The sequence below is a fragment of the Coregonus clupeaformis genome, unplaced genomic scaffold (assembly GCF_020615455.1).
Source record: "Coregonus clupeaformis isolate EN_2021a unplaced genomic scaffold, ASM2061545v1 scaf0811, whole genome shotgun sequence".
Lineage (NCBI taxonomy): Eukaryota > Metazoa > Chordata > Actinopteri > Salmoniformes > Salmonidae > Coregonus > Coregonus clupeaformis.
The window spans coordinates 68,875-140,615 of NW_025534266.1; the positions used below are offsets into that span (position 1 = coordinate 68,875).

General features: G+C 46.0%; 1 protein-coding gene and 2 long non-coding RNA genes across 3 annotated transcripts; all 3 read right to left on the reverse strand.

The window, feature by feature from the left end:
- Positions 1 to 3,060: 3,060 nt before the first annotated feature.
- Positions 3,061 to 4,696, reverse strand: LOC123485712. Its single transcript, XR_006659124.1, has 3 exons — positions 4,510 to 4,696; positions 3,339 to 3,468; positions 3,061 to 3,208 (listed from the first exon to the last, which is right to left on the reverse strand). It is a non-coding gene; the product is annotated as an uncharacterized LOC123485712 (long non-coding RNA).
- Positions 4,697 to 9,494: 4,798 nt separating this feature from the next.
- Positions 9,495 to 15,613, reverse strand: LOC121544214 (osteoclast stimulatory transmembrane protein-like). The gene is made up of 5 exons (XM_045216822.1): positions 15,320 to 15,613; positions 13,576 to 13,670; positions 13,199 to 13,297; positions 12,760 to 12,967; positions 9,495 to 9,542 (listed from the first exon to the last, which is right to left on the reverse strand). Exons 1-5 carry the CDS (start codon positions 15,452 to 15,454, stop codon positions 9,495 to 9,497), a joined length of 585 nt encoding a protein of 194 aa, XP_045072757.1. The 5' UTR covers positions 15,455 to 15,613.
- A 14,830-nt stretch (positions 15,614 to 30,443) lies between these two features.
- Positions 30,444 to 37,795, reverse strand: LOC121545218. The gene is made up of 3 exons (XR_005996216.1): positions 37,759 to 37,795; positions 35,758 to 35,820; positions 30,444 to 30,567 (listed from the first exon to the last, which is right to left on the reverse strand). It is a non-coding gene; the product is annotated as an uncharacterized LOC121545218 (long non-coding RNA).
- Positions 37,796 to 71,741: the final 33,946 nt, after the last annotated feature.

A 71,741-nucleotide genomic window follows, 5' to 3' on the forward strand; every position in this document is an offset into this window, starting at 1 on the left:
TCCTTCTATCAGCAGTGAACCCTAGCTAACCCCCTTTCAGAGCTCCTTCTATCAGCAGTGAACCCTAGCTAACCCCCTTTCGGAGCTCCTTCTATCAGCAGTGAACCCTAGCTAACCCCCTTTGATAGCTCCTTCTATCAGCAGTGAACCCTAGCTAACCCCTTTCAGAGCTCCTTCTATCAGCAGTGAACCCTAGCTAACCCCCTTTCGGAGCTCCTTCTATAAGCAGTGAACCCTAGCTAACCCCCTTTCAGAGCTCCTTCTATCAGCAGTGAACCCTAGCTAACCCCATTTCAGAGCTCCTTCTATCAGCAGTGAACCCTAGCTAACCCCCTTTCAGAGCTCCTATCAGCAGTGAACCCTAGCTAACTCCCTTTCGGAGCTCCTTCTATCAGCAGTGAACCCTAGCTAACCCCTTTCAGATCTCCTTCTATCAGCAGTGAACCCTAGCTAACCCTTTCAGAGCTCCTTCTATCAGCAGTGAACCATAGCTAACCCCCTTTCAGAGCTCCTTCTATCAGCAGGGGACCCTAGCTAACCCCCTTTGATAGCTCCTTCTATCCGCAGTGAACCCTAGCTAACCCACTTTCAGAGCTCCTATCAGCAGTGAACCCTAGCTAACCCACTTTCAGAGCTCCTATCAGCAGTGAACCCTAGCTAACCCCCTTTCAGAGCTCCTTCTATCAGCAGTGAACCCTAGCTAACCCCCTTTCGGAGCTCCTTCTATCAGCAGTGAACCCTAGCTAACCCCCTTTCAGAGCTCCTTCTATCAGCAGTGAACCCTATCTAACCCTTTCAGAGCTCCTATCAGCAGTGAACCTAGCAACCCCCATTTCAGAGCTCCTATCAGCAGTGAACCCTAGCTAACCCCCTTCAGAGCTCCTATCAGCAGTGAACCCTAGCTAACCCCCATTTCAGAGCTCCTTCTATCAGCAGTGAACCCTAGCTAACCCTCTTTCAGAGCTCCTTCTATCAGCAGTGAACCCTATCTAACCCCTTTCAGAGCTCCTATCAGCAGTGAACCCTAGCTAACCCCCATTTCAGAGCTCCTATCAGCAGTGAACCCTAGCTAACCCCCTTCAGAGCTCCTATCAGCAGTGAACCCTAGCTAACCCCCTTTCAGAGCTCCTATCAGCAGTGAACCCTAGCTAACCCCCTTTCAGAGCTCCTTCTATCAGCAGTGAACCCTAGCTAACCCCCTTTCAGAGCTCCTTCTATCAGCAGTGAACCCTAACTAACCCCCTTTCAGAGCTCCTTCTATCAGCAGTGAACCCTAGCTAACTCCATTTCAGAGCTCCTTCTATCAGCAGTGAACCCTAGCTAACCCCCTTTCAGAGCTCCTATCAGCAGTGAACCCTAGCTAACCCCCTTTCGGAGCTCCTTCTATCAGCAGTGAACCCTAGCTAACCCCCTTTCAGATCTCCTTCTATCAGCAGTGAACCCTAGCTAACCCCCTTTCAGAGCTCCTTCTATCAGCAGTGAACCCTAGCTAACCCCCTTTCAGAGCTCCTTCTATCAGCAGTGAACCCTAGCTAACCCCCTTTCGGAGCTCCTTCTATCAGCAGTGAACCCAAGCTAACCCCCTTTCAGAGCTCCTTCTATCAGCAGTGAACCCTAGCTAACCCCCTTTCAGAGCTCCTTCTATCAGCAGTGAACCCTAGCTAACCCCCTTTCAGAGCTCCTTCTATCAGCAGTGAACCCTAGCTAACCCCCTTTCAGAGCTCCTATCAGCAGTGAACCCTAGCTAACCCCCTTTCAGAGCTCCTATCAGCAGTGAACCCTAGCTAACCTCCTTTCAGATTTCCTTCTATCAGCAGTGAACCCTAGCTAACCCCCTTTCAGAGCTCCTTCTATCAGCAGTGAACCCTAGCTAACCTCCTTTCAGAGCTCCTTCTATTAGCAGTGAACCTTAGCTAACCCCCTTTCAGAGCTCCTTCTGTCAGCAGTGAACCCTAGTTAACCCCCTTTCGAAGCTCCTTCTATCAGCAGTTAACAATAGTTAACCCCCTTTCAGAGCTCCTTCTATCAGCAGTGAACCCTAGCTAACCCCCTTTCAGAGCTCCTATCAGCAGTGAACCCTAGCTAACCCCCGCTTTCAGAGCTCCTTCTATCAGCAGTGAACCCTAGCTAACCCCCTTTCAGAGCTCCTTCTATCAGCAGTGAACCCTAGCTAACCCCCTTTCAGAGCTCCTTCTATCAGCAGTGAACCCTAGCTAACCCCCTTTCAGAGCTCCTTCTATCAGCAGTGAACCCTATCTAACCCCCTTTCAGAGCTCCTTCTATCAGCAGTGAACCCTAGCTAACCCCCTTTCAGAGCTCCTTCTATCCGCAGTGAACCCTAGCTAACCCCCTTTCAGAGCTCCTTCTATCAGCAGTGAACCCTAGCTAACCCCCTTCAGAGCTCCTTCTATCAGCATTGAACCTTAGCTAACCCCCTTCAGCACTCCTTCTATCAGCAGGGTATTAGAATGTCAAGTGATATAGCATTCTCTGAATGTGTCCCAAATAGCACCCTATTCCCTATATAGTTGACCACTTTTGACTATAGTGCCTCTGGAACAATCGACTGAACTGCTCCTGAACTGTAATTATTTTCTCCCACAGTGTAGTGATTAATATGTTTTATAAATAACTGGTCCTTTTTGGTGTAGTGATGAATATGTTTTATAAATAACTGGTCGTTTTTGGTGTAGTGATTAATATTGTTTTATAAATAACTGGTCCTTTTTGGTGTTGTGATGAATATGTTTTATAAGTAACTGGTCCTTTTTGGTGTAGTGATTAATATGTTTTATAAGTAACTGGTCAGTGTACTTGGTCCGGTTATTTCCGGTCAGTGTACTTGTGGATGGTTACATTGAACACAGAGTCAGATGGATAGGTTATATTGATTTTAATTAGATTTAAAGTGAATTATCTTATTCACATGATTGATTGATTGATTAATGTACAGTATATGTTTGATTGATTCATGTATATGATTGATTGATGGATTAATGTATATGATTAATGTATTAATGTATATGATTGATTGATCGATCGATTGATTATTGTATACGATTGATCGACATTGATCTAAACAATGATCAGCACAAATGTTGATACACCAATCTAAAAAATCTAGAACGCAGATGATCTTGTTAATTTCCAGTCAACATTCAGTAGAATCTTGTTCCTGAGGTGTATGGTCTGTTTCTCCTTCCAGTGTCTGTAAAGTAGATTTCAATTTGACTTACTGTATCATAATCACATTATTGATTCATTGATTGATTGATTGATCTAAAGAATGGACATCATATAAAGACATGAAATAACCAAAAAATAACAATTCCATTCACCGATCTACGAAATGTTTCCCTCATCCTCCATCTTTAATAGAATCTTGTCCCGGAGGTACAGGGCCCGTTCCTCCTCTCTGTCTCTGTAGAAGGAGGAGCAGATCTTCCTCCTGATCCTCCTGGAGAACACCTGACATAATAACGTAATAATATGATACATGGCATTTAGCAGAAGCTTTTCTCCAACAGACAGTCTCAAATGGGTGGCAGCAGGAATGATAACCTCTCACCTCTCACCTCTCACCTCTCCCAGAATGATACCCACAACAACCTCTCACCTCTCCCAGAATGATACCCACAACAACCTCTCACCTCTCACCTCTCCCAGAAGGATACCCACAACAACGTTGCCTACTGAGCTACATCTCTCACCTCTCCCAGAATGATACCCACAACAACCTCTCACCTCTCACCTCTCCCAGAAGGATACCCACAACAACGTTGCCTACTGAGCTACATCTCTCACCTCTCCCAGAATGATACCCACAACAACCTCTCACCTCTCCCAGAATGATACCCACAACAACCTCTCACCTCTCACCTCTCCCAGAATGATACCCACAACAACCTCTCACCTCTCCCAGAAGGATACCCACAACAACGTTGCCTACTGAGCTACATCTCTCACCTCTCCCAGAATGATACCCACAACAACCTCTCACCTCTCACCTCTCACCTCTCCCAGAATGATACCCACAACAACCTCTCACCTCTCCCAGAATGATACCCACAACAACCTCTCACCTCTCACCTCTCCCAGAATGATACCCACAACAACCTCTCACCTCTCACCTCTCCCAGAAGGATACCCACAACAACGTTGCCTACTGAGCTACATCTCTCACCTCTCCCAGAATGATACCCACAACAACCTCTCACCTCTCCCAGAATGATACCCACAACAACATCTCACCTCTCACCTCTCCCAGAATGATACCCACAACAACCTCTCACCTCTCACAGAAGGATACCCACAACAACCTCTCACCTCTCACCTCTCACCTCTCCCAGAATGATACCCACAACAACCTCTCACCTCTCACAGAAGGATACCCACAACAACCTCTCACCTCTCACCTCTCACCTCTCCCAGAATGATACCCACAACAACCTCTCACCTCTCCCAGAATGATACCCACAACAACGTTGCCTACTGAGCTACATCTCTCACCTCTCCCAGAATCATGACCAGGGCAGTGAGGAAGAGGGCTGCGGTGGTTGAGAGGACTGACGGGTCTGGGGGGGACAGGTGGCACACGCAGTCCGGGGGCAACAGCTGGATCACGTAGGGATACTCTTTCTTCATTTCAGTTACAGTGATGAAAATGACTGCAATCTAAAGAGAGAGACATGGAGGAGCTTTGTGGATGGTAACACAGCTGATACTGTTGATACAGGTCATGTAACCAGGTCATGTAACCAGGCCATGTAACCAGGTCATGTAACCAGGTCATGTAACCAGGCAATGTAACCAGGTCATGTAACCAGGCCATGTAACCAGGTCATGTAACCAGGTCATGTAACCAGGCCATGTAACCAGGTCATGTAACCAGGTCATGTAACCAGGTCATGTAACCAGGCCATGTAACCAGGTCATGTAACCAGGCCATGTAACCAGGTCATGTAACCAGGCCATGTAACCAGGCCATGTAACCAGGCCATGTAACCAGGCCATGTAACCAGGTCATGTAACCAGGTCATGTAACCAGGTCATGTAACCAGGCAATGTAACCAGGTCATGTAACCAGGCCATGTAACCAGGTCATGTAACCAGGCCATGTAACCAGGTCATGTAACCAGGTCATGTAACCAGGCCATGTAACCAGGTCATGTAACCAGGCCATGTAACCAGGCCATGTAACCAGGCCATGTAACCAGGCCATGTAACCAGGCCATGTAACCAGGCCATGTAACCAGGTCATGTAACCAGGCCATGTAACCAGGCCATGTAACCAGGCCATGTAACCAGGCCATGTAACCAGGCAATATATAGATCTAGAGATTTTCATTGAGGCTGGCAAAAGACTTGAAGGTTTTGTTATATTTCTCAAGTTGTGATTGAATATCAAAATAAAATAAAATTGTATTTGTAAACAACAGGTGTAGACTAACAGTGAAATGCTTACTGACTGGCCTTTCCCAACAATGCAGAGAGAAAAATAGAGAAATAATAGAAAAATAACAACACAAGGAATAAATCCACAATGAGTAACGATAACTTGGCTATAAACACGGGTTACCAGGACCAGTAGCAGTACCGAGTCGATGTGCAGGGGTACGAGGTAATTGAGTTAGATACATGTATGTACATATAGGTAGGGATAAAGTGACTAGGCAACAGTAGCAGCAGCGTATGTGATGAGTCAAAAGGGTAAATGCAGATTGTCTGGGTAGCTATTTGGTTAACTGTTTAACTAACTATTTTAGTCGTCTTATGGCTTGGGGGTAGAAGCTGTTCAGGGTCCTTTTGGTTCCAGACTTGGTGCATCGATACCACTTGCCGTGCGGTAGCAGAGAGAACAGTCTATGACTTGGGTGGCTGGAGACTTTGACATTTTTTAGGGCTTTCCTCTGACACCGCCTGGTATAGAGGTCCTGGATGGCAGGAAGCTTGGCCCCAGTGTGATGGTGCAGCTCTATAACTTTTTTGAGGATCTGACGGCCCTGGCACCACACGGCCAGGTCTCTGACCTCCTCACTATAGGCTGTCTCATCGTTGTCGGGGATCAGGCCTACCACTGTTGTGTCATCGGCAATCTTAATGATGGTGTTGGAGTCGTGGCTCGCCATGCAGTCATGAGTGAACAGGGAGTACAGGAGGGGACTGAGCACGCACCCCTGAGCGGCCCCCGTATTGAGGAACAGCGTGGTGGATGTGTTGTTACCTACCCTTACCACCTGGGGGCGGCCCGTCAGGAAATCCAGGATCCAGTTGCAGAGGGAGGTGTTTAGTCCCAGGGTCCTAAGCTTAGTGAAGAGCTTTGAGGGCACTATGGTGTTGAACGCTGAGCTGTAGTCAATGAATAGCATTCTCACATAGGTGTTCCTTTTGTCCAGGTGTGAAAGGGCAGTGTGGAGCGCAATAGAGATTGCATCATCTGTGGATCTGTTGGGGCGATATGCAAATTGGAGTGGGTCTAGGGTTTCTGGGATAATGGTGTTGATGTGAGCCATGACCAGCCTTTCAAAGCATTTCATAGCTACAGATGTGAGTGCTACGAGGTGATAGTAATTTAGACAGGTTACCTTGATGTTCTTGGGCACAGGGACTACGGTGGTCTGCTTGAAACATGTAGATATTACAGACTCAGACAGGGAGAGGTTGAAAATGTCAGTGAAGACACTTGCCAGTTGGTCAGCGCATGCTCGGAGTACGCGTCCTGTTAATCCATCTGGCCCTATGAATGTTAACCTGTTTAAAGGTCTTACTCACATCGGCTACAGAGAGCGTGATCACCCAGTCGTCCGGAACAGTTGGTGCTCTCAATCATGGTTCAGTGTTGTTTGCCTCGAAGCGAGCATAAAAGGCATTTAGCTCATCTGGTAGGCTCGCGCCACTGGGCAGCTCACGGCTGGATTTCTCTTTGTAATCCGTGATAGTTTGCAAGCCTTGCCACATCCAACGAGCATCAGAGGCGGCATAGTAGGATTCGATCTTCGATCTCGTCTGAGGTCATAGAAGGATTTCTTATAAGTGTCCGGATTAGTGTCCCGCTCCTTGAAAGCGGCAGCTCGAGCCTTTAGCTCAGTGCAGATGTTGCCTGTAATCCATGGCTTCTGGTTGGAATATGTACGTACAGTCAAAAGCATTGACACACTTCTTATTGTTTTAACTCTGTACTCCAGTGGTCACCAACCGATCGATCACCAAACATTTCTGTAAAAAACAACAATGATAAAGCCTTGCGTTCCTATTGTTTTATTGCCGTAGTTGCGCTTGATTCAGCAGCCATAGCGCCGGGAAGGCAACGTGTTCCCATTTTTAACCATTTCATGTTTCTGAAGGTAGAACTCGGCCTACCCGGCAGGCCCAGAGAGCAAATCAAGTGCCGCTGGCCAATCAGATATCTCCGATCACTGTGTCTGCACAGTTTTCTAGAGCCATAGACTGTAAAAGGAAACATTGAACACACAGAAAAGTTGATACTGTGATATTTCTAAATGTTTAAAATCATGAGTAGAGAGAGACATTAATACAGCAAAGAGCTGCTGTTTTTTGTAAGTAAGTTTAGGTTTAAATTGTTATTCAGTACTGTCAACAATTTGTTCAACATTTTTATAAGCCATAAAATGTGCGTTCTCCCTACTTTCACTCATGCTACAACCAGCCCTGCAGCTGCAATGAATGAGTATAGCAACGTTTTGAGTTGTTATTATTAGCGGCTTGTGTCTTTTTTTTTTTATATCGAGGAATATTTCACTTTCTCTGGTCATAGGAATATCAACGTGAATTGGTGCATGAGGCAGAAGTAATGCAGTAATGAGTGTCACCATCAGCTGGATGTTTTTTGCAGCAGAGGGAGGGAGAGCAGAGGGACAGCCTCACCGCTGTTCCCCCTCCCTCCCCTCAGACTGACCATCAGATGCAGGCCATCAGTCCAGTAAAAAAAAGCAAATGATTTTGCTCAATCAGCTGTGCCTCACAAGTAGCACAACACATTGTCTATTACCAGTGTGATCATATACCATGCATATCGGGTGAACAGTTTAGAAATTACAGCACTTTTTGTACATAGTCCCCCAATTTTAGGCGACCAAAAGTATTCACTTACTGTATATGTGTATTATTAAAGTAGTCAAAAGTTTAGTATTTAGTCCCATGTTCCCAGCACGCAATGACTACATCAAGCTTGTGACTACACACTTGTTGGATGCATTTGCTGTTTGTTTTGATCTTTTGGGGGGGTTGGACTCACTTTTATTGTAAATAAGAATAGAGTATGTTTCTAAACATTTCTACATTATTTAATGTGGATGCTACCACGATTACGGCCAGTCCTGAATTAATCGTGAATAATGATGAATGAGAAAAGTTACAGACGCATAAATATCATACCCCCAAGATATGCTAACCTCTCACCATTACAATAACAGGTGAGGTTAGCATTTTATATCATACCCCCCAAGATATGCTAACCTCTCGCCATTACAATAACAGGTGAGGTTAGCATTTTATATCATACCCCCCAAGACATGCTAACCTCTCACCATTACAATAACAGGGGAGGTTAGCATTTTATATCATACCCCCAAGACATGCTAACCTCTCACCATTACAATAACAGGGGAGGTTAGCATTTTATATCATACCCCTAAGACATGCTAACCTCTCACCATTACAATAACAGGGGAGGTTAGCATTTTATATCATACCCCTAAGATATGCTAACCTCTCACCATTACAATAACAGGGGAGGTTAGGGGGGTTTTGATATTTGTGCGTCTGTAACTTTCTCACTCATCATTATTTACGATTCATTCAGGACTATCCGTAATCGTGGTAGCATCCGTATTGATTCATTCAGGACTATCCGTAATCGTGGTAGCATCCGTATTGATTCATTCAGGACTATCCGTAATCGTGGTAGCATCCGTATTGATTCATTCAGGACTATCCGTAATCGTGGTAGCATCCGTATTGATTCATTCAGGACTATCCGTAATCGTGGTAGCATCCGTATTGATTCATTCAGGACTATCCGTGATCGTGGTAGCATCCGATTGATTCATTCAGGACTATCCGTAATCGTGGTAGCATCCGTATTGATTCATTCATGACTATCCGTAATCGTGGTAGCATCCGTATTGATTCAATCAGGACTATCCATAATCGTGGTAGCATCCGTATTGATTCATTCATGACTATCCATAATCGTGGTAGCATCCGTATTGATTCATTCATGACTATCCGTAATCGTGGTAGCATCCGTATTGATTCATTCATGACTATCCGTAATCGTGGTAGCATCCGTATTGATTCATTCAGGACTATCCGTAATCGTGGTAGCATCCGTATTGATTCATTCATGACTATCCGTAATCGTGGTAGCATCCGTATTGATTCATTCATGACTATCCGTAATCGTGGTAGCATCCGTATTGATTCATTCAGGACTATCCGTAATCGTGGTAGCATCCGTATTGATTCATTCAGGACTATCCGTAGTATGAGCTCTTCACTGGTTCTTCCTGTTTGAGTTTTTGCTGCTTGTAAGCAGGAATTAGGAAGATAGAGTTATTGAGTTATGGTCAGATTTGCCAAATGGAGAGCGAGGGAGAGCTTTGCATGCGTCTCTCTGTGTGGAGTAATGGTGATCTAGAGTTTTTCGCCTCTAGTTGCACAAGTGACATGCTGGTCAAAATTAGAGGGCGGATTTCAGTTTCCCTGCATTAATATCACCGGCCACTGGTAGTGCCACCTTTGGATGAGCATTTTCTTGTTTGCTTATGGCCTTATACAGCTCATTGAGTGCAGTCTTAGTGCCAGCATCGGTTTGTGGTGGTAAAGAGACAGCTTAATATAGATGAAAACTATCTTGGTAAATACATTTTTACACTACATTTTAGTCATTTAGCAGACGCTCTTATCCAGAGCGACTTACAGTTAGTGAATACATTCATTTTTTTTATACTGGCCCCCCGTGGGAATCGAACCCACAACCCTGGCGTTGCAAACACCATGCTCTATCAACTGAGCTACATCCCTGCCGGCCATTCCCTCCCCTACCCTGGACCAATTGTGCGCCGCCCATGAGTCTCCCGGTCGCGGCCGGCTGCGACAGAGCCTGGATTCGAACCAGGATCTCTAGTGGCACAGTTAGCACTGCGATGCAGTGCCTTAGACCACTGTGCCACTCAGGAGGCTAGTGTGGTCTGCAGCTTGTCATGAGATATTCTAACTCCCTTAACATTGAATCTACTGTATCACCTTCAGATGGAGTGAGATGGTAGTTCTGATTGAATATACTGACCTTCAGATGGAGTGAGATGGTAGTTCTGATTGAATCTACTGTATCACCTTCAGATGGAGTGAGATGGTAGTTCTGATTGAATATATTGACCTTCAGATGGAGTGAGATGGTAGTTCTGATTGAATCTACTGTATCACCTTCAGATGGAGTGAGATGGTAGTTCTGATTGAATATACTGACCTTCAGATGGAGTGAGATGGTAGTTCTGATTGAATCTACTGACCTTCAGATGGAGTGAGATGGTAGTTCTGATTGAATATATTGACCTTCAGATGGAGTGAGATGGTAGTTCTGATTGAATCTACTGACCTTCAGATGGAGTGAGATGGTAGTTCTGATTGAATATACTGACCTTCAGATGGAGTGAGATGGTAGTTCTGATTGAATATACTGACCTTCAGATGGAGTGAGATGGTAGTTCTGATTGAATATACTGTCACCTTCAGATGGAGTGAGATGGTAGTTCTGATTGAATCTACTGTATCACCTTCAGATGGAGTGAGATGGTAGTTCTGATTGAATATACTGACCTTCAGATGGAGTGAGATGGTAGTTCTGATTGAATCTACTGTATCACCTTCAGATGGAGTGAGATGGTAGTTCTGATTGAATCTACTGTATCACCTTCAGATGGAGTGAGATGGTAGTTCTGATTGAATATACTGACCTTCAGATGGAGTGAGATGGTAGTTCTGATTGAATATACTGACCTTCAGATGGAGTGAGATGGTAGTTCTGATTGAATATACTGACCTTCAGATGGAGTGAGATGGTAGTTCTGATTGAATATGCTGACCTTCAGATGGAGTGAGATGGTAGTTCTGATTGAATATACTGACCTTCAGATGGAGTGAGATGGTAGTTCTGATTGAATATACTGACCTTCAGATGGAGTGAGATGGTAGTTCTGATTGAATATACTGACCTTCAGATGGAGTGAGATGGTAGTTCTGATTGAATATACTGAACTTCAGATGGAGTGAGATGGTAGTTCTGATTGAATATACTGACCTTCAGATGGAGTGAGATGGTAGTTCTGATTGAATATACTGAACTTCAGATGGAGTGAGATGGTAGTTCTGATTGAATATATTGACCTTCAGATGGAGTGAGATGGTAGTTCTGATTGAATATACTGACCTTCAGATGGAGTGAGATGGTAGTTCTGATTGAATATACTGTATCACCTTCAGATGGAGTGAGATGGTAGTTCTGATTGATTATACTGACCTTCAGATGGAGTGAGATGGTAGTTCTGATTGAATCTACTGTATCACCTTCAGATGGAGTGAGATGGTAGTTCTGATTGAATCTACTGACCTTCAGATGGAGTGAGATGGTAGTTCTGATTGAATCTACTGTATCACCTTCAGATGGAGTGAGATGGTAGTTCTGATTGAATATACTGATCTTCAGATGGAGTGAAATGGTAGTTCTGATTGAATATACTGACCTTCAGATGGAGTGAGATGGTAGTTCTGATTGAATATACTGACCTTCAGATGGAGTGAGATGGTAGTTCTGATTGAATATACTGAACTTCAGATGGAGTGAGATGGTAGTTCTGATTGAATATACTGACCTTCAGATGGAGTGAGATGGTAGTTTTGATTGAATATACTGACCTTCAGATGGAGTGAGATGGTAGTTTTGATTGAATATACTGACCTTCAGATGGAGTGAGATGGTAGTTCTGATTGAATATACTGACCTTCAGATGGAGTGAGATGGTAGTTCTGATTGAATATACTGACCTTCAGATGGAGTGAGATGGTAGTTCTGATTGAATATATTGACCTTCAGATGGAGTGAGATGGTAGTTCTGATTGAATCTACTGTATCACCTTCAGATGGAGTGAGATGGTAGTTCTGATTGAATATACTGACCTTCAGATGGAGTGAGATGGTAGTTCTGATTGAATCTACTGTATCACCTTCAGATGGAGTGAGATGGTAGTTCTGATTGAATATACTGACCTTCAGATGGAGTGAGATGGTAGTTCTGATTGAATATACTGACCTTCAGATGGAGTGAGATGGTAGTTCTGATTGAATATACTGACCTTCAGATGGAGTGAGATGGTAGTTTTGATTGAATATACTGACCTTCAGATGGAGTGAGATGGTAGTTTTGATTGAATATACTGACCTTCAGATGGAGTGAGATGGTAGTTCTGATTGAATATACTGACCTTCAGATGGAGTGAGATGGTAGTTCTGATTGAATATACTGACCTTCAGATGGAGTGAGATGGTAGTTCTGATTGAATATACTGACCTTCAGATGGAGTGAGATGGTAGTTCTGATTGAATATACTGACCTTCAGATGGAGTGAGATGGTAGTTCTGATTGAATATACTGACCTTCAGATGGAGTGAGATGGCAGTTCTGATTGAATATACTGACCTTCAGATGGAGTGAGATGGCAGTTCTGATTGAATATACTGACCTTCAGATGGAGTGAGATGGCAGTGTTCACCCCAGGAATGTCCTGTGCCCAGCTCAGAAGCGTCTGCAAGACAGAGTAGATGAGATGGTCGAGCCCTAGGATCAGGGCACACACCAGGCCGTAGAAGCCCAGGATGGTGCCTTGCCACAGGCATCGTCTCAGCTCCCTCTGTGTCATCCTCCAGCCCCTGGTCCTCACCAGCCTCTTCCTGTAATCAATCAATCAAATGTACTTTATAAAGCCCTTTTTACATAAGCAGTTGGCACAAAGTGCTCTACAGATACCCAGCCTGGACCTGAAGAGGTCCAGGCTGGAAGGAAGGAACATAGGAAGAAACCTAGAGAGGAACCAGGCTCAGGCGGGTGGCCAGTCCTCTCTGTGGCCGTACTGGGTAGAGATTGAGAGTACATGTGACCATTAAGGCCAGATTGTTTCCCACCTGTAGGCCTCTGGGAGCTCCTCCACCCCCCGGGTCCTCAGTAACTCCTGTAGCCGGACCGTCTGACACACATTGTCATGCTTTAGGTCTGTGAGATACCTGAGGAAAAGAAGAGACCCTGCTCAACTCTAACTCCTCTTGTCTAGACAAGTAAAAAAAGGGTGCTTGGAACCAGAAATCGATCACATCAAATATATTTTATAAATCCTTTTTCACATCAGCAGTTGTCACAAAGTGCTTTACAGACCTATGCCCAAAAGAGCAAGCCTCCCCTAGAAGAATGGGACCTTGGTAGGCAGGAACCTAGAAAGAAACCTAGAGAGGAACCAGGCTCAGGGGGGTGGCCAGTCCTCTTTAGGCTGTATGGGGTAGATTACCTGACCAGGTAACTGACAGAGCTCCCCAGCAGCATCAAGATGAAGAAGGGGGCGATGACCTTCTGGGCCACGTGGGCTGTGACTTCCACAGTATCCTGGGTAACAGAGTAAAGAATGTGCCTAAAGCTCACGCCACAGTTGGCTCAAAATGTCTCCAAAAGATTCCCATTTGGTTTTCAAGGAGGTCGGTCACGTGTGTTCGCGATCAGAGGACCACTGGTGAAGTGAAGCTGTTGGCAGCACACTGATGTTGGTTTCACCTGCAGCAGGCTGTTCTTAGGGCAGGCCTACTAGATACTGTATGTTCAAATCGCATCGGGATCTTTTTTAGTTAACTCTGACAATAACCCTTTTCCTAACCTCAACCTAATTCTCCTAACCTGCTACGTTAATTATCCTAACCTTCTTTGTAAGTTCTCCTAACCTGCTACGTTAATTATCCTAACCTTCTTTGTAAGTTATCCTAACCTGCTACGTTAATTATCCTAACCTTCTTTGTTAGTTCTCCTAACCTGCTACGTTAATTATCCTAACCTTCTTTGTAAGTTCTCCTAACCTGCTACGTTAATTATCCTAACCTTCTTTGTAAGTTCTCCTAACCTGCTACGTTAATTATCCTAACCTTCTTTGTAAGTTCTCCTAACCTGCTACGTTAATTATCCTAACCTTCTTTGTAAGTTCTCCTAACCTGCTACGTTAATTATCCTAACCTTCTTTGTAAGTTCTCCTAACCTGCTACGTTAATTCTCCTAACCTTCTTTGTAAGTTCTCCTAACCTGCTACGTTAATTCAATCAATTTTTCAATCAATTTTATTTTATATAGCCCTTCTTACATCAGCTAATATCTCGAAGTGCTGTACAGAAACCCAGCCTAAAACCCCAAACAGCTAGTAATGCAGGTGTAGAAGCACTTTCTTTGTAAGTTCTCCTAACCTGCTACGTTAATTATCCTAACCTTCTTTGTAAGTTCTCCTAACCTGCTACGTTAATTCTCCTAACCTTCTTTGTTAGTTCTCCTAACCTGCTACGTTAATTATCCTAACCTTCTTTGTAAGTTCTCCTAACCTGCTACGTTAATTATCCTAACCTTCTTTGTAAGTTCTCCTAACCTGCTACGTTAATTCTCCTAACCTTCTTTGTAAGTTCTCCTAACCTGCTACGTTAATTATCCTAATCTTCTTTGTAAGTTCTCCTAACCTGCTACGTTAATTATCCTAACCTTCTTTGTAAGTTCTCCTAACCTGCTACGTTAATTATCCTAACCTTCTTTGTAAGTTCTCCTAACCTGCTACGTTAATTATCCTAACCTTCTTTGTAAGTTCTCCTAACCTGATACGTTAATTATCCTAACCTTCTTTGTAAGTTCTCCTAACCTGCTACGTTAATTATCCTAACCTTCTTTGTAAGTTCTCCTAACCTGCTACGTTAATTATCCTAACCTTCTTTGTAAGTTCTCCTAACCTGCTACGTTAATTATCCTAACCTTCTTTGTAAGTTCTCCTAACCTGCTACGTTAATTATCCTAACCTTCTTTGTAAGTTCTCCTAACCTGCTATAAAAAGTCACTTCTGCTGTACTCCATCTAGTCCGAACCGGCAGGCCTGCCCGCAGAACAGGTTCCGAACCGGCAGGCCTGCCCGCAGAACAGGTTCCGAACCGGCAGGCCTGCCCGCAGAACAGGTTCCGAACCGGCAGGCCTGCCCGCAGAACAACGTGAGTTTCCAATAACACGATACACCTTACCTGCATGGCTGTGAACTGAGCCTTCAGTCTGGCCAGGGCGGTTCCGTTACCCCTAAACATCTCCTGGAAATTCACGTTCAGATCGATCTGGTCGCTGTTCACAATGTCCGGTAGGGTTCCGAAGAAACCCTTCATGTCCTGTATCCAGGATGGCAGGATTTTCTCGGCGGTACTGTGGGAGGTATTTAAAAGTGTGTTACCCAGAGTCACATTTATTTATTTTCCATGATATAGCACACCATATTTTACATAGAGCTGGTTCTTAAAGAGTTTAGTCTGCTTCTTGATTAAATAATGTCTGGGGATGTCACGACTTCCTCCGAAGCTGCCTCCCCTCCTTGTTCGGGCTTCGGCGTTCGTCGTCACCGGCCTTCTAGCCACTGCCGCTCCATATCTCATCATTCCATTTGTCTTGTCTTGTCAATTACACACACCTGGTTCATATTCCCCTCATTAGACCGCGACTGGGAGACCCATGGGACGGCGCACAATTGGCCCAGGGTATGGGAGGGAATGGCCGGCAGGGATGTAGCTCAGTTGGTAGAGCATGGCGTTTGCAACGCCAGGGTTGTGAGTTCGATTCCCACGAGGGGCTAGTATGATTATTTTTTTTAAATAATAATGTATGCACTCACTACCTGTAAGCAGTACTCTGGATAAGAGTGTCTAAATGACTCAAATGTAAAATGTTGTCCCCAAACAATAAAGAAGAACTATTACTCCTTCAGGACCTTGTTTAATCTGGTAAATTCCAATGTGTTGTTTTCCATCATAGCCAGAAGAGGCTGGGTCGGTGCTAAAAATGTGGATGCATTCATCTCGTTAGTGTGCTTGGGGTGTCCTCTTGTGGTCCTCTGTAGCTCAGCTGGTAGAGCACGGCGCTTGTAACGCCAGGGTAGTGGGTTCGATCCCCGGGACCACCCATACGTAAAAATGTATGCGCACATGACTGTAAGTCGCTTTGGATAAAAGCGTCTGCTAAATGGCATATTATTATTATTATTATTGTATTAGTATTAGTATTATTATTATAATTATTAGTAGTATTATTAGTATTAGTATTAGTATTAGTATTAGTATTATTAGTATTAGTATTAGTATTAGTATTAGTATTAGTATTATTATTATTATTATTATTATTATTATTATTATTTGAACCACGTCCGCCTGCTGTACTGGCGCTTGTTTCCTCTCTAACATCAACTTTCAGTTAATAAATTCCTCAACATCACATGTAGGAGTGTGTCTGAGACAAATGTCAACAACAAAAAAAGGTCTACCAAATCAAAAACCTGATAAAAATGAATTGATATAAATGCTATAAGTACAGAAATGGTTTGCTCAGTGGGAAATTAATATCCAACTTGTCAGTGACAACTGTGTGGAGTTTGGCGTTGGTGATAGCAAAACATGTAATTCATTATATCTACACGTTTGTGAGAGTCTCAGATTTTCATAGATAGCTTTTAACAGTTTCAAACCATTCGGACTCTACACATGTTTTATAAAAAGACCCGGCCCCGTGCCCCTTCGGGTCCCCCGCTCTAGCTCAGCCCTCGTTAATCACACAGCCTAGTTGGTATCAACAGACCCGTCGCCAGACCTCAGTCTTAAGGGGGGCATATGAAATGCATGGGAGGGCAGGGCACAATTATTATTAGCCTACAGTACGTATATTTAATTATAAATTCCCTCAAGTGGGGGGGGGGGCACAAGCATTTTTGGGGGCGGGCCCGGCCCCCTATGGCCCGCCCATAGCGACGGCTGTGGGTATCAATAGATGCAGAAGAAATAGACGACTCCAATGGTACAAGCCAGAAGTCTGTCGCTCAAACACACAATGTTTAAATGGGGTTAGAAGTCCAAAACACTTCCATTAATATGAACATTGGTAATTGTAGTCCTATAACTAAACTACAAAGTCAGGTCCTACACATACTCTTCGCGTCCTTTTTGTCCTCGTCTCCTTCTCAAAACCCATTGGAGGAGAGGGTCAGAGGGGAAGGACCATTGAGATCTTCCAAATGAGAAGCACGCGGGTATCGTACCCCGGTTTCCAGCGGTGCGTCGCATATGTGCGTAGGACTGGGAGGGTTACCACGGGACAACGGGACCACGGGACCACAGGACCACGGGACAACGGGACAACGGGACCACAGGACCACGGGACAACGGGACAACGGGACAACGGGACAACGGCACCGCACCGCACCGCACTGGGAGGAGCACTTGATCGTGTCAACAGAGTGACTCACCTGTGGGAGGAGCACTTGATCATGTCAACGTAGCAGATAATCTGTGGGAGCAGTGGCTCACCTGTGGGAAGAGCACTTGATCATGTCAACGGAGCGGCTCACCTGAGGGATGAGCACTTGATCATGTCAACGGAGCGGCTCAAGTTCCTGGTCATGTTGGGGATGCAGCTGGTTACCACGATTACCAGGGCGGTGGAGATGAGGATCTTCCTGCCCTGTTTGTAGGGTTGTAACGATGAAACCAGGGAGTACCGCCGTACCAGGAAGTACCACGGCAAGGAAACAAAACATGAAGACAGCCCTACTATTGGAAACACTGCTAGTCTATCACAGTGTTCAACAAATGTTCAAAAATTCCACTCCTGGCATTCTCTTAACCAGCTTCATGAGGTAGTCACCTGGAATGCATTTCAATTAACAGATGTTGATGTTAACTTCTTAAAAGTAAATTTGTGGAATTTCCTTCCTTCTTAATGCATTTGAGCCAATCAGTTGTGTTGTGACAAGGTAGGGGGGGTATACAGAAGATAGCCCTATTTGGTAAAATACCAAGTCCATATTATGGCAAGAACAGCTCATATAAGCAAAGAGAAACCACAGTCCATCATTACTTTAAGACATGAAGGTCAGTCAATATGGAACATTTCAAGAACTTTGAAAGTTTCTTCAAGTGCAGTCGCAAAAACCATCAAGCGCTACGATGAAACTGACTCTCATGAGGACCGAGACAGGAATGGAAGACCCAGAGTTACCTCGGCTGCGGAGGATACGTTTATTACCAGCCTCAGAAATTGCAACCTAAATAAATCAAATCAAATCAAATGTTATATGTCACATACACGTGATTAGCAGATGTTATTGCAGGTGTAGCGAAATGCTTGTGATTCTAGCTCCGACAGTGCAGTAATATCTAACAAGTAATATCTAACAATTTCACAACATATACCCAATGCACACAAATCATGCTAGTTAACAGTCTGATGGCCTTGAGATAGAAGCTGTTTTTCAGTCTCTAGGCCCCAGCTTTGATGCACCTGTACTGACCTCGCCTTCTGGATGATAGCGGGGTGAACAGGCAGTGGCTCGGGTGGTTGATGTCCTTGATGATCTTTTTGGCCTTCCTGTGACATCGGGTGCTGTAGGTGTCCTGGAGGGCGGGTAGTTTGCCCCCAGTAATGTGTTCGGCAGACCGCACCACCATCTGGAGAGCCCTGCGGTTGCGGGCGGTACAGTTGCCGTACCAGGCGGTGATACAGCCCGACAGGATGCTCTAAATTGTGCATCTGTAAAAGTTTGTGAGGGTTTTAGGTGCCAAGCCAAATTTCTTCAGCCTCCTGAGGTTGAAGAGGCTCTGTTGCGCCTTCTTCACCACACTGTCTACGTGGGTGGACCATTTCAGTTTGTCAGTGATGTGCACGCCAAGGAACTTGAAGCTTTCCACCTTCTCCACTGCGGTCCCGTCGATGTGGATAGGGGGGTGCACCCTCTGCTGTTTCCTGAAGTCCACGATCATCTCCTTTGTTTTGTTGATTTTGAGTGAAATTTTATTTTCCTGGCACCACACTCCCAGAGCCCTCACCTCCTCCCTGTAGGCTGTCTCGTCATTGTTGGTAATCAGGCCTACTACTGTTGTGTCGTCTGCAAACTTGATGATTGAGTTAGAGGCGTGCTTGGCCATGCAGTCAAGGGTGAACAGGGAGTACAGGAGGGGGCTGAGCACGCACCCTTGTGGGGCCCCAGTGTTGAGGATCAGCGAAGTGGAGATGTTGTTTCCTACCTTCACCACCTGGGGGCGGCCCGTCAGGAAGTCCAGGACCCAGTTGCACAGGCCGGGGTTCAGACCCAGGACCCCGAGCTTAATGATGAGCTTGGAAGGTACTATGGTGTTGAATGCTGAGCTGTAGTCAATGAATAGCATTCTTACATACAGTTGAAGTCGGAAGTTTACATACACTTCGGTTGGAGTCATTAAAACTCGTTTTTCAACCACTCCACAAATTTCTTGTTAACAAACTATGGTTTTGGCAAGTTGGTTAGGACATCTACTTTGTGCATGACACAAGTAATTTTTCCAGCAATTGTTTACAGACAGATTATTTCACTTTTAATTCACTGTAACACAATTCCAGTGGGTCAGAATATTACATACACTAAGTTGACTGTGCCTTTAAACAGCTTGGAAAATTCCAGAAAATAATGTCATGGCTTTAGAAGCTTCTGATAGGCTAATTGACATCATTTGAGTCAATTGGAGGTGTATCTGTGGATGTATTTCAAGGCCTACCTTCAAACTCAGTGCCTCTTTGCTTGACATCATGGGAAAATCAAAAGAAATCAGCCAATTGTAGACCTCCACAAGTCTGGTTCATCCTTGGGAGCAATTTCCAAACGCCTGAAGGTGCCACGTTCATTTGTACAAACAATAGTACGCAAGTATAAACACCATGGGACCACACAGCCGTCATACCTCTCAGGAAGGAGACGTGTTCTGTCTCCTAGAGATGAACGTACTTTGGTGCGAAAAGTGCAAATCAATCCCAGAACAATAGCAAATGACCTTGTGAAGATGCTGGAGGAAACAGGTACAAAAGTATCTATATCCACAGTAAAAACGAGTCATATATCGACATAACCTGAAAGGCCGCTCAGCAAGGAAGAAGCCACTGCTCCAAAACCGCCATTAAGCCAGACTACGGTTTGCAACTGCACATGGGGACAAAGATGGTACTTTTTGGAGAAATGTTCTCTGGTCTGATGAAACAAAAATAGAACTGTTTGGCCATAATGACCATCGTTATGTTTGGAGGAAAAAGGGGGTTGCTTGCAAGCCGAAGAACACCATCCCAACCGTGAAGCACGGGGGTGGCAGCATCATGCTGTGGGGGTGCTTTGCTGCAGAAGGGATTGGTGCACTTCACAAAATAGATGGCATCATGAGGAAAGAAAATGATGTGGATATATTGAAGCAACATCTCAAGACATCAGTCAGGAAGTTAAAGCCTGGTCGCAAATATGTCTTCCAAATGGACAATGACCCCAAGCATACTTCCAAAGTTGTGGCAAAATGGCTTAAGGACAACAAATTCAAGGTATTGGAGTGGCCATCACAAAGCCCTGACCTCAATCCTATAGAACAGGGGTGTCAAACGTCCGGCCCGCGGGCCGGATCAGGCCCGCAAACGGGTTTAATCCGGCCCGTGAGATGATTTTGAAAAATAAAAAAAAATAAAATAATTGGTAAAGTATAAAAATGCGCTGCAATTTTTCAATAAAATAAACTGCTGTTCCAATTGCGTCCACTGGAAAGCGCAATAGTAATTGTGTTAAGCAAGCAAACTGTTTATACCGGGGCAGAGCAAGTAGGTCAAGCACGTGCAGCCAATGAGCTACTTTGTTTTGCCCGCGATATTTATTACGGCTTCTACTTTTAACATTATGTGCTTTGGCACCCTCATTGCCCCAATATGTCTCTGTCAAAAAAGAGAAAAGTGGACGCAGAGTGCAGAGTGTTCCAAGAAAAATGGTCATCCTATTTATTCACGGAATTGAATGGGAAAGCTATATGTTTGGTGTGTTCAGAGCATGTTGCAGTGCTGAAAGAATATAACCTTCGTCGCCACTATGTGAGTCTTCATGCCGACAAATATGACAACTTTCAAGGACAGCGGAGATGAGAGAAGGTGAATGAACTGTTGGCGGGTCTGAAGAAACAGCAGTCTGTGTTTACTCACAGCCGAGACATCAGTGACGCTGCAGTGAAAGCTAGCTACCTCATTGCTAATGAAATCGCAGTGGCTTCAAAACCATTTAGTGAGGGTGAATTTGTAAAAACATGCATGATGAAGGCAGCGGAGATTGTGTGCCCTGAAAAGCGGCAGGCTTTTGCAAATATCAGTCTGACAAGAAACACAGTTGCAGACAGGATTTCCGATCTTTCAGTGGATTTGGACAGCCAGTTGAAGCAAAAAGTAAAGTCATTTATTGCGTTTTCGGTTGCAATTGATGAAAGCACAGACATTACAGATGTTGCACAACTGGCCATTTTCATCCGCGGAGTTGATGACACATTGACCGTCAAGCACGTGCAGCCAATGAGCTACTTTGTTTTGCACGCAATATTTATTACGGCTTCTACTTTTAACATTATGTGCTTTGGCACCCTCATTGCCCCAATATGTCTCTGTCAAAAAAGAGAAAAGTGGACGCAGAGTGCATTGACCGTCACCGAGGAGTTCGTGGAGTTGGTGCCGATGACAGATACAACGACAGCAGCTGATATTTTTACCGCACTCGTCGGCGCGCTGGACAGGGTCAGAGTGGACTGGTACCGCGCTGTCAGCCTGGCTATAGATGGTGCGCCCTCAATGATCGGGAAAAAAGCAGGCATTGTGACAAAGTTCAGAGAGAAAGTGCAATCTGCAAATGGAGGACGTGATTTTTTGACTTTTCACTGTATTTTGCACCAGGAGGCTTTGTGTTGCAAGTCATTAAAGATGGATAACGTCATGAAGGTGGTCATCCAAACTGTTAATTTCATCCGATCCAGAAGCCTGAATCACCGTCAGTTTGACAGCCTTCTCAGAGAGAAAGACCACATCTATGGCCTGCCATACCACACTGAGGTAAGATGGTTAAGCCGAGGTGCTGTGCTGAGGCGTTTCTTTGATTTACGAGAAGAAATTGAACAGTTCATGGAAGAAAAGGGCAAACCAGTGTTAGAATTTCATTCCGCAGAATGGATGCAGGACCTTGCATTTATGGTGGATGTTACAGAGCACCTGAATAACTTGAACAAACAGCTGCAAGGGCGCAACAAAGTTGTCACGCAGTATTATGACAGCATACGTTCTTTCAAGTTGAAGCTGTCATTGTGGGAGACGCAACTTGCCGGTGGTGATGCAGCTCACTTCCCCTGTCTGAAAAATGTGTGCGCGACCCAACATGTGGCAGACATGAAGCGGTTCAAAGATAAAATAACGGGACTGTTACGGGAGTTTGAGCAACGCTTTCAGATTTATGTTTATATGTTTTTATGTTGATGTGCTATTGTTTTTAATTGATTTTATTTTATTTGTATATTTAACCTATTCTTGACTCTGTGGTTCTTGCACTTGTTTGGGGAACAGGATTTAATTATTTTTATCTACATTTCTGCCTGAGAAATGACACCCTGATATAGTTCTGTGATCTGTGAAACAGTTCTGTTAATCACTGAGGCATTGTGTTTTTGTGTGTTCTTTGTCCTCAGAACTTTCAAATAACTTGAGGTGTTTTATGATTAATAGTGATGTTGTGCTTTTGGACACTGTCCTCAGGCTCCAGCTTTATGTTTATATGTTTTTATGTTGATGTGCTATTGTTTTTAATTGATTTTATTTTATTTGTATATTTAACCTATTCTTGACTCTGTGGTTCTTGCACTTGTTTGGGGAACAGGATTTAATTATTTTTATCTACATTTCTGCCTGAGAAATGACACCCTGATATAGTTCTGTGATATACTTCTGTGAATCACTGAGGCATTGTGTGTTTGTGTGTTCTTTGTCCTCAGAACATTCAAATAACTTGAGGTGTTTTATGATTAATAGTGATGTTGTGCTTTTGGACACACTGTCCTCAGGCTCCAGCTTTATGTTTATATGTTTTTATGTTGATGTGCTATTGTTTTTAATTGATTTTATTTTATTTGTATATTTAACCTATTCTTGACTCTGTGGTTCTTGCACTTGTTTGGGGAACAGGATTTCATTATTTTTATCTACATTTCTGCCTGAGAAATGACATCCTGATATAGTTCTGTGATCTGTGAAACAGTTCTGTTAATCACTGAGGCATTGTGTGTTTGTGTGTTCTTTTTCTTTAGAATTTTCAAATAAACTTGACGTGTTTTATGATTAATAGTGATGTTGTGCTTGTACTATTTTGGACACACTGTCCTCAGGCTCCAGCTTTATGTTGTATGTTGATCGTATTAAAACAAAGAAAACAACCTGAAGTTGTTGTTTTTAAGTTATATATACCATGATTTTACCGGTCCGGCCCACTTGGGAATAGATTTTCCTCCATGTGGCTCCTGAGCTAAAATGAGTTTGACACCCCTGCTGTAGAACATTTGTGGGAAGAACTGAAAAAGCGTGTGCGAGCAAGGAGGCCTACAAACCTGACTCAGTTACACCAGCTCTGTCAGGAAAAATGGGCCAGAATTCACCCAACTTATTGTGGGAAGCTTGTGGAAGGCTACCCGAAATGTTGAACCAAGTTACACAATTTAAAGGCAATGCTACAAAATACTAATTGAGTGTATGTAAACTTCTGACCCACTGGGAATGTGATGAAAAAATAAAAGCTGAAATAAATCATTCTCTCTACTATTATTCTGACATTTCACATTCTTAAAATAAAGTGGTGATCCTAACTGACCTAAGACAGGGAATGTTTACTTGGATTAAATGTCAGGAATTGTGAAAAACTGAGTTTAAATGTATTTGGCTAAGATGTATGTAAACTTCCAACTTCAACTGTAGGTATTCCTCTTGTCCAGGTGGGATAGGGCAGTGTGCAGTTTGATGCCGATTGCATCGTCTGTGGATCTATTGGGGTGGTAAGCAAATTGAAGTGGGCCTAGGGTGACAGGTAAGGTAGAGGTGATATGATCCTTGACTAGTCTCTCAAAAGCACTTCATGATGACAGAGGTGAGTGCTACGGGGCGATAGTCATTTAGTTCAGTTACTTTTGCTTTCTTGGGTACAGGAACAATGGTGGCCATCTTGAAGTATGTGGGGACAGCAGACTAGGAAAGGGAGAGATTGAATATGTCCATAAACACACCAGCCAGCTCGTCTGCGCATGCTTTGAGGACGCGGCTAGGGATGCTGTCTGGGTCGGCAGCCTTGCGGGGGTTAACATAACGGCCACGGAGAAGGAGAGACCACAGTCCTTGGTAGTGGGCCTCGTCGGTGGCACTGTGTTATCCTCAAAGCGGGCGAAGAAGGTGTTTAGCTTGTCTGGAAGCGAGATGTCGGTGTCGGCGACGTGGCTGGTTTTCCCTTTGTAGTCCGTGATTGTCTGTAGACCCTGCCACATACGTCTCGTGTCTGAGCCGTTGAATTGGGACTCCACTTTGTCTCTGTACTGAAGTTTTGCCAGTTTAATTGCCTTGCAGAGTGAGTAGCTACACTGTTTGTATTCTGCCATATTCCCAGTCACCTCCAATTTGGACTCCAGACCAAAGGATACATTTCCACTGGCCTAATGTCCATTGCTCGTGTTACTTTTTATTTTTTATTTTTTATTTGTATTTATTTATTTATTATTATTATTATTATAAAAAAATTCTATAGACATATACATACACATACATATCCTTTAAAAAAATATATATATACAGTGGGGAAAAAAAGTATTTAGTCGGCCACCAATTGTGCAAGTTCTCCCACTTAAAAAGATGAGAGAGGCCTGTAATTTTCATCATAGGTACACGTCAACTATGACAGACAAATTGAGAAAAAAAATTCCAGAAAATCCCATTGTAGGATTTTTAATGAATTTATTTGCAAATTATGGTGGAAAATAAGTATTTGGTCACCTACAAACAAGCAAGATTTCTTCTCACAGACCTGTAACTTCTTCTTTAAGAGGCTCCTCTGTCCTCCACTGCGTTACATTAGTGTCAGCCTCGTTTAACTTGTTATCAGTATAAAAGACAACCGTACCTCAAACAGTCACACTCCAAACTCCACTATGGCCAAGACCAAAGAGCTGTCAAAGGACACAGAAACAAAATTGTAGACCTGCACCAGGCTGGGAAGACTGCATCTGCAATAGGTAAGCAGCTTGGTTTGAAGAAATCAACTGTGGGAGCAATTATTAGGAAATGGAAGACATAAAGACCACTGATAATCTCCCTCGATCTGGGGCCTACGCAAGATCTCCCACCCGTGGGGTCAAAATGATCACAAGAATGGTGAGCAAAAATCCCAGAACCACACGGGGGACCTAGTGAATGACCTGCAGAGAGCTGGGACCAAAGTAACAAAGCCTACCATCAGTAACACACTACGCCGCCAGGGACTCAAATCCTGCAGTGCAAGACGTGTCCCCCTGCTTAAGCCAGTACATGTCAGGCCCGTCTGAAAGTACATTTGGATGATCCAGAAGAGGATTGGGAGAATGTCATACGGTCAGATGGAAACAAAATATAACTTTTTGGTAAAAACTCAACTCGTCATGTTTGGAGGACAAAGAATGCTGAGTTGCATCCAAAAACACCATACCTACTGTGAAGCATGGGGGTGGAAACATCATGCTTTGGGGTGTTTTTCTGCAAAGGGACCAGGACGACTAATCTGTGTAAAGGAAAGAATGAATGGGGCCATGTCTGAGATTTTGAGGGGAAATCCTCCTTCCATCAGCAAGGGCATTGAAGATGAAACATGGCTGGGTCTTTCAGCATGACAATGATCCCAAACACCACCGAACACGAAGGAGTGGCTTGTGAAGCATTTCAAGGTCCTGGAGTGGCCTAGCCAGTCTCCAGATCTCAACCCCCATAGAAAATCTTTGGAGGGAGTTGAAAGTCTGTGTTGCCCTGTCGACAGCCCCAAAACATCACTGCTCTAGAGGAGATCTGCATGGAGGAATGGGCCAAAATACCAGCAACAGTGTGTGAAAACCTTGTGAAGACTTACAGAAAACGTTTGACCTGTGTCATTGCCCAACAAAGGGTATATAACAAAGTATTGAGAAACTTTTGTTATTGACCAAATACTTATTTTCCACCATCATATGCCAATAAATTCATAAAAACCCTACAATGTGATTTTCTGGAATTTTTTTCTCTCTTTGTCTGTCATAGTTGGCGTGTACCTATGATGAAAATTACAGGCCTCTCTCATCTTTTTAAGTGGGAGAACTTGCACAATTGGTGGCTGACTAAATACTTTTTTCCCCCACTGTATTCCCCTTTATTACTTTCCAACCCCGCCACCCTTTCCCTACTTGGAGTAAACTAGTGAACAACAATGCTTAGGCCTCTACTTCCAGCTTATACATACTATATCCATTTTATGGACACAGTCAATTTTACAATAATTATATTTTGTTTGTTTTTACTCCTGAACTTCCTCTACCCTCAACCTCTCCGATCGTTTTCATGATGTCCATCCGGTTTGCTTCTATATGCCATATCTTTCTAACTGTGCTCTTTCACAAAAGCTCCCAACCTACAATCTATATACTTATTATGGACACAGTATGCTTACATTATTAGTTATCTTGTTATTATTTGTTGTTAGTTGTTATTAGTCCCATCCTTCAATTCCATTCAACACCTCCCATCTATATTTTAACACCATCCATATAGGATTTCTATTTGCCATATATATTTCAACTGTACTGTGATGTCTTACAAAAGTTCTGAACCTTTCTATTCTCATTGTTTCTACAGATTGTGAATTGAAAATAAACATTTTTGCTAAAAGTATTATTATGTTATTGATCGATTGACTATGACTTTTCAGATCACCCAGTAATGCTATCTGCAAGGTTAGCTCCAGGTAAATATTGCAATCCTTTAGCCATTCCTGGACCTGTGTCCAAAAACAAGCTACAAATGGACAGTACCAAAACAAATGATCTAATGATTCTGTCTCTTCGCAGCAAAATCTGCAGAGCTGGGAAGATTGTATCCCCCATATAAATAACATTCTATTGGTAGCAAGAATTTTATATAATAATTTAAATTGAAAGATTCTATGTTTTGAATCCGGTGTCGTTTTGCGTATCAGTTCATAAACACTATGCCATGGGATCGGTACGTCAAAAATCTCTTCCCAACTATTTGCAATCTATATGGGACGGCTGTCAATCCTTTGGTCCTTAAATGAAACTGATATACTTTTTTATTTATCACAGTTTTCCTTAACCAATTATGTTATTTAATGCAAGGCCGACAGACAAGTTCCTTACTTTCTCCCCCTTCCACTTTCCTCTTACATTTTTGCAGTAAGGCTGCAATTATTTGGTTGTAATTTTGGGTAGAGCAGACATTTCCATATGTTTTTGTTAGCTGCATGTGCGACATAACTCCACCAGTCCTACCGATGATTTCATTTATGAAGATTCTACCTTTTTTTTTTTTTTTGTGTCAAAAAAAAAGGGTTTTTGTCAATTAGTATATTTGAGTTTAACCACAATATTTGTTGCATTATTTGTTCTGTCGTTTCTGGAGGATTAAATTGAAATTGCAACAAACTTTCTATGGCTTGTTTTAGAAATAGTGATATTTGGGAGATTATTTCCTTTTCAAATAACTGAAAGTGAGAGGTTGTAATCTGAATAAAGGGAAAAGGGCCATTCTTGAACATTGGGTGAGACAATCTTACTAATTTGCTAGAGAACCAGTTTGGATTTAAGTATAACTTTTGTATGACTGAAGCTTTTAGTGATAGGTCTAATGCTTTAATATTTAATAATTTCTATCCTCCGAATTCATATTAATTATATAAATAGGCCTGTTTAATTTTGTCTGGCTTGCTGTTCCAAATAAAATGGAATATTTTTTTCTCATATAATTTAATAAAACTGTTCGCTAGGCGTAGGCAAGACCATAAGCAAATAGGTAAACTGGGATAATACTAAAGAGTTAATCAGGGTGATTTTTCCACAAATTGACAGGTGTTTACCTTTCCATGGTAGCAAGATCTTATCTATTTTTGCTAACTTTCTATTAAAATGTATTGGAGTGAGATCATTTATTTCATATGTATTCCGAGTATATCCACATCACCATCAGACCATTTTATTGGTAAACTACATGTAATATAAAAATTGTATTTTATAGTGATCCAATACGTAATATAATACATTTGTCATAATTTGGTTGTAATCCAGAGAGGTTAGAAAATGTATCTAGATCCTCTATGAGGCTGTGGAGGGATTCTAGTTGTGGATTTAAAAGAAAACATGAATCATCAGCGTAAAATGACACCTTTGTTTTTAAGCCCTGGATTTCTAATCCCCTGATATTATTGTTGGATCTGATTTTAATAGCTAACATCTCAATGGCCACAATAAATAGATATGCCGATCGGGTTTCTTGGCCCAAGCAGGTCTCTTCTTCTTATTGGTGTCATTTAGTAGTGGTTTCCTTGCAGCAATTCGACCATGAAGGCGAATTGAACTCTGGTTCACAGAGTTCAAGTCACAGACACATCTCAACATCAACTGTTCAGATGGGACTGTGTGAATCAGGACTTCATGGTCGAATTGCTGCAAAGAAACCACTACTAAAGGACACCAATAATAAGAAGAGACCTGCTTGGGCCAAGAAACACGAGCAATTAGAGCGTTGGAAATGTATCCTTTGGTCTGGAGTCCAAATTGGAGATTGATGGTTCCAACCGCCGTGTCTTTGTGAGACGCTGTGTGGGTGAACTGATTATTTCTGCATGTGTAGTTCCCACCGTAAAGCATGGAGGAGGAGGTGTTATGGTGTGGGGGTGCTTTGCTGGTGAAACTGTCTGTGATTTATTAAGAATTCAAGACACACTTAACCAGCATGGCTACCACAGCATTCTGCAGTGATACGCCATCCCATCTGGTTTCCCATCTGGTTTGGGCTTAGTGGGACTATCATTTATTTTTCAACAGGACAATGACCCAACACACATCCAGGCTGTGTAAGGGCTATTTTACCAAGATGGAGTGATGGAGTGCTGCATCAGATGACCTGGCCTCCACAATCCCCTGACCTCAACCCAATTGAGATGGTTTGGGATTAGTCAGACTGCATAGAGAAGGAAAAGCAGCCAACAAGTGCTTAGCATATGTGGGAACTCCTTCAAGACTGTTGGAAAAGCATTCCAGGTGAAGCTGATTGAGAGAATGCCAAGAGTGTGCAAAGCTGTCATCAAGGCAAAGGGTGGCTATTTGAAGATTCTCAAATATAAAATAGATTTTGATTTGTTTAACACTTTTTTGTTTACTACATGATTCCACATGTGTTATTTCATTGTTTTGATGTCTTAACTATTATTCTACAATGTAAAAATAGTAAAAATAAAGAAGAACCCTTCAATGAGTAGGTGTGTCCAAACCTTGGACTGGTAGTATATAAGGAATGTATATGTTAGGGGTCAAGGAAGTGGAAAGAGGAACTAGGTGTGTGGAAAGTTACTGAGTGCAAGTTACTGTGAGCGAAAAGTCCTGTTGACTAAGGTGAACAGGAGATCACTGATAAACATCACTGAGCAGTGACTGTATAAAGAGGAACTGCTTTAGGCAGTATCTGCAAACAGATACCAGTTCTGAGAAGTTACACACCTAATCTCATCATGACATATAAATGACTGTTTGATCATGTGCAAAAATGTATTTGCAGCTGTATGACACAGTGGGTTGAATAAACCTTTTTGTTTGTTCTGAACCTAACGAAACAAACAGCCCTATCTTATGTTGTTTGCTATGAGCCACATTTGTTTATTTTCCAAGTTTTATCACACACTATTTTACATAAAGCAGGTTCTTAAAGGATTAAAGAGTTTAGTCTGCTTCGTGCTTTCTTTTTTTTGGCATGAAAAAAGGAGCATCATGATAGTGAGACCTGATTTCCGGGAAATCTTCCAACTGTGATTTCTAAAAAACCTTGGGTATTTTGTGAAAGTTATCCAGAAATGTGAAACCCTAGTGACAATGCTACCTGTTTGATGCCCAGGGAGGGGACTGAGATAGAGAGGACACAGCGGACGGGGTGGAGGAAGAAGAGCAGCAGGACTGTTACACAGCCCCAGGTGCAGGCGATCAACATGGACGGAAAGGGCTGGTAGTTCAGACTGTAGACCATCCACACATGCAGAAGACCTCCTATCGCTGCACCGATGATGAGACAGAAACAGAACAGGATGAAGACCTCTAACATGTTCCCCGGGGAAGGTTTGGAATATACATCCCAATGGAACTTCAAGCTGGAGGATAGCCTTCTTTGAAAAGATGATCTATAGATTTAAAAAAAACATATATATTTTTGTAATTTCGTTGACCATCTTCTTGGACAGTGTTCTCCGATCCTGGTCTTTAAATCAGATGTGATATTATGGTATTACATAACATAATGGGGGGAGGGGGGAGCCAACACACTCTACCAGGATATACTTCCACACTCTATCCCCTAGGGGGCAGGACTAACCGGGTCAAGGGCTGAGGGGGCAGGACTAACCGGGTCAAGGGCTGAGGGGGCAGGACTAACCGGGTCAAGGGCTGAGGGGGCAGGACTAACCGGGTCAAGGGCTGAGGGGGCAGGACTAACCGGGTCAAGGGCTGAGGTGGCAGGACTAACCGGGTCAAGGGCTGAGGTGGCAGGACTAACCGGGTCAAGGGCTGAGGGGGCAGGACTAACCGGGTCAAGGGCTGAGGGGGCAGGACTAACCGGGTAAAGGGCTGAGGGGGCAGGACTAACCGGGTCAAGGGCTGAGGGGGCAGGACTAACCGGGTCAAGGGCTGTGCTCTGCCAGGAAACCTTGATAAGGGGGAGGGGGGTTTCTAAGGTAACATATGGAATTGTTTTAAGAAGATCATACCATGTGTCACGACTTCCTCCGAAGCTGCCTCCTCTCCTCGTTCGGGCTTCGGAGTTCGTCGTCACCGGCCTTCTAGCCACTGCCGCTCCTCATCTCATCGTTTCCATTGGTTTTTGTCTTGTTTATTACACACACCTGGTTCATATCCCCTCATCAGTACCTGTGTAAGTGTTCCCTCTGCCCCCTTGTCTTTGTGTGTGATTGTTTATTGTGAGGAAAGTGAAGCTCGGTGGAGCTCCTTGTATTTTGTATCGCCGGGTTATTTTCCCCGTGTGCCTTGTTGGTTCCCAGTGCACCTCTTTTGCGCACTGGACTGTGTAACTCTGTTTTCAAGAATAAATCCTGTTATTCTGTGATTTACCCTCCTACGCCTGACTCCTTCAACTCACCCATCACACCATGGATCAAATAGCTATTTGATTTTGAATTTTAGGAGCACTTTAGGTATCTTTTTTTGATTATTATAATTATTTGATATAATATTGAATTTGTCCTTAACTACTATAGCCCATAGAAACGCATTGAATAACATATTCAGAAATTGCAAAAAAAAGTCAAAAATAAATCATAAGGAATAAGATTTTGAAGTGCGTGTCCTATATCTAGGAGATCTAAGAAAGTTCAGGATTATTTTTATTTTTTTTACACATATTTAACCTCTTCTTTTTGTTGGCACAAAAATACCTCCACACTTCCATTGGTTTGTAACCTTCAGACGAGTCCTGAGTTGGGGTCACAGAGCAAAGAGAACACCTTGTGTTTGTGAGTCTCCCCTTTCCATAGTGGGTCATATTAGTTTGTAGCTCAAACTGTTCGGACGCTATAGATGTTTTCATGAGAAGACCGATTTTCTCATGGTCTGACAAACATCGTTGTAGCGCAGCCACCTTCCACCGCAGATGCGAAACTGACATATTTTGATGGGGATTTTCGTATTGTGTTACTTAGATTGACGCAACAGACTCCTAAGGTGATGGTCAGTCAGTGTCCCAGCTGGGTGTATCAACAGACTCCTAAGGTGATGGTCAGTCAGTGTCCCAGCTGGGTGTATCAACAGACTCCTAAGGTGATGGTCAGTCAGTGTCCCAGCTGGGTGTATCAACAGACTCCTAAGGTGATGGTCAGTCAGTGTCCCAGCTGGGTGTATCAACAGACTCCTAAGGTGACGGTCAGTCAGTGTCCCAGCTGGGTGTATCAACAGACTCCTAAGGTGATGGTCAGTCAGTGTCCCAGCTGGGTGTATCAACAGACTCCTAAGGTGATGGTCAGTCAGTGTCCCAGCTGGGTGTATCAACAGACTCCTAAGGTGATGGTCAGTCAGTGTCCCAGCTGGGTGTATCAACAGACTCCTAAGGTGATGGTCAGTCAGTGTCCCAGCTGGGTGTATCAACAGACTCCTAAGGTGATGGTCAGTCAGTGTCCCAGCTGGGTGTATCAACAGACTCCTAAGGTGATGGTCAGTCAGTGTCCCAGCTGGGTGTATCAACAGACTCCTAAGGTGATGGTCAGTCAGTGTCCCAGCTGGGTGTATCAACAGACTCCTAAGGTGATGGTCAGTCAGTGTCCCAGCTGGGTGTATCAACAGACTCCTAAGGTGATGGTCAGTCAGTGTCCCAGCTGGGTGTATCAACAGACTCCTAAGGTGATGGTCAGTCAGTGTCCCAGCTGGGTGTATCAACAGACTCCTAAGGTGATGGTCAGTCAGTGTCCCAGCTGGGTGTATCAACAGACTCCTAAGGTGATGGTCAGTCAGTGTCCCAGCTGGCAAGCCGTAAGGCTGCTGGTTGGTTTGGTGGCCTTTTGTTTGGTTTGGTGCCTTTGATATTTTTCCTTTTTGTACATATTTATGTTTCGTCACTATCTGAACAAATAATAATCCACTTTGACTGGCCGACCAAGAGGTCAAGAAAGTGCTGGCCGTTGTAGCGGGTGATTTGGACGGAGTCGGGAGCAGGAGGGTAAATCACAGAATAAATGGTTTATACGGCAAATACAGCAGTACGCAGCAATGCGTAAAACACTACAGTGCGGTTTAACGGCGCACTGGAGAAAACAAAGCACACGGGTGAATATCCCGGCGATACAAATATATAACGATCCACCGCGCTATCGTCACCTCCACAATAAACAATCACACACAAAGACAAGGGGGCAGAGGGAACACTTATACAGGTACTGATGAGGGGGATATGAACCAGGTGTGTGTAATAAACAAGACAAAAACCAATGGAATGATGAGATGAGGAGCGGCAGTGGCTAGAAGGCCGGTGACGACGAACTCCGAAACCTGCCCGAACAAGGAGAGGAGAGCTTCGGAGGAAATCATGACAGCCCTGGAAGGTAAGGTGGCTGACTCCTTGGCCCATCCATGTACATTCAACACCTGGTCGCATACGCTTACTTCTCATATTAATGCATCAAATCAGGTTTCAGATCAGTTAACTAGGCCTAAGACCCCTAGACTTGTGCAATAATATAAGCAGGCTAGTTAATCGGTTTCGTAACAATTACATGAAACATAGTATATTATACATGGGTAAATAATTAATATACTGTATATTGATAACAGACCTGGGTTCAAATACTATTTCAATTATTTCCATTTCTTTTGCATACATTTAAAATTAAGTAATCAGATATTTTCTATTTGAAAATAAAAGTATTGGAATATTGGAATGTATTTCAATATATAGTGGGGAGAACAAGTATTTGATATACTGCCGATTTTGCAGGTTTTCCTACTTACAAAGCATGTAGAGGACTGTAATTTTTTATCACAGGTACACTTCAACTGTGAGAGACGGAATCTAAAACAAAAATCCAGAAAATCACATTGTATGATTTTTAAGTAATTAATTTGCATTTTATTGCATGACATAAGTATTTGATCACCTACCAACCAGTAAGAATTCCGGCTCTCACAGACCTGTTAGTTTTTCTTTAAGAAGCCCTCCTGTTCTCCACTCAAAACCTGTATTAACTGCACCTGTTTGAACTCGTTACCTGTATAAAAGACACCTGTCCACACACTCAATCAAACAGACTCCAACCTCTCCACAATGGCCAAGACCAGAGAGCTGTGTAAGGACATCAGGGATAAAATTGTAGACCTGCAAAAGGCTGGGATGGGCTACAGGACAATAGGCAAGCAGCTTGGTGAGAAGGCAACAACTGTTGGTGCAATTATTAGAAAATGGAAGAAGTTCAAGATGACGGTCAATCACCCTTGGTCTGGGGCTCCATGCAAGATCTCACCTCGTGGGGCATCAATGATCATGAGGAAGGTGAGGGATCAGCCCAGAACTACACGGCAGGACCTGGTCAATGACCTGAAGAGAGCTGGGACCACAGTCTCAAAGAAAATCATTAGTAACACACTACGCCGTTATGGATTAAAATCCTGCAGCGCACGCAAGGTCCCCCCTGCTCAAGCCAGCGCATGTCCAGGCCCGTCTGAAGTTTGCCAATGACCATCTGGAAGATCCAGAGGAGGAATGGGAGAAGGTAATGTGGTCTGATGAGACAAAAATTGAGCTTTTTGGTCTAAACTCCACTCGCCGTGTTTGGAGGAAGAATAAGGATGAGTACAACCCCAAGAACACCATCCCAACCGTGAAGCATGGAGGTGGAAACACCATTCTTTGGGGATGCTTTTCTGCAAAGGGGACAGGACGAATGCACTGTATTGAGGGGAGGATGGATGGGGCCATGTATCGCGAGATCTTGGCCAACAACCTCCTTCCCTCAGTAAGAGCATTGAAGATGGGTCGTGGCTGGGTCTTCCAGCATGACAACGACCCGAAACACACAGCCAGGGCAACTAAGGAGTGGCTCCGTAAGAAGCATCTCAAGGTCCTGGAGTGGCCTAGCCAGTCTCCAGACCTGAACCCAATAGAACATCTTTGGAGGGAGCTGAAAGTCCGTATTGCCCAGCGACAGCCCTGAAACCTGAAGGATCTGGAGAAGGTCTGTATGGAGGAGTGGGCCAAAATCCCTGCTGCAGTGTGTGCAAACCTGGTCAAGACCTACAGGAAACATATGATCTCTGTAATTGCAGACAAAGGTTTCTGTACCAAATATTAAGTTCTACTTTTCTGATGTATCAAATACTTATGTCATGCAATAAAATGCAAATTAATTACTTAAAAATCATACAATGTGATTTTCTGGATTTTTGTTTTAGATTCCGTCTCTCACAGTTGAAGTTTACCTATGATAAAAATTACAGACCTCTACATGCTTTGTAAGTAGGAAAACCTGCAAAATCGGCAGTGTATCAAATACTTGTTCTACCCACTGTACACTTGGAAAGTATTGGCATGTATTTGAAAATACTCAAATACAAATAAATACCCCCATGCAATTTAACCCAGGTCCAATGAGTATCTAAAATAATGATTTGAAAATAAGTACTTGAAAATATTTTTAAATTGTAGGCTATTTTGAGGAAATTAATTGAAAATACTTTCAAGTATTTCCAATAAAAGAAGTTCATTTTGGCCACATTATTTGATAATACTCAAATACACAGAAAGTAAATATTTCAATAACAAAAAATCTAATCCACATGTAGTTGAACCCAGGTCTGATTAGTAACTGTGGACTCACAGGAATCCTGAGGCTCGGTGTAGACCACTGGAGACAGCCTCCATGATGTCAGGATTTCAATGACTGGGATCAAATCAACAACAACATAATGGGTTAAATATTCACAAGTTGGTACAAAAAGCTGACAGTGGTATCACAAACAATACACTTATACAGTGCCTTGCAAAAGTAATCATCCCCCTTGGTGTTTTTCCTATTTTGTTGCATTACAACCTGTAATTTAAATGAATTTTCATTTTGGATTTCATGTAATGGACATACATAAAATAGTCCAAATTGGTGAAGTGAAATGAAAAAAATAACTTGTTTCAAAATATTCAAAAAAATAACTAACGGAAAAGTGGTGTGTGCATATGTATTCACCCCCTTTGCTATGAAGCCCCTAAATAAGATCTGGTGCAACCAATTACCTTCAGAAGTCACATAATTAGTTAAATAAAGTCCACCTGGGTGCAATCTAAGTGTCACATGATCTGTCACATGATCTCAATATATATACACCTGTTCTGAAAGGCCCCAGAGTCTGCAACACTACTAAGCAAGGGGCACCACCAAGCAAGCGGGACCATGAAGACCAAGGAGCTCTCCAAACAGGTCAGGGACAAAGTTGTGGAGAAGTACAAATCAGGGTTGGGTTATAAAAAAATATCCGAAACTTTTAACATCCCACGGAGCACTATTAAATCCATTATTAAAAAATTGAAAGAATATGGCACCACAACAAACCTGCCAAGAGAGGGCCGCCCACCAAAACTCATGGACCAGGCAAGGAGGGCATTAATCAGAGAGGCAACAAAGAGACCAAAGATAACTCTGAAGGAGCTGCAAAGCTCCACAGCGGAGATTGGAGTATCTGTCCATAAGACCACTTTAAGCCGTACACTCCACAAAGCTGGGCTTTATGGAAGAGTGGCCAGAAAAAAGCCACTGCTTAAAGAAAAAATAAGCAAACACGTTTGGTGTTCACCAAAAGGCATGTGGGAGACTCCCCAAACATATGGAAGAAGGTACTCTGGTCAGATGAGATGGTCACACGTTTGGTGTTCTTATTAACAATGATGGCCTACTCCGGCCAAACCCGGACGACGCTGGGCCAATTGTGCGCCGCCCTATGGGACTCCCAATCACGGCCGGTTGTGATACAGCCTGGAATCGAACCAGGGGGTCTGTAGTGATGCCTCAAGCACTGAGATGCAGTGCCTTAGGCCACTGGGCCACTCGGGACCGCTGTGGGGATGTTTTTCATCGGCAGGGACTGGGAAACTGGTCAGAATTGAAGGAATGATGGTTGGCGCTAAATACAGGGAAAATCTTGTGGGACACCTGTTTCAGTCTTCCAGAGATTTGAGACTGGAATGGAGGTTCACCTTCCAGCAGCACAATGACCCTAAGCATACTGCTAAAGCAACACTCGAGTGGTTTAAGGGGAAACATTTAAATGTCTTGGAATGGCCTAGTCAAAGCCCAGACCTCAATCCAATTGAGAATCTGTGGTATGACTTAAAGATTTCTGTACACCAGCGGAACCCATTCAACTTGAAGGAGCTGCAGCAGTTTTGCCTTGAAGAATGGGCAAAAATCCCAGTGGCTAGATGTGCCAAGCTTATACCCCAAGAGACTTGCAGCTGTAATTGCTGCAAAAGGTGGCTCTTCAAAGTATTGACTTTGGGGGGGTGAATAGTTATGCACGCTCAATTTTTTATTTATTTTTTTCTTGTTTGTTTCACACAAAATGCATCTTCAAAGTGGTAGGCATGTTGTGTAAATCAAATGATACAAACCTACAAAAAATCCATTTTAATTCCAGGTTGTAAGGCAACAAAATAGGAAAAATGCCAAGGGGGGTCAATACTTTCGCAAGCCACTGTATATTGAACTATGGTGTGTTCTGTGTTTTTTAAATGAAATAAAACGGAATTGGTTCAGCCAATATAACATTTAAACGATTAGTTCTGCTATTATGTTTACAGATATTCCTGTAAATGATAGTTTATAACCTACCTTTAGTTCTCTGGAGCAGTACTGTGTTGAGTGTAGAAACGCCCTTGATAATCCGACTCAAGAGACCAATTCATTTATATATAGTCCTGAGGGGTTCCTCTTTTCTGGCCATGGGCAGGCTGAAACACTTATGACCAATCCTACCCAAAAACTGTATTACTTTTGCCACAAAGGATTAGTTATTGTAATATGTAGATAAATACAGGGACTGAAAAAAACATTAATTTCTATTGTGTTGAAATGGAACCTCAGACGTCCTGTGTGTCAGAGAATAGCTGGTGTTACTGTGTAATATGGTGAATGAAAGGCGGCCGGTGAAAGCCAGTACGAGGGTTAGCGCTCAGGCTAGAATGAAAGGCAGCCGTAGAAAGCCAGTACGAGGGTTAGCGCTCAGGCTAGAATGAAAGGCGGCTGGTGAAAGCCAGTACGAGGGTTAGCGCTCAGGCTAGAATGAAAGGCGGCTGGTGAAAGCCAGTACGAGGGTTAGCGCTCAGGCTAGAATGAAAGGCGGTCGGTGAAAGCCAGTACGAGGGTTAGCGCTCAGGCTAGAATGAAAGGCGGCCGTAGAAAGCCAGTACGGGGTTAGCGCTCAGGCTAGAATGAAAGGCGGTCGGTGAAAGCCAGTACGAGGTTAGCGCTCAGGCTAGAATGAAAGGCGGCTGGTGAAAGCCAGTACGAGGGTTAGCGCTCAGGCTAGAATGAAAGGCGGTCGGTGAAAGCCAGTACGAGGGTTAGCGCTCAGGCTAGAATGAAAGGCGGCCGTAGAAAGCCAGTACGAGGGTTAGCGCTCAGGCTAGAATGAAAGGCAGCCGTAGAAAGCCAGTATGAGGGTTAGCGCTCAGGTTAGAATGAAAGGCGGCCGTAGAAAGCCAGTACGAGGGTTAGCGCTCAGGCTAGAATGAAAGGCGGTCGGTGCGTGGGAGAGAAAACATCTGTAGAGTTAAAAAAGTACTCACACTCAAAACCATGACAAGGAATAACCCAAGGAGGACTAGATGCAAAAATAATATAATTAATTTAATCCATGCTCAAAAGAATACAAAAAGTGAAAGTGTAAGGGACTGCTGGTGTGTGAAGACAACACTACAAGAAACATACAAGGTCCAATTCCTCATGAAGTCGTTGGGGGTGTAGAGTTTTTAAGTGGAAGATCCATCCGGCTTCGCACTGGAGAAGGCGCTCATCCGTATTGCGGCATTTGTGGCTTGAAGAAAACACGGTCAATGGCACTGAACTTAAGATCAGACACAGCATGACCTCCAAACGAGCTTCAATGCCATACAACACTCCTTCAGTAGCCTCCAACTGCTCTTAAACACTAGTAAAACTAAATGCATGCTCTTCAACCGAACGCTGCTTGCACCCGCCCACCAGACTAGAATCACTACTCTCGACGGGTCTGACCTAGAGTATGTGGACAACTACAAATATCTAGGTGTCTGGTTAGACTGTAAACTCTCCTTCCAGACTCACATTAAGAATCTCCAATCCAAAGTTAAATCTAGAATCGGTTTCCTATTTCGCAACAAAGCCTCCTTCACTCATGCTGCCAAGCATGCCCTCGTAAAACTGACTATCCTACCGATCCTTGACTTCGGCGATGTCATTTACAAAATAGCCTCCAACACTCTACTCAGCAAATTGGATGTAGTCTATCACAGTGCCATCCGTTTTGTCTCCAAAGCCCCATATACTACCCACCACTGTGACCTGTACGCTCTTGTTGGCTGGTCCTCACTACATATTCGTCGCCAAACCCACTGGCTCCAGGCCATCTATAAATCACTGCTAGGCAAATCCCCGCCTTATCTTAGCTCATTGGTCACCATAGCAACACCCACCCGTAGTCTGCGCTCCAGCAGGTATATCTCACTAGTCATTCCCAAAGCCAATACCTCCTTTGGCCGCCATTCCTTCCAGTTCTCTGCTGCCAATGACTGAAACAAATTGCTAAAATCTCTGAAGCTGGAGACACTTATCTCCCTCACTAACTTTAAGCATCAGTTGTCAGAGCAGCTTACCGATCACTGCACCTGTACACAGCCCATCTGAAATTAGCCCACCCAACTACCTCATCCCTATATTGTTATTTATTTTGCTCATTTGTACCCCAGTATCTGTATTTGCACATCATCTCTTGCACATCTATCATTCCAGTGTTAATACTAATTGTAATTATTTTGCACTATAGCCTATTTATTGCCTTACCTCCATAACTTGCTACATTTGCACACACTGTATATATATTTATTTCTGTTGTATTTTTGACTTTTTTTTGTTTTACCCCATATGTAACTCTGTGTTGTTGTTTTTATCGCACTGCTTTGCTTTATCTTGGCCAGGTCGCAGTTGTAAATGAGAACTTGTTCTCAACTGGCTTACCTGGTTAAATAAAGGTGAAATTAAAAATAAATAAATACAGGGACTGAAAAAAACATTAATTTCTATTGTGTTGAAATGGAACCTCAGACGTCCTGTGTGTCAGAGAATAACTGGTGTTACTGTGTAATATGGTGAATGAAAGGCGGTCGGTGAAAGCCAGTACGAGGGTTAGCGCTCAGGCTAGAATGAAAGGCGGCCGTAGAAAGCCAGTACGAGGGTTAGCGCTCAGGCTAAAATGAAAGGCGGCTGGTGAAAGCCAGTACGAGGGTTAGCGCTCAGGCTAGAATGAAAGGCGGCCGTAGAAAGCCAGTACGAGGGTTAGCGCTCAGGCTAGAATGAAAGGCGGTCGGTGAAAGCCAGTACGAGGGTTAGCGCTCAGGCTAGAATGAAAGGCGGCCGTAGAAAGCCAGTACGAGGGTTAGCGCTCAGGCTAGAATGAAAGGCGGCCGTAGAAAGCCAGTACGAGGGTTAGCGCTCAGGCTAGAATGAAAGGCGGCCGTAGAAAGCCAGTACGAGGGGTTGCGCTCAGGCTAGAATGAAAGGCGGTCGGTGAAAGCCAGTACGAGGGGTTAGCGCTCAGGCTAGAAATGAAAGGCGGCCGAGAAAGCCAGTACGAGGGTTAGCGCTCAGGCTAGAATGAAAGGCGGCTGGTGAAAGCCAGTACGAGGGTTAGCGCTCAGGCTAGAATGAAAGGCGGCCGTGAAAGCCAGTACGAGGGTTAGCGCTCAGGCTAGAATGAAAGGCGGTCGGTGAAAGCCAGTACGAGGGTTAGCGCTCAGGCTAGAATGAAAGGCGGCCGTAGAAAGCCAGTACGAGGGTTAGCGCTCAGGCTAGAATGAAAGGCGGCCGTAGAAAGCCAGTACGAGGGTTAGCGCTCAGGCTAGAATGAAAGGCGGCCGTAGAAAGCCAGTACGAGGGTTAGCGCTCAGGCTAGAATGAAAGGCGGTCGGTGAAAGCCAGTACGAGGGTTAGCGCTCAGGCTAGAATGAAAGGCAGCCGGTGAAAGCCAGTATGAGGGTTAGCGCTCAGGCTAGAATGAAAGGCGGCTGGTGAAAGCCAGTACGAGGGTTAGCGCTCAGGCTAGAATGAAAGGCGGTCGGTGAAAGCCAGTACGAGGGTTAGAGCTCAGGCTAGATTGAAAGGCGGTCGGTGAAAGCCAGTACGAGGGTTAGCGCTCAGGCTAGATTGAAAGGCGGTCGGTGAAAGCCAGTACGAGGGTTAGAGCTCAGACTAGAACCTCGTACTGGATTTCACCAGCCGCCTTTCACGGCACTGTAAGTCTATTATATAGGTGTATTATATAGGTGTATTATATAGATGTAATATATAGTGTATTATATAGGTGTATTATATAGGTGTATTATATAGATGTAATATATAGTGTATTATATAGGTGTATTATATAGGTGTATTATATAGATGTAATATATAGTGTATTATATAAGTGTATTATATAGTGTATTATATAGGTGTATTATATAGGTGTATTATATAGATGTAATATATAGTGTATTATATAGGTGTATTATATAGGTGTATTATATAGATGTAATATATAGTGTATTATATAGGTGTATTATATAGGTGTATTATATAGATGTAATATATAGTGTATTATATAGGTGTATTATATAGTGTATTACATACAAGTATTTCGCTACACCCGCAATAACATCTGTTAAACAACCTCTACCTATAACCCCTTCCCTAACCCAACAACCTCTACCTATAACCCCTTCCCTAACCCAACAACCTCTACCTATAACCCCTTCCCTAACCCAACAACCTCTACCTATAACCCCTTCCCTAACCCAACAACCTCTACCTATAACCCCTTCCCCTAACCCAACAACCTCTATCTATAACCCCTTCCCCTAACCCAACAACCTCTACCTATAACCCCTTCCCTAACCCAACAAACTCTATCTATAACCCCTTCCCTAACCCAACAACCTCTACCTATAACCCCTTCCCTATCCCAACAACCTCTACCTATAACCCCTTCCCCTAACCCAACAACCTCTACCTATAACCACTTCCCTAACCCAACAACCTCTATCTATAACCCTTCCCTAACCCAACAACCTCTACCTATAACCCCTTCCCTAACCCAACAACCTCTACCTATAACCCCTTCCCTAACCCAACAACCTCTACCTATAACCCCCTTCCCTATCCCAACAACCTCTACCTATAACCCATTCCCTAACCCAACAACCTCTACCTATAACCCCTTCCCTAACCCAACAACCTCCTACCTATAACCCCTTCCCTATCCCAACAACCTCTACCTATAACCCCTTCCCTAACCCAACAACCTCTATCTATAACCCCTTCCCTAACCCAACAACCTCTACCTATAACCCTTCCCTAACCCAACAACCTCTACCTTAACCTCTTCCCTAACCCAACAACCTCTATCTATAACCCCTTCCCTAACCCAACAACCTCTATCTATAACCTTAACCCAACAACCTCTACCTATAACCCCTTCCCTAACCCAACAACCTCTACCTATAACCCCTTCCCTAACCCAACAACCTCTACCTATAACCCCTTCCCTAACCCAACAACCTCTACCTATAACCCCTTCCCTATCCCAACAACCTCTCCCTATAACCCTTCCCTAACCCAACAACCTCTACCTATAACCCCTTCCCCTAACCCAACAACCTCTACCTATAACCCCCTTCCCTAACCCAACAACCTCTACCTATAACCCCTTCCCCCTAACCCAACAACCTCTACCTATAACCCCTTCCCTAACCCAACAACCTCTACCTATAACCCCTTCCTAACCCAACAACCTCTATCTATAACCCTTCCCCCTAACCCAACAACCTCTACCTATAACCCCTTCCCTAACCCAACAAACTCTATCTATAACCCCTTCCCCTAACCCAACAACCTCTACCTATAACCCCTTCCCCTAACCCAACAACCTCTATCTATAACCCCTTCCCCAACCCAACAACCTCTACCTATAACCCTTCCCCTAACCCAACAACCTCTACCTATAACCCTTCCCTAACCCAACAACCTCTACCTATAACCCCTTCCCTATCCCAACAACCTCTACCTATAACCCATTCCCCTAACCCAACAACCTCTACCTATAACCCCTTCCCTATCCCAACAACCTCTACCTATAACCCCTTCCCCCTAACCCAACAACCTCTATCTATAACCCCTTCCCTAACCCAACAACCTCTACCTATAACCCCTTCCCTAACCCAACAACCTCTACCTATAACCTTCCCTAACCCAACAACCTCTATCTATAACCCTTCCCTAACCCAACAACCTCTATCATAACCTAACCCAACAACCTCTACCTATAACCCCCTTCCCTAACCCAACAACCTCTATCTATAACCCTTCCCTAACCCAACAACCTCTACCTATAACCCCTTCCCTAACCCAACAACCTCTACCTATAACCCCTTCCCTAACCTAACAACCTCTACCTATAACCCCTTCCTAACCCAACAACCTCTACCTATAACCCTTCCCTAACCCAACAACCTCTACCTATAACCCCTTCCCTAACCCAACAACCTCTACCTATAACCCTTCCCTATCCCAACAACCTCTACCTATAACCCATTCCCTAACCCAACAACCTCTACCTATAACCCCTTCCCTATCCCAACAACCTCTACCTATAACCCCTTCCCTAACCCAACAACCTCTATCTATAACCCCTTCCCTAACCCAACAACCTCTACCTATAACCCCTTCCCTAACCCAACAACCTCTACCTATAACCCCTTCCCTAACCCAACAACCTCTATCTATAACCCCTTCCCTAACCCAACAACCTCTATCTATAACCTTAACCCAACAACCTCTACCTATAACCCTTCCTAACCCAACAACCTCTATCTATAACCCCTTCCCCTAACCCAACAACCTCTACCTATAACCCCTTCCCTAACCCAACAACCTCTACCTATAACCCCTTCCCTAACCCAACAACCTCTACCTATAACCTTCCCTAACCCAACAACCTCTACCTATAACCCCTTCCCTAACCCAACAACCTCTACCTATAACCCCTTCCCTATCCCAACAACCTCTCCCTATAACCCCTTTCCCTAACCCAACAACCTCTACCTATAACCCTTCCCTAACCCAACAACCTCTACCTATAACCCCCTTCCCTAACCCAACAACCTCTACCTATAACCCCTTCCCTAACCCAACAACCTCTACCTATAACCCCTTCCCTAACCCAACAACCTCTACCTATAACCCCTTCCCTAACCCAACAACCTCTACCTATAACCCCTTCCCTAACCCAACAACCTCTACCTATAACCCCTTCCCTAACCCAACAACCTCTCCCTATAACCCCTTCCCTAACCCAACAACCTCTCCCTATAACCCCTTCCCTAACCCAACAACCTCTATCTATAAGCCCTTCCCTAACCCAACAACCTCTACCTATAACCCCTTCCCTAACCCAACAACCTCTATCTATAACCCCTTCCCTAACCCAACAACCTCTACCTATAACCCCTTCCCTAACCCAACAACCTCTACCTATAACCCCTTCCCTAACCCAACAACCTCTACCTATAACCCCTTCCCTAACCCAACAACCTCTACCTATAACCCCTTCCCTATCCCAACAACCTCTACCTATAACCTTAACCAAGCAACCTCTCCCTATAACCCCTTCCCTAACCCAACAACCTCTACCTATAACCCCTTCCCTAACCCAACAACCTCTACCTATAACCCCTTCCCTAACCCAACAACCTCTACCTATAACCCTTCCTAACCCAACAACCTCTACCTATAACCCCTTCCCTAACCCAACAACCTCTACCTATAACCCCTTCCCTAACCCAACAACCTCTACCTATAACCCCTTCCCATAACCCAACAAGCCAGTACGAGGGTTAGAGCTCAGGCTAGAATGAAAGGCGGTCGGTGAAAGCCAGTACGAGGGTTAGCGCTCAGGCTAGATTGAAAGGCGGCCGTGAAGCCAGTTCGAGGGTTAGCGCTCAGGCTAGGAATGAAAGGCAGCCGTGAGAAAGCCAGTCCGAGGGTTAGCGCTCAGACTAGAATGAAAGGCAGCCGTGAAAGCCAGTACGAGGGGGTTAGCGCTCAGGCTAGATTGAAAGGCGGTCGGGTGAAAGCCAGTACGAGGGTTACGCTCAGACTAGAATGAAAGGCGGTCGGTGAAAGCCAGTACGAGGGTTTCTACCTATAACCCCTTCCCCTAACACAACAACCTCTATCTATAACCCCTTCCCTAACCCAACAACCTCTACCTATAACCCCTTCCCTAACCCAACAACCTCTACCTATAACCCCTTCCCTAACCCAACAACCTCTCCCTATAGCCCCTTCCCTAACCCAACAACCTCTCCCTATAACCCCTTCCCTAACCCAACAACCTCTATCTATAAGCCCTTCCCTAACCCAACAACCTCTACCTATAACCCTTCCCTAACCCAACAACCTCTATCTATAACCTTCCCTAACCCAACAACCTCTACCTATAACCCCTTCCCTAACTCCAACAACCTCTACCTATAACCCCTTCCTAACCCAACAACCTCTACCTATAACCCCTTCCCTAACCCAACAACCTCTACCTATAACCCCTTCCCTATCCCAACAACCTCTACCTATAACCTTAACCAAGCAACCTCTCCCTATAACCCCTTCCCTAACCCAACAACCTCTACCTATAACCCTTCCCTAACCCAACAACCTCCACCTATAACCCCTTCCCTAACCCAACAACCTCTACCTATAACCCCCTTCCCCTAACCCAACAACCTCTACCTATAACCCCTTCCCTAACCCTAACAACCTCTACCTATATCCCTTTCCCTAACCAACAACCTCTACCTATAACCCCCTTCCGCATAACCCCAACAAGCCAGTACGAGGGTTAGAGCTCAGGCTAGAATGAAAGGCGGTCGGTGAAAGCCAGTACGAGGGTTAGCGCTCAGGCTAGATTGAAAGGCGGCCGTAGAAAGCCAGTTCGAGGGTTAGCGCTCAGGCTAGAATGAAAGGCAGCCGTAGAAAGCCAGTACGAGGGTTAGCGCTCAGACTAGAATGAAAGGCAGCCGTAGAAAGCCAGTACGAGGGTTAGCGCTCAGGCTAGATTGAAAGGCGGTCGGTGAAAGCCAGTACGAGGGTTAGCGCTCAGACTAGAATGAAAGGCGGTCGGTGAAAGCCAGTACGAGGGTTTCTACCTATAACCCCTTCCCTAACACAACAACCTCTATCTATAACCCCTTCCCTAACCCAACAACCTCTACCTATAACCCCTTCCCTAACCCAACAACCTCTACCTATAACCCCTTCCCTAACCCAACAACCTCTCCCTATAACCCCTTCCCTAACCCAACAACCTCTACCTATAACCACTTCCCTAACCCAACAACCTCTACCTATAACCACTTCCCTAACCCAACAACCTCTACCTATAACCCCTTCCCTAACCCAACAACCTCTATCTATAACCCCTTCCCTAACCCAACAACCTCTACCTATAACCCTTCCTAACCCAACAACCTCTCCCTATAACCCTTCCCCTAACCCAACAACCTCTACCTATAACCCCTTCCCTAACCCAACAACCTCTACCTATAACCCCTTCCCTAACCCAACAACCTCTACCTATAACCCCTTCCCTAACCCAACAACCTCTACCTATAACCCCTTCCCTAACCCAACAACCTCTACCTATAACCCCTTCCCTAACCCAACAACCTCTACCTATAACCCCTTTCCCTAACCCAACAACCTCTACCCTATAACCCTTCCCCTAACCCAACAACCTCTACCTATAACCCCTTCGTTAACCCAACAACCTCTACCTATAATCCCTTCCCTAACCCAACAACCTCTACCTATAACCCTTCCCCTAACCCAACAACCTCTACCTAAAACCCCTTCCCTATCCCAACAACCTCTACCTATAACCCCTTCCCTAACCCAACAACCTCTACCTATAACCCCCTTCCCTAACCCAACAACCTCTACCATAACCCTTCCCTAACCCAACAACCTCTACCTATAACCCTTCCCTAACCCAACAACCTCTACCTATTACCCCTTCCTAACCCAACAACCTCTACCTATAACCCCTTCCCTAACCCAACAACCTCTACCTATAACCCCTTCCTTAACCCAACAACCTCTACCTATAACCCTTCCCTAACCCAACAACCTCTACCTATAACCTTCCCTAACCCAACAACCTCTACCTATAATCCCTTCCCTAACCCAACAACCTCTACCTATAACCCCTTCCCTAACCCAACAACCTCTACCTAAAACCCCTTCCCTATCCCAACAACCTCTACCTATAACCCCTTCCCTAACCCAACAACCTCTACCTATAACCCTTCCCTAACCCAACAACCTCTACCTATAACCCCTTCCCCTAACCCAACAACCTCTACCTATAACCCTTCCCTTAACCCAACAACCTCTACCTATAACCCCTTCCCTAACCCAACAACCTCTACCTATAACCCTTCCCTAACCCAACAACCTCTACCTATAATCCCTTCCCTAACCCAACAACCTCTACCTATAACCCTTCCCTAACCCAACAACCTCTACCTAAAAACCCCTTCCCTATCCCAACAACCTCTACCTATAACCCCTTCCCTAACCCAACAACCTCTACCTATAACCCCTTCCCTATCCCAACAACCTCTACCTATAACCCCTTCCCTAACCCAACAACCTCTACCTATAACCTTAACCCAACAACCTCTACCTATAACCCCTTCCCTAACCCAACAACCTCTACCTATAACCCCTTCCCTAACCCAACAACCTCTACCTATAACCTTAACCCAACAACCTCTACCTATAACCCCTTCCCTAACCCAACAACCTCTATCTATAACCCCTTCCCTAACCCAACAACCTCTACCTATAACCCCTTCCCTAACCCAACAACCTCTACCTATAACCCCTTCCTTAACCCAACAACCTCTCCCTATAACCCATTCCCTAACCCAACAACCTCTACCTATAACCCCTTCCCTAACCCAACAACCTCTATCTATAACCCCTTCCTTAACCCAACAACCTCTATCTATAACCCCTTCCTTAACCCAACAATCTCTATCTATAACCTCTTCCCACATCAGTAATAAGCCATGGCTAGCCAACACATCAGACATGTTGTCATAGCTAGCCAACATATCAGTAATAAGCCATGGCTAGCCAACACATCAGACATGTTGCCATGCCAACACATAATGGGGAACAGGTGAACAGGTCCAGTAGACAACATGGGAGCTGCTGCTGTCGCCAATCTATTGAGGCCAGAACCTGCAAGTGAGCAATCTTTCCTCTAAGCTGTGTGTGCGCTAATTTATGCTTGATCCATGTGGTGGGAGGCTCCGTGTGGAGGGTGTGACGCATTGCCAAGCACGCCTCCAACTCAATCATCAAGTTTGCAGACGACACAACAGTAGTAGGCTTGATTACCAACAATGACAACACCGCCTACAGGGTGGAGGTGGGGGAGCTCTGGGAATGTGGTGCCAGGAAAATAACCTCTCACTCAACGTCAACAAAACAAAGGAGATGATCGTGGACTTCAGGAAACAGCAGAGGGTGCACCCCCTATCCACGCGTCAACGGGACCGCAGTGGAGAAGGTGGAAAGCTTCATGTTCCTTGGCATACACATCACTGGCAAACTGAAATGGTCCACCCCACGCAGACAGTGTGGTGAGAGGCGCAACAGAGCCTCTTCAACCTCAGGAAGCTGAAGAAATTTGGCTTGGCACCTAAAACCCTCACAAACTTTTACAGATGCACAATTGAGAGCATCTTGTCGGGCAGTATTACTGCCTGAGTACGACAACTGCACCGCACGCAACCGCAGGGCTCTCCAGAGGGTGGTGCGTCTGCCGAACGCATTAGCAGGGGCAAACTACCCGCCCTCCAGGACACTTACGGCACCCAATGTCACAGGAAGACCAAAAAGACATCAACCACCCAAGTCACTGCCTGTTCACCCCGCTATTATCCAGAAGAAGGTCAGTACAGGTGCATCAAAGCTGGGACCGAGAGAATAAAAAACAGCTTCTATCTCAAGCATCTGCCTCTAATCCTAGGAAGCTCTTTGCCACCTTCTCCTCCCTGCTGAATCCTCCTCCCCCTCCCCCCTCCTCCCTCTCTGTGGATGACTTCGTCAACCATTTTGAAAAGAAGGTTGACGACATCCGATTGTCGTTTGTTAAGTCAAATGACACTGCTGGTCCTGCTCATACTGCCCTACCCTATGCTTTGACTTCTTTCTCCCCTCTCTCTCCAGATGAAATCTTGCGACTTGTGACGGCCGGCCGCCCAACAACCTGCCCGCTTGACCCTACCCCCTCCTCTCTTCTCCAGACCATCTCCAGTGACCTTCTCCCTTACCTCACCTCGCTCATCAACTTATCCTTGACCGCTGGCTATGTCCCTTCTGTCTTCAAGAGAGCGAGAGTTGCACCCCTTCTCTAAAAACCAACACTCGATCCCTCTGATGTCAACAACTACAGACCAGTATCCCTTCTTTCTTTTCTCTCCAAAACTCTTGAGCGTGCCGTCTCTAGCCAACTCTCTTGCTATCGCTCTCAGAATGACCTTCTTGATCCAAACCAGTCAGGTTTCAAGACTGGTCATTCAACTGGAGACTGCTCTTCTCTGTGTCACGGAGGCTCTCCGCACTGCTAAAGCTAACTCTCTCCTCTGCTCTTGTCCTTCTAGACCTGTCTGCTGCCTTTGATACTGTGAACCATCAGATCCTCCTCTCCACCCTCTCCGAGTTGGGCATCTCCGCACGGCTCACTCTTGGATTGCGTCCTACCTGACCGGTCGCTCCTACCAAGTGGCGTGGCGAGAATCTGTCTCCGCTCCACGTGCTCTCACCACTGGTGTCCCCCAGGGCTCAGTTCTAGGGCCTCTCCTATTCTCGCTATACACCAAGTCACTTGGCTCTGTCATATCCTCACATGGCCTCTCCTATCATTGCTACGCAGACGACACACAACTAATCTTCTCCTTTCCCCCTTCTGATAACCAGGTGGCGAATCGCATCTCTGCATGTCTGGCAGACATATCAGTGTGAATGACGGATCACCACCTCAAGCTGAACCTCAGCAAGACGGAGCTGCTCTTCCTCCCGGGGAAGGACTGCCCGTTCCATGATCTTGCCATCACGGTTGACAACTCCGTTGTGTCCTCCTTCCAGAGTGTGAAGAGTCTTGGCGTGACCCTGGACAACACCCTGTCGTTCTCCGCTAACATCAAGGCGGTGACCCGATCCTGTAGGTTCATGCTCTACAACATTCGGAGAGTACGACCCTGCCTTACACAGGAAGCGGCACAGGTCCTAATCCAGGCACTTGTCATCTCCCGTCTGGATTACTGCAACTCGCTGTTGGCTGGGCTCCCTGCCTGTGCCATTAAACCCCTACAACTCATCCAGAATGCCGCAGCCCGCCAAGTTCTCTCACGTCACCCCCGCTCTCCGCACACTCCACTGGCTTCCAGTTGAAGCTCGCATCTGCTACAAGACCATGGTGCTTGCCTACGGAGCTGTGAGGGGAACGGCACCTCCTTACCTTCAGGCTCTGATCAGTCCCTACACCCAAACGAGGGCATTGCGTTCATCCACATCTGGCCTGCTGGCCCCCCTACCTCTGCGGAAGCACAGTTCCCGCCTCAGCCCAGTCAAAACTGTTCGCTGCTCTGGCACCCCAATGGTGGAACAAGCTCCCCTCACTGACGCTAGGACAGCGGAGTCACTCACCACCTTCCGAGACACTTGAAACCCCACCTCTTTAAGGAATACCTGGGATAGGATAAAGTAATCCTTCTACCCCCCTTACCCCACCCCCAAAAAAAAAAAAAAATAATAATAATTGTAAAGTGGTTATCCCACTGGCTATAAGGTGAATGCACCAATTTGTAAGTCGCTCTGGATAAGAGCGCTTCTAAATGAAGTAAATGTGAATGTTGTGGATCGTTTTTCTAAGTCCTGCTGCCTCATTCTTCTGCCCGGTCTCCCTACGGCCCTACAGACTGCTGAGGCCCTATTTACACACGTCTTCTGGCACTATGGGATACCTGAGGATATAGTGTCTGATCGGGGTTCCCAGTTCACCTCGAGGGTTTGGAGGGCGTTCATGGAACGTCTGGGAGTCTCGGTCAGCCTTACCTCAGGGTTTCACCCCGAAAGTAACGGGCAGGTGGAGAGGCAACCAGGAGGTGGGTAGGTTTCTGAGGTTGTATTGCCAGGACCGGCGGGGGGAGTGGTCGGCGTTCCTCCCCTGGGCAGAGATAGCCCAAAACTCCCTCCGCCACTCCTCCACTAACCTGTCTCCTTTCCAGTGTGTATTAGCTTATCAGCCGGTTCTGGCACCGTGGCATCAGAGCCAGATCGAGGCACCTGCAGTGGATGAATGGTTTTGGCGCTCGCAGGAGACCTGGAAGGCTGCCCATGTGAAGGCGAGCGCCGACCGCCACCGCAGTGAGGCTCCGGTGTATGCACCGGGGGACTGGGTCTTGGTCTCGACCAGAAACCTGCCCCTTCGCCTGCCCTGCCGGAAGCTGGGTCGGCGGTTTGTGGGGCCTTTCAAAGTCCTGAGGAGATTGAACGAGGTGTGTTATAGGTTACAGCTTCCTCCTGAGTATCGTATTAACCCCGGCATACTCGGTCCGTTCCATCTTAGATTCGAGGCGTCGGGTGGGAGGCCTGCAGTATCTCGTGGCGTGGGAGGGGTACGGTCCGGAGGAGCGGTGCTGGGTCCCCAGGAGGGAACATCCTCGATCCCTCCATGTTGAGGGATTTCCACCGTAGTCCTCCTGGCCGTCCCCGAGGCCGGTGTCTCACGCACGGCTGGAGCCGCGTGTCGGGGGGGTACTGTCACGGATTCTGCCGAGGCTGCCCCTCCTCCTTGCTCGGGCAGGCTGCGGCGTTCGTCGTCACCGGAATACTAGCTGCTGCCGATCGATGTTCTCTGTGTCTATGTCACACACCTGTTGTCTATGTCACACACCTGTTGTCTATGTCACACACCTGTTGTCTATGTCACCACACCTGTTTCCCATTTGTGTAATCACGCCTACCCTATTTAACCCAGTGGCTCCCAATGTGTCTTGTGCGTGGTTGTTTTTCGTTTCGTGTGTCGTTTGGTGAGCGGGTTAGTTCCTTCCTGTGTGAAGGTATTTGCTGTGTTGTTTTCTTTACTCAAGTTCAGTAAAGTACGTTTCCTCGAGTTCTGTGTCCTGCGCCTGACTTCGATCCATCGCATTACACTGACACTCGTTACACCACGAGAGCGCACATGCTCTGCTGTTATGCGCAGTTGTTACCCCATCTCTGCTGTTGTTGCAGTCGGCCAGATGAAGTAATGATATAAAATAATTGCAATCATTTTAGGTAGAAAAGTAAACATTTCCTGACTCAAAACCAATAGTATATATTTATAATTTTTTATAAAACAAAGAATTTGTCCACAATTCACAGATGTATTTTACTGACAACTAGCAGAGCTAGCACAGCTAGAAGAAACGACTCACGTGACCTTTGACCCTGACTTTGCAGTTTTTCCAGACTGCAGGAAGAGCGAGGGGAGAAGCCAAACTCTACCTAACTAGTTTCAATGTATGGAATCACATAGGAAATGTGGGATTTTAGGTAAACTTCCCCTTTAATGATAGTGTTGGAGTTGTGCTCTGCCAAGCAGTCGTGGGTGAACAGGGAGTATAGGAGTTGACTAAGCACGCACCCATGAGGGGCCCCTTGTTGAGGGTCAGCGTGGCGGATGTGTTGTTGCCTACCCTTACCACCTGGGGGCGGCCCGTCATAAAGTCCAGGATTCAGTTGCAGAGGGAGTTGTTCAGTCCCAGGGACCCTAGCTTAATGATGAGCTTGCAGGGCACTATGGTGTTGAACGCTGAGCTTTAGTCAAATGGGAAAGGGCAGTGTGAAGTTCAATAGAGAGATTGCGCCATCTGTGGATCTGTTGGGGCAGTATGTGAATTGGAGTGGTTCCAGGAAGAGGTTGAAAATGTCAGTGAAGACACTTGCTAGCTGGTCAGCGCATTCTCTGAGTACGTGTACTGGTAATCCATCTGGCCCTGCAGCCTTGTAAATGTTAACCTGTTTAATGGTCTTACTCACATTGACTCACGGAGACACGTGATCACACAGTCATCCGGAACAGTTGGTGCTCTCATGCATTGGTTCAGTGTTGATTGCCTAAAGTGAGCATAGAAGGCATTTAGCTCATCTAGTATGCTCAGCTTAACTGGGCAGCTCGCTGCTGGATTTCCCTTTGTAATCTGTGACAGTTTGCAAGCCCTGCCACATCCAACGAGCATCAGAGCCAGTGTGGTAGGATTCAATCTTAGTCCTGTATTGATGCTAGCTAGCAATGTGAAGCTAACTGAAGCTGGCTAGCTTTATAAAACCCTGAGTAGATCTAGCTTGCTTCATAGTATACCACTCAGATCACAGGGTCACCCAGAACTCTTAATCCTCATTAAATCAGCATATATATAGCGCCTTCAGAAAGTATTCATACCCCTATTTATTCCACATTTTGTTGTGTTACAGCTTGAATTTAAAAAAATATGAATCTCACCCATCTACACACAATATCCCATAATGACAAAGTGAAAACATGTTTTTAGAAATTATAGCAAATTTATTGAAAATGAAATACAGAAATATCTCATTTACATACATTTTCACACCCCTGAGTCAATACTTTGAAGAAGCACCTTTAGCAGTGATTACAGCACTGAGTCTTTCTGGGTAAGTCTCTAAGAGCTTTCCACACCTGGATTGTGCCACATTTGCCCATTATTCTTTTCAAAATTCTTCAAGCTCTGTCAAATCGGGTTGTTGATCATTGCTAGACAACCGTTTTCAAGTCTTGCCATAGATTTTCAAGTAGATTTAAGTCAAAACTATAACTCGGCCACTCAGGAACATTCAGTGACTTCTTGGTAAGCAACTCCAGTGTAGATTTGGCCTTGTGTTTTCGGTTATTGTCCTGCTGAAAGGTGAATTCATCTCCCAGTGTCTGGTGGAAAGCAGACTGAACCAGGTTTTCCTCTAGGATTTTGACTGTGCTTAGCTCCATTCCATTAATTTTTTATCCTGAAAAACTCCCCAGTCATGCATACCCATAAAATGATGCAGCCACCACTATGTTTGAAAATATGGAGAGGTGGTACTCAGTAATATGGTGCCCTTCTTTTACGAGGCATTGGAAACCCTCCCTGGTCTTTGTGGTTGAATCTGTGTTTGAAATTCACTGCTAGATTCAGTAGCCTACAGAGTAATATGTGCTGAACTTATGTAGATATTCTAAGTGTTTTGATAACTTTAAAGTGTAGCAGTTCGATGTAGATCAGTGGTGTCAAGCGTCCGGCCCACGGGCCGGATCAGGCCCGCAAACGGGTTTAATCCGCCCGCGAGATGATTTTGAAAAAAAGAAAATGAAAAAAAAAAATGTAAAGTATAAAATGCGCTGCAATTTTTCAATAAAATAAACTGCTGTTCCAATTGCGTCCACTGGAAAGCGCAATAGCAATTGTGTTAAGCAAGCAAACTGTTTATACCGGGGCAGAGCAAGTAGGTCAAGCACGTGCAGCCAATGAGCTACTTTGTTTTGGCCGCGATATTTATTACGGCTTCTACTTTTAACATTATGTGCTTTGGCACCCTCATTGCCCCAATATGTCTCTGTCAAAAAAGAGAAAAGTGGATGCAGAGTGCAGAGTGTTCCAAGAAAAATGGTCATCCTATTTATTCACGGAATTTAATGGGAAAGCTGTATGTTTGGTGTGTTCAGAGCATGTTGCAGTGCTGAAAGAATATAACCTTGTCGCCACTATGTGAGTCTTCATGCCGACAAATATGACAACTTTCAAGGAAAGCGGAGATGAGAGAAGGTGAATGAACTGTTGGCGGGTCTGAAGAAACAGCAGTCTGTGTTTACTCACAGCCGAGACATCAGTGACGCTGCAGTGAAAGCTAGCTACCTCATTGCTAATGAAATCGCAGTGGCTTCAAAACCATTTAGTGAGGGTGAATTTGTAAAAACATGCATGATGAAGGCAGCGGAGATTGTGTGCCCTGAAAAGCGGCAGGCTTTTGCAAATATCAGCCTGACAAGAAACACAGTTGCAGACAGGATTTCCGATCTTTCATTGGATTTGGACAGCCAGTTGAAGCAAAAAGTAAAGTCATTTATTGCGTTTTTGGTTGCAATTGATGAAAGCACGGACATTACAGATGTTGCACAACTGGCCATTTTCATCCGCTGGAGTTGATGACACATTGACCGTCACCGATGAGTTCGTGGAGTTGGTGCCGATGACAGATACAACGACAGCAGCTGATATTTTTACCGCATTCGTCGGGCGCGCTGGACAGGGTCGGAGTGGACTGGTCCCGCGCTGTCAGCCTGGCTACAGATGGTGCGCCCTCAATGATCGGGAAAAACGCAGGCGTTGTGACAAAGTTCAGAGAGAAAGTGCAATCTGCAAATGGAGGACGTGATTTTTTGACTTTTCACTGTATTTTGCACCAGGAGGCTTTGTGTTGCAAGTCATTAAAGATGGATAACGTCATGAAGGTGGTCATCCAAACTGTTAATTTCATCCGATCCAGAAGCCTGAATCACCGTCAGTTTGACAGCCTTCTCAGAGAGAAAGACCACATCTATGGCCTGCCATACCACACTGAGGTAAGATGGTTAAGCCGAGGTGCTGTGCTGAGGCGTTTCTTTGATTTACGAGAAGAAATTGAACAGTTCATGGAAGAAAAGGGCAAACCAGTGTTAGAATTTCATTCCGCAGAATGGATGCAGGACCTTGCATTTATGGTGGATGTTACAGAGCACCTGAATAACTTGAACAAACAGCTGCAAGGGCGCAACAAAGTTGTCACGCAGTATTATGACAGCATACGTTCTTTCAAGTTGAAGCTGTCATTGTGGGAGACGCAACTTGCCGGTGGTGATGCAGCTCACTTCCCCTGTCTGAAAAATGTGTGCGCGACCCAACATGTGGCAGACATGAAGCGGTTCAAAGATAAAATAACGGGACTGTTCAGATTTATGTTTATATGTTTTTATGTTGATGTGCTATTGTTTTTAATTGATTTTATTTTATTTGTATATTTAACCTATTCTTGACTCTGTGGTTCTTGCACTTGTTTGGGGAACAGGATTTAATTATTTTTATCTACATTTCTGCCTGAGAAATGACACCCTGATATAGTTCTGTGATCTGTGAAACAGTTCTGTTAATCACTGAGGCATTGTGTGTTTGTGTGTTCTTTTTCTTTAGAATTTTCAAATAAACTTGACGTGTTTTATGATTAATAGTGATGTTGTGCTTGTACTATTTTGGACACACTGTCCTCAGGCTCCAGCTTTATGTTGTATGTTGATCGTATTAAAACAAAGAAAACAATCTGAAGTTGTTGTTTTTAAGTTATATATACCATGATTTTTTCGGTCCGCCCACTTGGGAATAGATTTTCCTCCATGTGGCCCCTGAGCTAAAATGAGTTTGACACCCCTGATGTAGATTAAACCATCCTTCACATCAAACCGTAGAAGCAGTGGTCTGCTAATATAACAATGTGAAATATTGCACCTTCCTGTGTTTGCCAACGCCTGTTGCTCATGGCCGTGCAGATCAGCTCCAGGCTCCTATATCGCAGATACTGGTCATAAAGGAACCTGACTTCGGCTCCTATATCGCAGATACTGGTCATAAAGGAACCTGACTTCGGCTCCTATATCGCAGATACTGGTCATAAAGGAGCCTGACTTCGGCTCCTATATCGCAGATACTGGTCATAAAGGAACCTGACTTCGGCTCCTATATCGCAGATACTGGTCATAAAGGAGCCTGACTTCGGCTCCTATATTTGACCCAGCTCCTATATCACAGTGGGAGCGAGAGAGAAAGACTGTCACCACACGGTCATGGAAGCCAACAGTAAATATATGGTTGAACACAGTGGCGGCTCCTGAAAAAATTCTCAGGGGGGGCAATTTTTCTGATGATTTAGGTGACCTACACACATTTTAAAAAAGATATGTCCAGCAACAACATGAAGACAGGGGCAGCATATAAGTCAATACCAGAAGCATTTATTGACTGATCTCAAAAGTGTTGGCTTACCAGGGTTGGTGGAGCCCTCAGTTTCATCTTTGCCTCGGCAGTTAACTCAAACACTCATAAAACTTCACACACTGGATTAGCCGGCTGAGGATGTGGCGGTTCTTGCTAATGTCGTAGTAAATATATTTGTTATAGTGAATATGGAATATGATATGTTGAGTAAAATGTTGTGCTAAGATCTATTTAGGTCAGGAGCTGGTTATAAGTTCTGTTCCTATCCAATAACAATGGACAAAAGGGTCCTATCTTGTCAGCCTTGTCAGTTTCAGTTCTCCAGTAAACTTGTGATTATCAACACTAACCTCATCGTTGTGGCGGCGGACAGCTAGCCTGTATCCCTCATCCAGTTGAGTGGGAATGTTCACTCTCCCCAAAGAAGACAATCTCAAACAGCTATCCATGTGGGTCTTTGACAGCTCATGTTTCTTAATCTTTCCTGAAAGATGGTGCATGTCCGTTACACACCCAGTCGCTGTCCAAGCGGTGCTGTCTGCCGTGCTGCCTTCAGGGTGAAAGAGTAAGCAGGGGGTAGCAGAAGACTGCATTAGCTACATCGCAGCCTGCTAACCAGGTTTTTCGTTCGTACCAATTTTTGGAAAATCCTCGGGTGTAGGACTTCCCCCCTTTAGTAGAAACCTGTTGAATTATTAAATTTGGTCTGGGAGGTCCTAATTGTTTCGTTGCCAATTTATCTTCATTTGTTCGCCGACAAAAAGGAACTTCTTTCAAAGACACAATCGAGTTGCACTGAAGCCTAGCCATTTTGACAGTAATAGTGAATTGATTGACGCTGCTACCCGCTCTTTTCTTAGTTACGTTCATGGTTATGTTACGTATGACGAAAGGCGTAAGTGCAAGCCCTCAGAAACCCATAGAGATTGTATTGAAAGCTCTGATATTTGAAAAAATAGATTTTACATGGGAGTCTATGACAGACTTCTGGGCGATTTTCAACCTGACTGAAATCGCCCCTAAAAGGGGGGCATTTGAAGCACGACTTTAGCCTGATTGGACATTTAGTGGCACTGTGGCAGATCAGACGTCTAGATTACAACACTGATAACTACTGTTGCCGTGATATAATTGATTAGAAAAAAAATCCCTTCCTTTTCCCGTTTGGCAGTGCGTCGCCCATATCGCCCTATTGAACACACCGCCCCTGGTTGAACATAGTGTTGTGTTATTAGGGTTCAATGACGAATACACCGTAATGAGAGAGAATAAGTGTTTCATTCAATAATATATTTTTTTACATCTTGTCGGGAGGCACGTATTCATACAACTCTCTGTCACGTTCAGCTGCCGACGAGTAGCTCTCCTGCGCATGTGTTATCCTGCTCAGGCATTGTAATCAATCTTGCAAACACAAATTACTTATATCATTACATCTCCCTTTCTTTAAATAAAAGTATTTTACTTTTGAAAATAAACAATTTATTTCTGTAATCAAAGTGTAATAACACAATTAATTGGAAACAGCATTTTAACAGTGTTAACAAAATGTTATTAACTATATGCTTAGTAGGACCACTGGTGAAAATACTACATTAGTAATTCGTTTTAGTTTACTCTCAACTGTTTTTTAGTTTACTCTCAACTGTTTTAATTGTCCTTAGAGTTCCTAACATCTCTCAATAAGTCTTCCACTGCCGTGTGGATATTCTGCTGGTTTGTTCTTCATGCTGGGCTGCTGCCAGAGCTTCTTCAACAGTGTCTGTGTCATGACTGTCTGTTGCTTGGAAGATCACCAGGTTTTCTCCGTAGAACAGCGCCATCTTCTGTTTGTATGTTGTATGACCTTGGCTGTACTCAATGATAAGATCACTGTTCCTCTTTGTGTCCATGTGTTTGTTTTGTCTTTGTCCCTCACGTTGTCTCCAGGTTGGAGTTCAAGCAGGTTTCTTATCCCTCACGTTGTCCCCAGGTTGGAGTTCAGGCAGGTTTATTTTCCCTCACGTTGTCTCCAGGTTGGAGTTCAGGCAGGTTTATTTTCCCTCACGTTGTCCCAGGTTGGAGTTCAGGCAGGTTTCTTTTCCCTCACGTTTTCCCCAGGTTGGAGTTCAGACAGGTGTCTTGTCCCTCAAGTTGTCCACAGATTGGAGCTCAGGCAGGTTTCTTGTCCCTCACGTTGTCCCCAGGTTGGAGTTCAGGCAGGTTTCTTGTCCCTCACGTTGTCCCAAGGTTGGAGTTCAGGCAGGTTTCTTTTCCCTCACGTTGTCCCAAGGTTGGAGTTCAGGCAGGTTTCTTTTCCCTCACGTTGTCCCAATGTTGGAGTTCAGGCAGGTTTCTTTTCCCTCACGTTGTCCCCAGGTTGGAGTTCAGGCAGGTTTCTTTTCCATTACGTTGTCCCAAGGTTGGAGTTCAGGCAGGTTTCTTTTCCCTCACGTTGTCCCCAGGTTGGAGTTCAGGCAGGTTTCTTTTCCCTCACGTTGTCCCCAGGTTGGAGTTCAGGCAGGTTTCTTTTCCCTCACGTTGTCCCAAGGTTGGAGTTCAGGCAGGTTTATTTTCCCTCACGTTGTCCCAAGGTTGGAGTTCAGGCAGGTTTCTTTTCCCTCACGTTGTCCCAAGGTTGGAGTTCACGCAGGTTTCTTTTCCCTCACGTTGTCCCAAGGTTGGAGTTCAGGCAGGTTTCTTGTCCCTCACGTTGTCCCCAGGTTGGAGTTCAGGCAGGTTTATTTTCCCTCACGTTTTCCCCAGGTTGGAGTTCAGGCAGGTTTCTTGTCCCTCACGTTGTCCACAGATTGGAGTTCAGGCAGGTTTCTTGTCCCTCACGTTGTCCCCAGGTTGGAGTTCAGGCAGGTTTCTTGTCCCTCACGTTGTCCCCAGGTTGGAGTTCAGGCAGGGTTTCTTGTCCCCTCACGTTGTCCCCAGGTTGGAGTTCAGGCAGGTTTCTTGTCCCTCACGTTGTCCCCAGGTTGCAGTTCAGGCAGGTTTCTTGTCCCTCACGTTGTCCCCAGGTTGGAGTTCAGGCAGGTTTATTTTCCCTCACGTTTTCCCCAGGTTGGAGTTCAGGCAGGTTTCTTGTCCCTCACGTTGTCCACAGATTGGAGTTCAGGCAGGTTTCTTGTCCCTCACGTTGTCCCCAGGTTGGAGTTCAGGCAGGTTTCTTGTCCCTCACGTTGTCCCCAGGTTGGATTTCAGGCAGGTTTCTTGTCCCTCACGTTGTCCCCAGGTTGGAGTTCAGGCAGGTTTCTTTTTCCCTCACGTTGTCCCAAGGTTGGAGTTCAGGCAGGTTTATTTTCCCTCACGTTGTCCCAAGGTTGGAGTTCAGGCAGGTTTCTTTTTCCCTCACGTTGTCCCCTGGTTGGAGTTCACGAGGTTTCTTTTCCCTCACGTTGTCCCAAGGTTGGAGTTCAGGCAGGTTTCTTGTCCCTCACGTTGTCCCCAGGTTGGAGTTCAGGCAGGTTTATTTTCCCTCACGTTTTCCCCAGGTTGGAGTTCAGGCAGGTTTCTTGTCCCTCACGTTGTCCACAGATTGGAGTTCAGGCAGGTTTCTTGTCCCTCACGTTGTCCCCAGGTTGGAGTTCAGGCAGGTTTCTTGTCCCTCACGTTGTCCCCAGGTTGGAGTTCAGGCAGGTTTCTTGTCCCTCACGTTGTCCCCAGGTTGGAGTTCAGGCAGGTTTCTTGTCCCTCACGTTGTCCCCAGGTTGCAGTTCAGGCAGGTTTCTTGTCCCTCACGTTGTCCCCAGGTTGGAGTTCAGGCAGGTTTATTTTCCCTCACGTTTTCCCCAGGTTGGAGTTCAGGCAGGTTTCTTGTCCCTCACGTTGTCCACAGATTGGAGTTCAGGCAGGTTTCTTGTCCCTCACGTTGTCCCCAGGTTGGAGTTCAGGCAGGTTTCTTGTCCCTCACGTTGTCCCCAGGTTGGAGTTCAGGCAGGTTTCTTGTCCCTCACGTTGTCCCCAGGTTGCAGTTCAGGCAGGTTTCTTGTCCCTCACGTTGTCCCCAGGTTGGAGTTCAGGCAGGTTTCTTTTCCCTCACGTTGTCCCCAGGTTGGAGTTCAGGCAGGTTTCTATTCCCCTCACTTTGTCCCCAGGTTGGAGTTCAGGCAGGTTTCTTTTCCCTCACGTTGTCCCAAGGTTGGAGTTCAGGCAGGTTTCTTTTCCCTCACGTTGTCCCAAGGTTGTAGTTCAGGCAGGTTTCTTTTCCCTCACGTTGTCCCAAGGTTGGAATTCAGGCAGGTTTCTTTTTCCCTCACGTTGTCTCCATGTTGGAGTTCAGGCAGGTTTATTTTCCTTCACGTTGTCTCCCCAGGTTGGAGTTCAGGCAGGTTTATTTACCCTCACGTTGTCCCCAGGTTGGAGTTCAGGCAGGTTTCTTGTCCCTCACGTTGTCCCCAGGTTGGAGTTCAGGCAGGTTTCTTGTCCCTCACGTTGTCCCCAGGTTGGAGTTCAGGCAGGTTTCTTGTCCCTCACGTTGTCCCCAGGTTGGAGTTCAGGCAGGTTTCTTGTCCCTCACGTTGTCCCCAGGTTGCAGTTCAGGCAGGTTTCTTGTCCCTCACGTTGTCCCCAGGTTGGAGTTCAGGCAGGTTTATTTTCCCTCACGTTTTCCCCAGGTTGGAGTTCAGGCAGGTTTCTTGTCCCTCACGTTGTCCACAGATTGGAGTTCAGGCAGGTTTCTTGTCCCTCACGTTGTCCCCAGGTTGGAGTTCAGGCAGGTTTCTTGTCCCTCACGTTGTCCCCAGGTTGGATTTCAGGCAGGTTTCTTGTCCCTCACGTTGTCCCCAGGTTGGAGTTCAGGCAGGTTTCTTTTCCCTCACGTTGTCCCAAGGTTGGAGTTCAGGCAGGTTTATTTTCCCTCACGTTGTCCCAAGGTTGGAGTTCAGGCAGGTTTCTTTTCCCTCACGTTGTCCCCTGGTTGGAGTTCACGCAGGTTTCTTTTCCCTCACGTTGTCCCAAGGTTGGAGTTCAGGCAGGTTTCTTGTCCCTCACGTTGTCCCCAGGTTGGAGTTCAGGCAGGTTTATTTTCCCTCACGTTTTCCCCAGGTTGGAGTTCAGGCAGGTTTCTTGTCCCTCACGTTGTCCCCAGGTTGGAGTTCAGGCAGGTTTCTTGTCCCTCACGTTGTCCCCAGGTTGGAGTTCAGGCAGGTTTCTTGTCCCTCACGTTGTCCCCAGGTTGCAGTTCAGGCAGGTTTCTTGTCCCTCACGTTGTCCCCAGGTTGGAGTTCAGGCAGGTTTATTTTCCCTCACGTTTTCCCCAGGTTGGAGTTCAGGCAGGTTTCTTGTCCCTCACGTTGTCCACAGATTGGAGTTCAGGCAGGTTTCTTGTCCCTCACGTTGTCCCCAGGTTGGAGTTCAGGCAGGTTTCTTGTCCCTCACGTTGTCCCCAGGTTGGATTTCAGGCAGGTTTCTTGTCCCTCACGTTGTCCCCAGGTTGGAGTTCAGGCAGGTTTCTTTTCCCTCACGTTGTCCCAAGGTTGGAGTTCAGGCAGGTTTATTTTCCCTCACGTTGTCCCAAGGTTGGAGTTCAGGCAGGTTTCTTTTCCCTCACGTTGTCCCCTGGTTGGAGTTCACGCAGGTTTCTTTTCCCTCACGTTGTCCCAAGGTTGGAGTTCAGGCAGGTTTCTTGTCCCTCACGTTGTCCCCAGGTTGGAGTTCAGGCAGGTTTATTTTCCCTCACGTTTTCCCCAGGTTGGAGTTCAGGCAGGTTTCTTGTCCCTCACGTTGTCCACAGATTGGAGTTCAGGCAGGTTTCTTGTCCCTCACGTTGTCCCCAGGTTGGAGTTCAGGCAGGTTTCTTGTCCCTCACGTTGTCCCCAGGTTGGAGTTCAGGCAGGTTTCTTGTCCCTCACGTTGTCCCCAGGTTGGAGTTCAGGCAGGTTTCTTGTCCCTCACGTTGTCCCCAGGTTGCAGTTCAGGCAGGTTTCTTGTCCCTCACGTTGTCCCCAGGTTGGAGTTCAGGCAGGTTTATTTTCCCTCACGTTTTCCCCAGGTTGGAGTTCAGGCAGGTTTCTTGTCCCTCACGTTGTCCACAGATTGGAGTTCAGGCAGGTTTCTTGTCCCTCACGTTGTCCCCAGGTTGGAGTTCAGGCAGGTTTCTTGTCCCTCACGTTGTCCCCAGGTTGGAGTTCAGGCAGGTTTCTTGTCCCTCACGTTGTCCCCAGGTTGCAGTTCAGGCAGGTTTCTTGTCCCTCACGTTGTCCCCAGGTTGGAGTTCAGGCAGGTTTCTTTTCCCTCACGTTGTCCCCAGGTTGGAGTTCAGGCAGGTTTCTATTCCCTCACTTTGTCCCCAGGTTGGAGTTCAGGCAGGTTTCTTTTCCCTCACGTTGTCCCAAGGTTGGAGTTCAGGCAGGTTTCTTTTCCCTCACGTTGTCCCAAGGTTGTAGTTCAGGCAGGTTTCTTTTCCCTCACGTTGTCCCAAGGTTGGAATTCAGGCAGGTTTCTTTTCCCTCACGTTGTCTCCATGTTGGAGTTCAGGCAGGTTTATTTTCCTTCACGTTGTCTCCCCAGGTTGGAGTTCAGGCAGGTTTATTTACCCTCACGTTGTCCCCAGGTTGGAGTTCAGGCAGGTTTCTTGTCCCTCACGTTGTCCCCAGGTTGGAGTTCAGGCAGGTTTCTTGTCCCTCACGTTGTCCCCAGGTTGGAGTTCAGGCAGGTTTCTTGTCCCTCACGTTGTCCCCAGGTTGGAGTTCAGGCAGGTTTCTTGTCCCTCACGTTGTCCCCAGGTTGCAGTTCAGGCAGGTTTCTTGTCCCTCACGTTGTCCCCAGGTTGGAGTTCAGGCAGGTTTATTTTCCCTCACGTTTTCCCCAGGTTGGAGTTCAGGCAGGTTTCTTGTCCCTCACGTTGTCCACAGATTGGAGTTCAGGCAGGTTTCTTGTCCCTCACGTTGTCCCCAGGTTGGAGTTCAGGCAGGTTTCTTGTCCCTCACGTTGTCCCCAGGTTGGATTTCAGGCAGGTTTCTTGTCCCTCACGTTGTCCCCAGGTTGGAGTTCAGGCAGGTTTCTTTTCCCTCACGTTGTCCCAAGGTTGGAGTTCAGGCAGGTTTATTTTCCCTCACGTTGTCCCAAGGTTGGAGTTCAGGCAGGTTTCTTTTCCCTCACGTTGTCCCCTGGTTGGAGTTCACGCAGGTTTCTTTTCCCTCACGTTGTCCCAAGGTTGGAGTTCAGGCAGGTTTCTTGTCCCTCACGTTGTCCCCAGGTTGGAGTTCAGGCAGGTTTATTTTCCCTCACGTTTTCCCCAGGTTGGAGTTCAGGCAGGTTTCTTGTCCCTCACGTTGTCCACAGATTGGAGTTCAGGCAGGTTTCTTGTCCCTCACGTTGTCCCCAGGTTGGAGTTCAGGCAGGTTTCTTGTCCCTCACGTTGTCCCCAGGTTGGAGTTCAGGCAGGTTTCTTGTCCCTCACTTTGTCCCCAGGTTGGAGTTCAGGCAGGTTTCTTGTCCCTCACGTTGTCCCCAGGTTGCAGTTCAGGCAGGTTTCTTGTCCCTCACGTTGTCCCCAGGTTGGAGTTCAGGCAGGTTTCTTTTCCCTCACGTTGTCCCCAGGTTGGAGTTCAGGCAGGTTTCTTGTCCCTCACGTTGTCCCCCAGGTTGGAGTTCAGGCAGGTTTATTTTCCCCTCACGTTTTCCCCAGGTTGGAGTTCAGGCAGGTTTCTTGTCCCTCACGTTGTCCACAGATTGGAGTTCAGGCAGGTTTCTTGTCCCTCACGTTGTCCCCAGGTTGGAGTTCAGGCAGGTTTCTTGTCCCTCACGTTGTCCCCAGGTTGGAGTTCAGGCAGGTTTCTTGTCCCTCACGTTGTCCCCAGGTTGCAGTTCAGGCAGGTTTCTTGTCCCTCACGTTGTCCCCAGGTTGGAGTTCAGGCAGGTTTCTTTTCCCTCACGTTGTCCCCAGGTTGGAGTTCAGGCAGGTTTCTATTCCCTCACTTTGTCCCCAGGTTGGAGTTCAGGCAGGTTTCTTTTCCCTCACGTTGTCCCAAGGTTGGAGTTCAGGCAGGTTTCTTTTCCCTCACGTTGTCCCAAGGTTGTAGTTCAGGCAGGTTTCTTTTCCCTCACGTTGTCCCAAGGTTGGAATTCAGGCAGGTTTCTTTTCCCTCACGTTGTCTCCATGTTGGAGTTCAGGCAGGTTTATTTTCCTTCACGTTGTCTCCCCAGGTTGGAGTTCAGGCAGGTTTATTTACCCTCACGTTGTCCCCAGGTTGGAGTTCAGGCAGGTTTCTTGTCCCTCACGTTGTCCCCAGGTTGCAGTTCAGGCAGGTTTCTTGTCCCTCACGTTGTCCCCAGGTTGGAGTTCAGGCAGGTTTCTTTTCCCTCACGTTGTCCCCAGGTTGGAGTTCAGGCAGGTTTCTTGTCCCTCACGTTGTCCCCAGGTTGGAGTTCAGGCAGGTTTATTTTCCCTCACGTTTTCCCCAGGTTGGAGTTCAGGCAGGTTTCTTGTCCCTCACGTTGTCCACAGATTGGAGTTCAGGCAGGTTTCTTGTCCCTCACGTTGTCCCCAGGTTGGAGTTCAGGCAGGTTTCTTGTCCCTCACGTTGTCCCCAGGTTGCAGTTCAGGCAGGTTTCTTGTCCCTCACGTTGTCCCCAGGTTGGAGTTCAGGCAGGTTTCTTTTCCCTCACGTTGTCCCCAGGTTGGAGTTCAGGCAGGTTTCTTGTCCCTCACGTTGTCCCCAGGTTGGAGTTCAGGCAGGTTTATTTTCCCTCACGTTTTCCCCAGGTTGGAGTTCAGGCAGGTTTCTTGTCCCTCACGTTGTCCACAGATTGGAGTTCAGGCAGGTTTCTTGTCCCTCACGTTGTCCCCAGGTTGGAGTTCAGGCAGGTTTCTTGTCCCTCACGTTGTCCCCAGGTTGGAGTTCAGGCAGGTTTCTTGTCCCTCACGTTGTCCCCAGGTTGCAGTTCAGGCAGGTTTCTTGTCCCTCACGTTGTCCCCAGGTTGGAGTTCAGGCAGGTTTCTTTTCCCTCACGTTGTCCCCAGGTTGGAGTTCAGGCAGGTTTCTATTCCCCTCACTTTGTCCCCAGGTTGGAGTTCAGGCAGGTTTCTTTTCCCTCACGTTGTCCCAAGGTTGGAGTTCAGGCAGGTTTCTTTTCCCTCACGTTGTCCCAAGGTTGTAGTTCAGGCAGGTTTCTTTTCCCTCACGTTGTCCCAAGGTTGGAATTCAGGCAGGTTTCTTTTCCCTCACGTTGTCTCCATGTTGGAGTTCAGGCAGGTTTATTTTCCTTCACGTTGTCTCCCCAGGTTGGAGTTCAGGCAGGTTTATTTACCCTCACGTTGTCCCCAGGTTGGAGTTCAGGCAGGTTTCTTGTCCCTCACGTTGTCCCCAGGTTGCAGTTCAGGCAGGTTTCTTGTCCCTCACGTTGTCCCCAGGTTGGAGTTCAGGCAGGTTTCTTTTCCCTCACGTTGTCCCCAGCTTGGAGTTCAGGCAGGTTTCTTTTCCCTCACGTTGTCTCCATGTTGGAGTTCAGGCAGGTTTATTTTCCTTCACGTTGTCTCCCCAGGTTGGAGTTCAGGCAGGTTTATTTTCCCTCACGTTGTCCCCAGGTTGGAGTTCAGGCAGGTTTATTTTCCCTCACGTTGTCTCCAGGTTGGAGGTCAGGCAGGTTTATTTTCCCTCACGTTGTCCCCAGGTTGGAATTCAAGCAGGTTTCTTGTCCCTCACGTTGTCCCCAGGTTGGAGTTCAGGCAGGTTTCTTTTCCCTCACGTTGTCTCCAGGTTGGAGTTCAGGCAGGTTTATTTTCCCTCACTTTGTCCCCAGGTTGGAGTTCAGGCAGGTTTATTTTCCCTCACGTTTTCCCCAGGTTGGAGTTCAGACAGGTGTCTTGTCCCTCACGTTGTCCACAGATTGGAGCTCAGGCAGGTTTCTTGTCCCTCACGTTGTCCCCAGGTTGGAGTTCAGGCAGGTTTCTTGTCCCTCACGTTGTCCCAAGTTTGGAGTTCAGGCAGGTTTCTTTTCCCTCACGTTGTCCCAAGGTTGTTGTTCAGGCAGGTTTCTTTTCCCTCACGTTGTCCCAAGGTTGGAGTTCAGGCGGTTTTTTTCCCTCACGTTGTCCCCAGGTTGGAGTTCAGGCAGGTTTCTTTTCCATTACGTTGTCCCAAGGTTGGAGTTCAGGCAGGTTTCTTTTCCCTCACGTTGTCCCCAGGTTGGAGTTCAGGCAGGTTTATTTTCCCTCACGTTGTCCCAAGGTTGGAGTTCAGGCAGGTTTATTTTCCCTCACGTTGTCCCCAGGTTGGAGTTCAGGCAGGTTTCTTTTCCCTCACGTTGTCCCCAGGTTGGAGTTCAGGCAGGTTTCTTGTCCCTCACGTTGTCCCCAGGTTGGAGTTCAGGCAGGTTTCTTGTCCCTCACGTTGTCCCCAGGTTGCAGTTCAGGCAGGTTTCTTGTCCCTCACGTTGTCCCCAGGTTGGAGTTCAGGCAGGTTTATTTTCCCTCACGTTGTCCCCAGGTTGGAGTTCAGGCAGGTTTCTATTCCCTCACGTTGTCCCCAGGTTGGAGTTCAGGCAGGTTTCTTTTTCCCTCACTTTGTCCCAAGGTTGGAGTTCAGGCAGGTTTCTTTTCCCTCACGTTGTCCCAAGGTTGGAGTTCAGGCAGGTTTCTTTTCCCTCACGTTGTCCCAAGGTTGGAATTCAGGCAGGTTTCTTTTCCCTCACGTTGTCTCCATGTTGGAGTTCAAGCAGGTTTCTTTTCCTTCACGTTGTCTCCAGGTTGGAGTTCAGGCAGGTTTATTTTCCCTCACGTTGTCTCCAGGTTGAGGTCAGGCAGGTTTATTTTCCCTCACGTTGTCCCCAGGTTGGAATTCAAGCAGGTTTATTTTCCCTCACGTTGTCCCCAGGTTGGAGTTCAGGCAGGTTTCTTTTCCCTCACGTTGTCCCAAGGTTGGAATTCAGGCAGGTTTCTTTTCCCTCACGTTGTCTCCATGTTGGAGTTCAGGCAGGTTTATTTTCCTTCACGTTGTCTCCCCAGGTTGGAGTTCAGGCAGGTTTATTTACCCTCACGTTGTCCCCAGGTTGGAGTTCAGGCAGGTTTCTTGTCCCTCACGTTGTCCCCAGGTTGCAGTTCAGGCAGGTTTCTTGTCCCTCACGTTGTCCCCAGGTTGGAGTTCAGGCAGGTTTCTTTTCCCTCACGTTGTCCCCAGCTTGGAGTTCAGGCAGGTTTCTTTTCCCTCACGTTGTCTCCATGTTGGAGTTCAGGCAGGTTTATTTTCCTTCACGTTGTCTCCCCAGGTTGGAGTTCAGGCAGGTTTATTTTCCCTCACGTTGTCCCCAGGTTGGAGTTCAGGCAGGTTTATTTTCCCTCACGTTGTCTCCAGGTTGGAGGTCAGGCAGGTTTATTTTCCCTCACGTTGTCCCCAGGTTGGAATTCAAGCAGGTTTCTTGTCCCTCACGTTGTCCCCAGGTTGGAGTTCAGGCAGGTTTCTTTTCCCTCACGTTGTCTCCAGGTTGGAGTTCAGGCAGGTTTATTTTCCCTCACTTTGTCCCCAGGTTGGAGTTCAGGCAGGTTTATTTTCCCTCACGTTTTCCCCAGGTTGGAGTTCAGACAGGTGTCTTGTCCCTCACGTTGTCCACAGATTGGAGCTCAGGCAGGTTTCTTGTCCCTCACGTTGTCCCCAGGTTGGAGTTCAGGCAGGTTTCTTGTCCCTCACGTTGTCCCAAGTTTGGAGTTCAGGCAGGTTTCTTTTCCCTCACGTTGTCCCAAGGTTGTTGTTCAGGCAGGTTTCTTTTCCCTCACGTTGTCCCAAGGTTGGAGTTCAGGCAGGTTTTTTTTCCCTCACGTTGTCCCCAGGTTGGAGTTCAGGCAGGTTTCTTTTCCATTACGTTGTCCCAAGGTTGGAGTTCAGGCAGGTTTCTTTTCCCTCACGTTGTCCCCAGGTTGGAGTTCAGGCAGGTTTATTTTCCCTCACGTTGTCCCCAGGTTGGAGTTCAGGCAGGTTTCTTTTCCCTCACGTTGTCCCAAGGTTGGAGTTCAGGCAGGTTTATTTTCCCTCACGTTGTCCCAAGGTTGGAGTTCAGGCAGGTTTCTTTTCCCTCACGTTGTCCCAAGGTTGGAGTTCACGCAGGTTTCTTTTCCTTCACGTTGTCCCAAGATTGGAGTTCAGGCAGGTTTCTTGTCCCTCACGTTGTCCCCAGGTTGGAGTTCAGGCAGGTTTACTTTCCCTCACGTTTTCCCCAGGTTGGAGTTCAGGCAGGTTTCTTGTCCCTCACGTTGTCCCCAGGTTGGAGTTCAGGCAGGTTTCTTGTCCCTCACGTTGTCCCCAGGTTGGAGTTCAGGCAGGTTTCTTGTCCCTCACGTTGTCCCCAGGTTGCAGTTCAGGCAGGTTTCTTGTCCCTCACGTTGTCCCCAGGTTGGAGTTCAGGCAGGTTTATTTTCCCTCACGTTGTCCCCAGGTTGGAGTTCAGGCAGGTTTCTATTCCCTCACGTTGTCCCCAGGTTGGAGTTCAGGCAGGTTTCTTTTCCCTCACTTTGTCCCAAGGTTGGAGTTCAGGCAGGTTTCTTTTCCCTCACGTTGTCCCAAGGTTGGAGTTCAGGCAGGTTTCTTTTCCCTCACGTTGTCCCAAGGTTGGAATTCAGGCAGGTTTCTTTTCCCTCACGTTGTCTCCATGTTGGAGTTCAAGCAGGTTTCTTTTCCTTCACGTTGTCTCCAGGTTGGAGTTCAGGCAGGTTTATTTTCCCTCACGTTGTCTCCAGGTTGAGGTCAGGCAGGTTTATTTTTCCCTCACGTTGTCCCCAGGTTGGAATTCAAGCAGGTTTATTTTCCCTCACGTTGTCCCCAGGTTGGAGTTCAGGCAGGTTTCTTTTCCCTCACGTTGTCTCCAGGTTGGAGTTCAGGCAGGTTTATTTTCCCTCACGTTGTCCCCAGGTTGGAGTTCAGGCAGGTTTCTTTTCCCTCACGTTGTCCCCAGGTTGGAGTTCAGGCAGGTTTATTTTCCCTCACGTTTTCCCCAGATTGGAGTTCAGGCAGGTTTCTTGTCCCTCACGTTGTCCACAGATTGGAGTTCAGGCAGGTTTCTTGTTCCTCACGTTGTCCCCTGGTTGGAGTTCAGGCAGGTTTCTTGTCCCTCACGTTGTCCCCAGGTTGGAGTTCAGGCAGGTTTCTTGTCCCTAACGTTGTTCCCAGGTTGCAGTTCAGGCAGGTATCTTGTCCCTCACGTTGTCCCCAGGTTGGAGTTCAGGCAGGTTTCTTGTCCCTCACGTTGTCCCCAGGTTGGAGTTCAGGCAGGTCTCTTGTCCCTCACGTTGTCCCCAGGTTGGAGTTCATGCAGGTTTCTTGTCCCTCACGTTGTCCCCAGGTTGGAGTTCAGGCAGGTTTCTTGCTCCTCACGTTGTCCCCAGGTTGCAGTTCAGGCAGGTTTATTGTCCCTCACGTTGTCCCCAGGTTGGAGTTCAGGCAGGTTTTTTGGCCCTCACATTGTCCCAAGGTTGGAGTTCTGGCAAGTTTCTTGTCCCTCACGCTGTCCACAGATTGTAGTTCAGGCAGGTTTCTTGTTCCTCACGTTGTCCCCAGGTTGGAGTTCAGGCAGGTTTCTTGTCCCTCACGTTGTCCCCAGGTTGGAGTTACATTTACATTTACGTCATTTAGCAGACGCTCTTATCCAGAGCGACTTACAAATTGGTGCATTCACCTTAAAGCCAGTAGTACAACCACTTTACAATGTTTTATTTTTTATTTTTTTTATTAAAATGTTATTATTAAAAATTTTAGGGTGGGTGGTGGGGTAAGGGGGGGTAGAAGGATTACTTTATCCTATCCCAGGTATTCCTTAAAGAGGAGGGGTTTCAAATGTCTCCGGAAGGTGGTGAGTGACTCCGCTGTCCTGGCGTCGTGAGGGAGCTTGTTCCACCATTGGGGGGCCAGAGCAGCGAACAGTTTTGACTGGGCTGAGCGGGAACTATGCTTCCGCAGAGGAAGGGAGCCAGCAGGCCAGAGGTGGATGAACGCAATGCCCTCGTTTGGGTGTAGGGACTGATCAGAGCCTGAAGGTACGGAGGTGCCGTTCCCCTCACAGCTCCATAGGCAAGCACCATGGTCTTGTAACAGATGCGAGCTTCAACTGGAAGCCAGTGGAGTGTGCGGAGGAGCGGGGTGACGTGGAGAGAACTTGGGAAGGTTGAACACCAGGTGGGCTGCGGCATTCTGGATGAGTTGTAGGGGTTTAATGGCACAGGCAGGGAGCCCAACCAACAGTGAGTTGCAGTAATCCAGACGGGAGATGACAAGTGCCTGGATTAGGACCTGTGCCGCTTCCTGTGTAAGGCAGGGTCGTACTCTCCGAATGTTGTAGAGCATGAACCTACAGGGTCGGGTCACCGCCTTGATGTTAGCGGAGAACGACAGGGTGTTGTCCAGGGTCACGCCAAGGCTCTTCGCACTCTGGGAGGAGGACACAACGGAGTTGTCAACCATGATGGCGAGATCATGGAATGGGCAGTCCTTCCCCAGGAGGAAGAGCAGCTCCGTCTTGCCAAGGTTCAGCTTGAGGTGGTGA

What these genes read in the sequence shown, in the direction of transcription:
- LOC121544214 (XM_045216822.1), bottom strand. Translation starts at nt 15,454, where the DNA reads ATGAAGGGTTTCTTCGGAACCCTACCGGACATTGTGAACAGCGACCAG. An exon ending in TCTGTCAGTTACCTGGTCAG is followed by an intron (nt 13,298 to 13,575) that starts GTAATCTACCCC and finishes TCTTTTCCTCAG; the next exon opens with GTATCTCACAGACCTAAAGC. An exon ending in CCATCTCACTCCATCTGAAG is followed by an intron (nt 9,543 to 12,759) that starts GTCAGTATATTC and finishes GCTTACAAGCAG; the next exon opens with CAAAAACTCAAACAGGAAGA.